This window comes from Odocoileus virginianus, chromosome 24 (genome assembly GCF_023699985.2).
Source record: "Odocoileus virginianus isolate 20LAN1187 ecotype Illinois chromosome 24, Ovbor_1.2, whole genome shotgun sequence".
Lineage (NCBI taxonomy): Eukaryota > Metazoa > Chordata > Mammalia > Artiodactyla > Cervidae > Odocoileus > Odocoileus virginianus.
This window is the reverse complement of record NC_069697.1, coordinates 41474417-41546505: the sequence shown is the minus strand read 5'-3', so window position 1 is coordinate 41546505 and position 72089 is coordinate 41474417. Positions and strand designations below refer to the sequence as shown.

At 39.5% G+C, this 72089-nt stretch overlaps 1 long non-coding RNA gene and 1 other non-coding gene across 2 annotated transcripts; one reads left to right on the top strand and one right to left on the bottom strand.

Moving 5' to 3' along the window:
- Positions 1-36967: 36967 nt before the first annotated feature.
- LOC139030858 (uncharacterized) lies at positions 36968-71813 on the bottom strand. The gene is made up of 4 exons (XR_011483292.1): positions 71719-71813; positions 47544-47595; positions 37636-37803; positions 36968-37343 (listed from the first exon to the last, which is right to left on the bottom strand). It is a non-coding gene; the product is annotated as an uncharacterized lncRNA (long non-coding RNA).
- Positions 37170-37373, top strand: LOC139030956 (small nucleolar RNA SNORA73 family). The gene has a single exon (XR_011483391.1). It is a non-coding gene; the product is annotated as a small nucleolar RNA SNORA73 family (small nucleolar RNA).
- Positions 71814-72089: the final 276 nt, after the last annotated feature.

The following is a 72089-nucleotide window of genomic DNA, read 5'->3' as shown; positions in this document are numbered from 1 at the left end:
GTTCTCCTGGAGGCAAGCGAGTAAGAGCTGCCGTTATCCGGCACTAGCTGTGTGCCAGGAGTAGAGAGCGCAGGGTTAAAGTGAGGCAAGTGAACAGCCAGCAAGGGATGGGGCGCGGTCAGCACTCAGTCTGCCTTCTGGGTCCACGTTTTCCATCCCTAGGCCGCTAGGCCAGGGGCTGATAGTCAGAGAGGCACTCACTAGTGGCATTTGGGGCCTGGCAATCTTGTGGGACTGTCCCACATTCTACAGGACTTTTGACACCCCAGCCACCACCCGCTAAGTGCATGGAGACACCCAGTATCCTGACAACCTAAGAAACCCCCACGCTTTACCTGACACCGTGGGGGCAGCACTATTTCATGAACCAGTGTTGTAGGCATTCATGTTGTGATTTGAGAAACTCATTTCTTGGGATTTGTTTCTTTCTTTACACCTTTTTTTAACCTTTTTTATAAAATTGTTTGACATTTGATTTTTCATTTCAACAGAAGGGTATAACTATTGCCAGCCTAATCTATGCAGACTAAAATATAAGATCCTTGCCTTCTAGCAACTGACAGTCTCATCAGGGAAATAAGTCCTCAGCAATTTAAGGCATTCAAGGATTAGGGCAAGAAATGACAAAAAAAAATAAAAAGACCTAGATTCATATTCTGGCTTTGTGCTATTTATTACTTGTGAACTGTCCCATCTGTAAAATGGGGGCCTTATTAAATAATGCATATGAATATCCAACACAGTGCCTGCAGCTAATACATGCTTAATAATGGTAGCCATGCCCTCAATCACAATTTCCTCCAAATCAGTGAAGATATAGGACAACAGTGGGATGGAGAAAAGATGAAAATCTTTTGCAACTCGCATTTACACAGAATCTCCTGGGGATTTTTGGATTTCTTCAGTATCATGACATTCAAAGAAACGCAAAACAGAAAAGTTAAACTTCCTGTACCCAGGAGCAAGGATATATTTATGACTAGTCAAGGTCTTTAAGAAGCCTGAAGAAATAAATATTAATACATGGCACTGCTACGGGACATATTTTTAATTTTTATTTCAATTCAAATCTGTCATCTAATTTATTTCCAGTTTCACTAAAATGCCTTTTAAGCCCAGACCTTGGCTAAATCACACAGCTCATAAATAAGTGTCCATATAGGAATATGTTTAGTTCTTCAGTTTTACAAAGTCCACAATTTCAGCATAAAAGAGGACAAAAAAAGGATCCCAAAATATCTTAAAAAGGCCAAGAAGTTTTACTACTACTACTGAGTTAAAATAGCTTGCAGCAAAATTCTTGTTTCTACTGCTTTTTACCAAAAGGACTGTAACACTTGGCAGAAAAGAATAATTAGCAAAATTAATTAATTAAGGCTTTATCAACACTCCTCTTTTCACCCCACTCACACCTTTGCTGTAAATAAGCTTTCTGTGCCTTCATTAGAGTCATTAGCTCTTCGTATGTAAATAATAATGTCCTCGAATTGAAAATGATTAAATATCAGAGAAAAATTTCAGTCCACCCTTTCTGATCTAGCCAGGATATTGAAAACACAGCATTATTGTCTTACCTAACCTAGCAAATTCAACACAACCATACATACTTCCAAATCCATTAATTTCCAGATTCACCTTCCCTCCTGAGGATGTAGGCCAGAATGCTATCTTTAGTTATCACACGGACACACACAAGCACATGCTCGCACACACACACACATACACACACTATAGTAATTAAAGAAACCACCCATTTCCTTCCTCCTAAGTTCCAGGAAGCCATGTTATTTCTGTGGACCATTTCTATTTGCCAACTGTCCTCCAGAGCTTCTAAGGGAAAATAAAATGTACTAGGAGCTACTCTCTAAATGACAGCCAAGAACACACCTCCCTTCTGAGGGAAAAGTACTGTACTTTTTCTATTGTATTTATGGACGTGTAAAAAAACTGTTTGTCTAATTATCTGTTTAAAAGTTTTCCCCCAGCAACCTGTAAACTTTACGAGAGCGGAGAAAAGCCAGGTGGTTCCTTCTCAATGCGTGTGTGTTGGTGTATGTGTAAGACATGCAGTCTGAGCATCTCATTAGAATCCTGAAAGATTTAAAGTCCCACAGTCACCTGAAAAGAAATGTTTGAAGGAGCATCTAGTCTCTACAGCTAGGTAGATCCTTTGCATCATTCCCCTCTTATTTTGTCTCCTCTAATTACCCCATTTAAGTTAATGCTGATTTTTTTTTTTATCTCTTCCCATCTTCCATCATACCACATTGTTTACAATTGGTTTTTTAAAAGGTTTGTTTACATATTTCTCTCTTCATTTTAACTTCTCAGTGTGTTCACCTCTTCCATTTACCCCAGGGAAGGGGGTGGCTTCTTCCATCATTTTCCTTCTTCAGTGTAAACAGTGCTGAATTAGCAATGTAATCTCCAACAAACAGCTTAACTATTCCCCACTCCTCAACCCCTGGTCTTATTATAACACAAGATAGACATATCTCAACCAAGCATCATATACAGATCATTTTGTCATGAGACAAGAGGTAGGAGATCCTTATTTTCTTCTGATTTGAATCCAAGGCAGATATCTTCTGTCTCCCAAAAGGGAGCCGAGGCGATACAAAGCCCCAGAGCAATTTCTTGTCCCTCTCAAATCCCTCCCAGAAGACCAAATTACTTTGTTAGAGAAGTTTCAAGCTGCCTCAAACCCCAAACAGGATGAAAGCTTTAGCAAGGTTTATGTAACCGACACTTATTTTCCTCACTACAACCAACATAAAAAAATAATCTCCCCTTCCTGCTCCTCAGATGATGCCCTTCACTTCCTGTCCAGGTCAGATTCCGGCACTGGGGTCCACCCAGGGCGCCGCTTCCTGCCGCCTCCGAGCACTCTTCACTTCCTGTGACCTTACTGCCAGCTTGCTCCCTGGGCTCGTGTGCTTTTGAGCCTGTCACACTGTTTGTTTACCTCTTGCTTCTGCTTTACTCCTTCCGAATTTATCTCCCAGACCTGTTTGTCTCCCCTGGTTCTTTGCCCATTCACCAGCCTCACCCTTCCTTCAAACCAGCTCTTTCACAGAGTGATTCAGTAACTAACTAAAGCCAGAGCTTTTTAATATCCTGTTGACTCTGGTTTGCTCTATTAGCTCAATGGTAAAAAATCACCACTACCTGCAGAATTCTGTCTTTTAAAGACCTAGAATGTCACACTTCATTAGGAATATTTTATATCTGAATTGCACTGCTTATCAATTTGACAACCCATGCCAGCATTCTTGCCTGGGAAATCCCATGGATAGAGAAACATGGTGGGCTACAGTCCATGCAGTTGCAAAAGAGTCGGAAACAACTGAACAACTAAACAATCAACTATGAGCCATACCTTTGTTTTTTGTTTGCTTGTGTTGTTTGTTTTCTTTTTAACACTGAGCAAAATTGAACCTACCAGCTTCCTCCTCTGACCTCCTAGGTTAAATTAGTTCCTCTAGTATTCTTTCTCAGAATACCCTGTGTCGGTCGAGTCCTGCCCCAAAGCCACAAGTGCAAAGTCTTGCACCCAGGCCACAGAAGTGGAGTCCAGAAACAAGGTCATCTCCAGAACTGACTGAGCCCCCTTGTAATCATTGCCACAAGCACCCCCCGATCATCACCTGCAGGCTTTCTGACCCCAAATTAGGCAAGAATGCCCACCCCCTAGTAGTCATCCTATAGTGCCCCAACCAATCACCTAATGGCAACTTTCCAGCAGAAATTTTAACTTGAAGCTATAAACATTGGCTACTAACCCACGAATCCACTCTCCCTGGTCTGTCAGGCCCAATGTGCTTGCAGTGCCCAAATTATATCTGCTCTCTGCTCTTAATAAACTCACTACTTTCTAAAATGCTCTGTGTCTGGAAATTCTTTTCCAATCTGTGTTCAGACTGCTGCAACAACCTATACTTTATGTCGTTGTATTTATGGATGTGTAAAAATCTGTTTGTCTAATTATCTGTTTAATAGTTTTCCCCAGCAACCTGTAAACTTTATGAGAGCAGGGAAAAGCCAGGTGGTTCCTCCTTAAGCTGTTCTCTCTTCTTTTCTGCTCTCCCCACTTTCTGTTGGAGAAGGCAACGGCAACCCACTCCAGTACTCTTGCCCGGAAAATCCCATGGGCAGAGGAGCCTGGTAGGCTACAGTCCATGGGGTCACGAAGAGTCGGACACGACTGAGCGACTTCATTCTCACTTTTCACTTTCATGCATTGGAGAAGGAAATGGCAACCCACTCCAGTGTTCTTGCCTGGAGAATCCCAGGGACGGCAGAGCCTGGTGGGCTGCCGTCTATGGGGCCGCACAGAGTCGGACACGACTGAAGCGACTTAGCAGCAGCAGCACTTTCTGTTGCCAGCACAAACACAGGGCTTGGCACATATTAGATGGTTGAGAGAAACATATCAACTGCCCCATGCGCTCACAAAAAGAAAATGGCAGCTATGGGAGGCGATGGATATGTTAGTTAGCTTAATTGTGGGGAATATTTCACAATGTTTACATATATTAAATCATCAAATTATATACCTTAAATATATATACTTTAAAAAATTTTTTTCTTTTTTTTGGTTGAGCTGGGTCTTGGTTGCTGTGCGCAGGCTTTCTCTAGTTGCGGCAAGTGGAGGCTCCTCTGCACTCGGTTCCTGGACTTCTCGTGGTGGTGGCCCCTCTCGTGGAGCTCAGGCTCCAGGCACACAGGCTTCAGTAGGTAGTTGCGGCCAACAGGCTCAGTTGCTCTGCAGCTCGTGGAATCTTCCAGACCAGGGATCGAACCCGCCGTGTCCTCTGAATTGGCATGTGGATTCTCATCCACTACACCACCAAAGAAACCCAAATATATATATATATATAATTGCCAATTATACCTCATAAAGCTGAAAAGAAAAAAGATGCATTTTGAATGGACAAATGAATGGACGATACCTTTCAATGCCACACCTCATTCTTACCTCCAACCATGGGGGCAAGTTGGCCCTGGCAGGACCAAGGAAGCATATGGCCAGTCCCTGGCTGATTATATGGACAACGCTTCTGAGACCCTTCCTGGAGCAGCGTTCAGGGCACAGTCATGGTGGTAAGACTGCGCTCAACTACAACAAGGCCTCTTTCTTTAATATTTTCCAGGAAAAAATAATCTCCCTTTATAAATGTTCTCTATGTCTCTGTGTCAATGTATTAAACTGACATCTCTGGGCTCTGTGGTGACAGATTTTGCCATACATACAGGAAATTCTTCTTCAAACATGAATAGAAGTTGGCAAAAGATTGCTTTTCTGCACTACTTTGCAAAAGCCACTAATGTGAGATGAGTTGCATAATAATAAATTATTCAAGTCATAAAGCTGAAGAAATCAGTTCATCATGATCAATATAATTTAAGAGAATTGGTGTGTGGGATTCAATTTTTATAATATAATTAGTTTTTAAATATTCAAGTTAAGGGAACTAAAATCATCATGAAAAGTATTGTCTCCTGTTTCTAATAGGAAAAGACTGCATTTTGGTCTTTATACTACCAAATCTAAATTATTTTTTTTCACTTAGATAAAAATTCCTTTTTCAAAAATATTAAATCATGTCTTACTGGTGATTCTAAAGTTGAAAAGTGTTTGAAGAATGATAGAAAGCTAGCTAAGGCCATTTGCTGATGAATTTGAGCTGTCTCATTACGTGAAAATTTATTTTTTCAATAATTATAAGTTGACAGTTTTGAGAACTGTCACCTCTAAACCACAAAGAACTTTTTTTAAACTGTTGAATTTTCAAATTAGAAACTTCAGATTATCATTCTACTCATATGTCCAACATAAGCTATGTCATTTCCTTACACTTATTTTTGTGTTCTCTACTGGCCAAGATAATATATGGCCTCCAATTTTCAGATTCTTCTGTGCTTGGAGAAGAAACATTAAAAGTACATGCTCAATCTACAACATAATAACTTTAAACATTGTGATCAACTGTACTTCTGTTTTTAAAAAAAAGTGGAGACTCAACAACTCCTTGTTGTTTTAATACAGGGTTTCTCAACCTGGGCACTGCTGACATTTGGACCAGATAATTCATTGTTGTGGGGGCTAACCTGAGCCTTGTAGGATGTTTAGCATATCCTTGCTCTCACCCACTCTGCCTGCTTGGTCTCAGCACCTCTAAGTTGTGACAACCAAAAATATCTCCAGACATTGCCAAAAGTTCATGGGCAGCAAAATTGCCCCCAATTGAGAACCATTGTTTTAATATTTCCTTCCAAATAAGAAGACACTATTAAGTCAGTACTTTTCTCCTTTATTCTTTATCAATAATACTAAAAACCATTCACTTAACATATACTGTGTGCCAAATAAGTACTTTATAGTTAGTAACAATCATTAACTCCTCACCACAAAACCATGACATAGGTAGTATTGGCTCCATTTTACAGAAGAGCAAACTGAGGACTGAAAAGGTTAAATCATTTGTAAAGGTACAGTTAGTTCAGTTCAGTTCAGTCGCTCAGTCGTGTCCAACTCTTTGCAACCCCATGAACTGTAGCACACCAGGTCTCCCTGTCCATCACCAACTCCTGGAGTCTACCCAAACCCATGTCCATTGAGTCAGTGATGCCATCCCGCCATCTCATCCTCTGTCGTCCCCTTCTCCTCCTGCCCTCAATCTTTCCCAGCATTGGGGTCTTTTCAAATGAGTCAGCTCTTCGCATCAGGTGGCCAAAGTATTGGAGTTTCAGCTTCAACATCAGTCCTTCCAATGAACACCCAGGACTGATCTCCTTTAGGATGGACTGGATGGACCTCCTTGCAGTCCAAGGGACTTTCAAGAGTCTTCTCCAACACCACAGTTCAAAAGCATCAATTCTTAGGTGCTCAGCTTTCTTTATAGTCCAACTCTCACATCCATACATGACCACTGGAAAAACCATAGGCTTGACTAGATGGACCTTTGTTGACAAAGTAATGTCTCAGCTTTTTAATATGCTGTCTAGGTTGGTCATAACTTTCCTTCCAAAGGTACAGTTAAGGAACAATCTAAAATCCAACTGACACTGGAGCCCATTCTCTTAATACTGTACCCAGTAGGTCTGACTCAATCAGGTCAAGAGCTGTAGTCAGAATTCCCAAGTTCAGGTTCTAGCTATACCACTTGCGATCTTGGGGAGATCATATAAACTTCCTGAACCACAATTTCCCATATGTAAAGAGATATCAATTATAATTTATATCTCACAGGATTGGGAGGATTTAATGAACTAGCATATGTGATCAGCTCAGCAGTCATAAAGTATTATTATTCTATAAATAAAAATATATTAATCTTCTGATATACTTTTACTTCAGCAAATTAGCTAGAAAAGGGAAGGCAATTTAAACAACATTCCTAAAAAACCAAAAATAGTTGTGGCCACTATTATAAAACTTCACCTCTCTGCTTGCAGGAATGACAAGTTTTAAAGAAATACATTGCTAAGTCTACTATAAAACTATATTTTATAATATTCCCACTTTTTGTCTGAGTTCCTCTTCTTATAAAACAGACCTCATAAAAAATATGTATTAAAGAAAAAAACCTGGAATAGATCTCTGACCATTTCCTTCAGTGGCTTTTTTCAAAACCATAATTTTAAATGGTACCTCCCTTGTCTACCCTAATTACGCATATTGGCAGCAGATAAGTATTCACTTTCTTTTTTGGGCATGGAGTGCAGCACTGTGTACATTTTCCTCTTTGGGACTTGCTTTTCTCTCATGACAGATTAAATACTTGTAAGACATTTTGAAATAAAAATAACTTTTCATCCATTTTTAAACATGTGGTACAAATGTCCCTAAAGCCCAAAGGCAATCTCAGGGAACCAACTTTGGCATTCCAGTGGTCCAGCTGATCTCCACCCAATGTGGGAGCAAGTTCCCAAGATTCCTTTGGAGATGCAGGAGTCACTGGCTCCCTAAATATGCTAGGTGTTTCTGCCCCAGATTCACTTCTGCAATAGAGCATCAAAATGTTAGCTTCCTGGGGTAAGGGGGAGATGAATTGTGTTTTGTTCATTGTTACCGGTATCTTGGATAGTGTGTGACATCTATTACGTACTCTCAAACTGGTTTGAATCTTAGATCCACCAGTTATAAGCTGTGATTCCAGGCAACTGACTTAACCTCTCCAATCCTCAGTTAGCTCATCTATAAACTAGGGTAATAATAGTACCTACTCATAAGGATATCACAAATAGCACTTTAAATACTACTATTAAAGTATCAGTACTGTGCCATGCACAGTAAGCACTCAGTATTTTAAGTTAGTTACCTGTTTCATTGCTTCTGCTTAGAATCTCTTCTTCCCATCCTTCTCTTTATTTCCTGGCTAGTTCCTCTTTTAGGGTCTCAGCTCAAACACGCTCTTTACTCTGCAGAATTCACATCCAAGGGTACTGCCACCAAACTCTCTCTCACAATCTATTTTAGTAAACATTCTTCAGGAAGCTGATGATCCACAAAATGAGACAACCCTTTCACACCATAACCCTTGGTTTCAGTCACCTCATTAGAACAAAAGACATTTCTATCACCCTATCACTCGGGAAATTCCAAGGGTTTTAGGAGCTCTATGCCAGGAAGCAGAATTAAAAACCAAATTTCTTTCTTTTTTACCACATGACTTACTAAGTTATTGCATCAGTTGAGGATGCTTTTAGCTGCAAGTAAGAGCATGCCTAAGTAATGTTGTTGTTTAGTCACTAAGTCATGTCTGACTCTTTGTGACCCCATGGAGTGTAGCCCGCCAGGCTAATAGTTAACTTTAAAAGAAAGGATTTAATTTTTTCACAAGCAAGCAATCTGGAGATCTTTCTTGGCTAGTGTTGGTTCAGTAACTGAACACAGGCAGAGTTCAGAGGCAGGGCTATAGTTCTCTTAGACTCTTCCTCAGTCGTGAGAAAGCTATAGTAGCTCAAACATCATATCCTCATGCAACGGGTCTCAAAGGCAGAAAATAGGCTACAGAGAAGAGCAAAGAGTCTCTACTTTCTTCCTCTTATCAGGAGGAAAATGTTTCCCAGAACCCCCTGGTATTTAATCATTCATTTGTTCACTCACTCAACAAATATTTATTTAGTGGCTCTTACATGCTATGCAATTTTCTAGGCACGTGAGATACATCAATGAACACATAAACAAGTATCTTTGTCTTCATAAAGTGTACATTCCAGAAGGATACAGAAACAACAAATAAACATAATTTTAAAAGTTAAGTAGCCTGTTAGAAACGAACAAGTGCTGTGGATAAAAGAAGAATTAGAGCAGAGTAACAGGGACTGGGAGTGTATTTAAATAAGGTGGTCAAGGACCTCATAAGGGAACATGAGTAGTCTTGAAAGAAGCAGGGAGCTATGTAAGGGGAAAGCATTTGAGAAGAGAGAATAGCCAGTGCGGAGGAGGACAGTTCTGGGATATTCATGATCCAACAGGGAGGCCAGTAGAACTAAAGCAAAGTGAACCAGGGAGAGGGTGGTCAGAGATAGACTCAGAGAGCTGCTGAAGGGGGCCTGGTCGTTCAGGGCCTTCTAAGCCAAGGCAAGGATTTCCCTGTCCTGAAGAACAAGGGGTGACCATATGATGTCTGCACATAACCAGGATCTGTTAGCAAAAAATGGATGGGGATGCAAGTCTAGGGGTTTGGGGGAGATTGCAAGCCAGTATTGAGCAGTCTGTCTCAATAATACGGTATGTGGATAAAACTTTTAATATCACAAAATGGTTTCCCCAATGGCTCAGTGGGTTAAGAATCTGCCTGCAATGCAGGAGACACAGAAGATTTGTCTTTGATCCCTGGGTCAAGAAGATCCCCTGGAGGAGGAAAATGGCAACCCACTCCAGTATTCTTACCTGAAAAGTCCCACAGACAGAGGAGCCAGTCCAAAAGGTTGCAAAGAGCTGGACACGACTGAGCAACTAAGCACATATCACAATATCACAAAGAGAGGTAATGGAAATTTGGAAATGTAATTAAGCCTTTTTTTCTTTAGTAAAACTATTTAAAATCTCACAAGAAAAATCCACCATCACTAAAGTTAATGAAGAAATGCATTTTATGCAGAACTTTAATTTCTCCCTTTTCCTGATTATCTGGGTAATTTTGTCTCTTGCCTCAAATCCCAATCCCCTGCTTTGTCAGTGCAGACTGAGACTTGCTGTTACATCACAGGATGCTTTTGTAAATTAACTCATACCCTTGAGCAGCATAGCAGAGTGACTCAGAACACACCACATCAGCATCAGACTGCCTGGCTGCCTATCCAGGCTTAACCACTTTTTGCCTTAATTTTTCTCATCTGGAAAATGGGAGGGATGACAATCAGTTTAGTTCAGTTCAGTCACTCAGTCATGTCTGACTCTTTGCGACACCATGAATCACAGCATGCCAGACCTCCCTGTCCATCACAAACTCCCGGAGTTTACTCAAACTCATGCCCATTGAGTCGGTGATTCCATCCAGCCACCTCATCCTCCTGCCCCAATCCCTCCCAGCATCAGGGTCTTTTCCAATGAGTCAACTCTTCACATGAGGTGGTCAAAGTATTGGAGTTTCAGCTTCAGTATCAGTCCTTCCAATGAACACCCAGGACTTATCCCCTTCAGGATGGACTGGTTGGATCTCCTTGCAGTCCAAGGGACTCTCAAGAGTCTTCTCCAACACCACAGTTCAAAAGCATCAACTTTTTGGCACTTGGCTTTCTTCACAGTCCAACTCTCACATCCATACATGACCACTGGAAAAACCATAGCCTTGACCAGACGGACCTTTGTTGACAAAATAAAGTCTCTGCTTTTTAATATGCTATCTAGGTTGGTCATAACTTTCCTTCCAAGGAGTAAGCGTCTTTTAATTTCATGGCTGCAGTTACCATCTGTAGTGATTTTGGAGCCCCCAAAAATAAAGTCTGACACTGTTTTCCACTGTCTCCCCATCTATTTCCCATGAAGTGATGCGACCAGATGCCATGATCTTAGTTTTCTGAATGTTAAGCTTTAAGCCAACTTTTTCACTCTCCTCTTTCACTTTCATCAAGAGACTTTTTAGTTCCTCTTCACTTTCTGCCATAAGGGTGGTGTCATCTGCATATCTGAGGTTATTCATATTTCTCCTGGCAATCTTGATTCTAGCTTGTGCTTCTTCCAGCCCAGCATTTCTCATGATGTACTCTGCATATAAGTTAGGGTGACAATATACAGCCTTGGAGTACTCCTTTTCCTATTTGGAACGAGTCTGTTGTTCCATGTCCAGTTCTAACTGTTGCTTCCTGACCTGCATACATATTTCTCAGGAGGCAGGTCAGGTGGTCTGGTATTCCCATCTCCTTCAGAATTTTCCACAGTTTATTGTGATCCATACAGTGGAAGGCTTTGGCATAGTCAATAAAGCAGAAACAAATGTTTTTCTGGAACTCTCTTGCTTTTTCAATGATCCAGCGGATATTGGCAATTTGATCTCTGGTTCCTCTGCCTTTTCTAAAACCAGCTTGAACATCTGGAAGTTCATGGTTCATGTATTGCTGAAGCCTGGCTTGGAGAATTTTGAGTATTACTTTACTAAGCCATGCCGTGTGGGGCCTCCCAAGACTGTCGGGTCATGGTGGAGAGGTCTGACAGAATGTGGTCCACTGGAAAAGGGAATGGCAAATCACTTCAGTATTCTTGCCTTGAGAACCCCATGAACAGTACGAGAAGGCAAAACGATAGGATACTGAAAGAAGAACTCCCCAGGTCAGTAGGTGCCCAATATGCTACTGGAGATCAGTGGAGAAATAACTCCAGAAAGAATGAAGGGATGGAGCCAAAGCAAAAACAATACACAGTTGTGGATGGGACTCGTGATAGAAGCAAGGTCCAGTGCTGTAAAGAGCAATATTGCATAGGAACCTGGAATGTTAGGTCCATGAATCAAGGCAAATTGGAAGTGGTCAAACAGGAGATGGCAAGAGTGAATGTCGACATTCTAGGAATCAGTGAACTAAAATGGACTGGAATGGGTGAATTTAACTCAGATGACCATTATATCTACTACTGTGGGCAAGAATCCCTTAGAAGAAATGGAGTAGCCATCATGGTCAACAAAAGAGTCCAAAATGTAGTACTTGGATGCAATCTCAAAAACGATAGAATGATCTCTGTTCCTTTCCAAGGCAAACCATTCAATATCATGGTAATCCAAGCCTGTGCCCCAACCAGTAATGCTTAAGAAGCCGAAGTTAAACAGTTCTATGAAAACCTACAAGACCTTTTAGAACTAACACCCACAAAAGATGTCCTTTTCATTATAGGGGACTGGAATGCAAAAGTAGGAAGTCAAGAAACACCTGGAGTAACAGGCAAATTTGGCCTTGGAGTACAGAATGAAGCAGGGCAAAGGCTAATAGAGTTTTGCCAAGAGAACGCACTGGTCATAGCAAACACCCTCTTCCAACAACACAAGAGAAGCCTCTACACATGGACATCACCAGATGGTCAATACCAAAATCAGACTGATTATATTCTTTGCAGCCAAAGATGGAGAAGCTCTATACAGTCAGCAAAAACAAGACCGGGAGCTGACTGTGGCTCAGATCACAAACTCCTTATTGCCAAATTCAGACTTAAACTGAAGAGAGTAGGGATAACCACTAGACCATTCAGGTATGACCTAAATCAAATCCCTTAGGAATATACAGTGGAAGTGAGAAATAGATTTAAGGGACTAGATCTGATAGTCAGAGAGCCTGATGAACTATGGACGGAGGTTCGTGGCATTGTATAGGAGGCAGGGATCAAGACTATCCCCATGGAAAAGAAATGCAAAAAGGCAAAATGGCTGAGAAGGCCTTACAAATAGCTGTGAAATGAAGAGAAGCTAAAAGCAAAGGAGAAAAGGAAAGATATTCCCATTTGAATGCAGATTTCCAAAGAATAGCCAGGAGAGATAAGAAAGCCTTCCTCAGCAATCAATGCAAGGAAATAGAGGAAAACAACAGAATGGGAAATACTAGAGATCTCTTCAAGAAAATTAGAGATACCAAGGGAACATTTCATGCAAAAATGGGCTCAATAAAGGAGAGAAATGGTATGGACCTAACAGAAGCAGAAGATATTAAGAAGAGGTGGCAAGAATACACAGAAGAACTGTACAAAAAAGACCTTCATGACCCAGATAATCACAATGGTGTGATCATTCACCTAAAGCCAGACATCCTGGAATATGAAGTCAAGTGGGCCTTAGAAAGCATCACTATGAACAAAGCTAGTGGATGTGATGGAATTCCAGTTGAGCTATTTCAAATCCTGAAAGATGATGCTGTGAAAGTGCTGCACTCAATATGCCAGCAAATTTGGAAAACTCAGCAGTGGCCACAGGACTGGAAAAGGTCAGTTTTCATTCCAATCCCTAAGAAAGGCAATCCCAAAGAATGCTCAAACTACCGCACAATTGCACTCATCTCACACACTAGTAAAGTAATGCTCAAAATTCTCCAAGCCAGGCTTCAGCAATACGTGAACCGGGATGACAATTGCAGTACATAATCAGGTTTGTGGTGGTACATAAAAAGCACTGAAAACAATAGCAGACCCACAGTGTGTACTCATTTATTAATTAGCTGGTATTTGTTAGCTGTTATCAAGTAATTTGCCAGGTCACCTAGAGATTTGCTATCTTTGCTCTGGCTGCTGCAGCAAAAACTTCTCATCTGCAAGCATAAAACTATGAATTCCGGGAGCTTGGTGGGCTCTGCCTTCCAGTGGCCCTCTATAGATGAATTTACCCGGCAGTCCACATATCTCTAGGGATATACTCACCACATTCTCTTTAAGATGATGGGAATTGATTTTTATCTTTAATTTTTGCTTACAAATAATTCATCTGTTATGAGAAAAATAACAAGCTCCAAAGGAAAAATGCAGACACTCATCTGTTCCTGTACTGCCTGGAGTCATAGGATAGGAATTATTAATACCAATAAGCTTAATGAGAAGCAAGTTGCAAGTTATAATTTCAATTTAGACTATCCATTGAGGTCTAACTCTACCCATGGCGGTGGTGTTCTAAACTTCGGTTAAACGCCATCTCATTACCTATCGTATTAGTCAGGATTCTTTCTAATGCAAGTAACTGAAACCCAATGAAAACTTAGAAAACAAAGGTGGGGAGTTGGGGGTGTGGATAGAAATTTATTGGCTCTTGCAACTTAGAAGTCCAGGACAGTCTGGTTTTAGGGGTAGCTGGATCAGGCTCAAGTCTTATCAACAGTGTTCTCTGCCTTCAGGCTCTGCTTCTCTCTGTTGTGCTCACTTCCTTCTCTCCAAGCGAGAATTCATCTCATCAAAATGAAAGATAACAAGGGAAAATGTATGTTGAGATGCTCAAAGCAATGGCTACCACAGTAGATAATATCCTGATTAATACATGATTGTTAATAAAGAAATGAATTAAATAAAGACCTACTCCCTTAAAGAATCCAAATTCTACCCATTATTCAGAGTCTGCCTGGAAAACTTCTCTGATTACCTCAGCCTCTAGTGATGGATACTTTATCAAAACTCTGAACCATTGTCTGCCTGGTTTATTTTGCAAAACAGCAAGCATTGTTTTGTATTATTAACTTTATATATATATATATATATATATATATATATATGGACATATATGTTTTATATCTCCAACTCAATTCTTTTTTACCACAATTATTTTTTCTTATTATGAAATTTACATATATTTCAAATTATACATGGGGGATTGGACACTCATAGTTGTCACAGGTTTCTCCCAGCCTCCCCTGCCCCATACCCGAGTGAGGTAAAAGGATTTTGTTTAAGGCATAACCACACATGGACAAAGAGGAAGCAAAAGCAGCAAAATATTGGGAGCTGGGAAGTCAAGGAACTGAAACAGCTTTGGGAGAAGCACAGAAGTAAGCTGCTCTGGGCTACAAAACCTCAGAAAGGCTTAGGAATGAGAGGTTCCAGATACCTCTGAAAGTGGGACCAGTGAGGGGAGGGCGGGGGAGGCCTGAAGACAGAAGGTTTGGTTGAATGTCCATATGAAAGCACTCTGTCCTGGAGAAGGAAATGGCAACCTACTCCCGTATTCTTGCCTAGAAAATTCCATAGACAGAGGAATCCATGTGGTCACAAATATGATATGCCTGAGCTACTGACCATAGGGGTAAGAATGGGAATCATCACTAACTATTAATTAGTAAGAGGAATCTTATTGGGGAGATAAAAATGTAACAGAACTTGACTGTGGTGATGGTTGCACAACTAGGTAAGTTTAATGAAGGTCATTGAAGTGATCCTCAATTCCACTCCTATTTAAGCATCTGGGTTCCCTGCCATAACATCTATTGCCACCCATATCTAGAATGAAGTGGTTTGGAGTCTGTTGTACATTTTAAAATAAACTTTTTTAAAAAGGTCATTGAACTGTACAATTTAAATATGGAAACTAAATTATACCTCAATAAAGTGGTTTCTTTTTCAGAAAAAAAAAAAAAGGAAGCACTCTGTCCCCCAGCCAGCCCTCTACCCAGAGGATCAGGGCAATTGCCCCTCCCCAACCTAGTAAAAACCAAATGGGAGGTTTCTCACATCTCTAGCACTTATTATCTGGCAGAGGTACCCTCTGACCTTGGAGGTTTCTATGCTGACTTTTTATGATGCGGTGCTTTTGTGGGATCCTCAGAGCACATCCATTAAAGCCTTCTGAATAGCCCCTAGATATGGGCAATGCCTCTCTTCTGACCTCCGATTCCTCTCTCTGACTCAGACCATCCAGGATCACACCTCCTGTACCAGAGTCACAGCTCTCTTTTTGGCCATCTTCTTTAGCATGATTAAAAAAATGGCTCCAACTTGTTTTGCTCCTGTGAGTCCCATCTCTGGACAATAAGATACTCAAGCTTTTGCCAGTAATCATAAATGAAACTGTAGCTTATTCCCTGTGAAGACTTGTCTCTCTTTGCTGTGCCAGCAGCAGATGGCTCCAGCCTTGATCTCTTGCCCTTAGTATTTTCAGCACAGAATCAGTGAGGATCCCTTTGCCCTCAAACCTCATAGGATTTCTGTTTTTTTCTTGAATGGTCCTGATTTGCAAAGGGAGGGAATCCCTCCTCCGTTTCCTCTCTGGTGGCCAGGGGAGAGACCATACAGCACATATTATCGATGCTCTTGGGAGGAGACTTCCCTCCTACTCTGATCTGCAGCTCTTTGATATCCTGGAAATAGATCATGAGCTCACGAAACCAGTTTTAAAGCATCTTCTTTGCAAGCCCAGCACATGTCGTCTAGCATCTCACTTTGAAATATGGTAGTACTTGGCATCTATTTTTTCCAACTCAAACTTTGGGGACTTAGTGGCAATCAAGGCATGAAATGTTTCAGTTTGATAAACAGCGATGATGTGTTTGAAAAGTGGTGGTGGTGGCGGTTTCGTCGCTAAGTCATGTCTGACTCTTGCAACCCTGTGGACTGTAGCCTGCCAGGCTCCTCGGTCCATGGGATTCTCGAGGCAAGAACACTGGAGAGGGTTGCCGTTGAAAAGTGCTATAGTGGAATTACCTCACGCAGAGAAGGACCACTCCTGTTCCTGCAGTAACTGGGAAAGATCTCACAGAAGAGGTGATACTTGAACTGCTTTGTCGGCAGAAGGTATACCATACGCAAAGCAGGAAGCTATGAGTAAGGCTACAATGAGGTGAGAACAAAGGGTGTGCGCTGTCGTGGTGGGAGATGAACCTCAAAGCCAGAAGCGCTGTGTGCCGCGCTACAGAACCTGGCCTTCTTTCAAGCACCAGAGGAAGCTACTGAAGGGGACCTGGTGAGGACATGTCTGACCAGTTCAAGCAGCTAGGGAGGCCAAGTGCAGCCTAAACTGAAGGGAGGAGAGACCAGGCAGCTGAGGAGATAGGAAGGGATTACAGTGGAGACTTGAGGGGATTCTAGCTCTTGCACCTGCTTCTTAATTATCTGCACTGAATTATTATTATTTTGACTTCTAGAGCATTATGCTTGTGGCGACAACTCTTGGTTTTGCTTAATTTTCCACTGAGGTCATACTTTATTTTTAGAAGTGCATTCTATGCAAAATATATGTAAAATAAGCTCAGACCAGTGGTTCCAAGGGCTTCCGTGGTGGCTCAGATGGTAAAGAATCCACCTACAATGAAGGAGACCTGAGTTCAATTCCTGGCTCAGGAAGATCCCCTGGAGGTCATGGCAGCCCACTTGCCTGGGCAATCCCATGGACAGAGGAGCCTGGTGGGCTACAGTCCATGGGGTCACAAGAGTCAGACACAATTTAGCAACTAAACCACCAATGGTTCCAGAAACAGGACTATGCAGCCCCTAAGAAAAAGAAAACCTTCGAGGTCTTGTTTCTAATTGGATTCATCTTTATGAAAAGTCACTTGAGAATTATTTTATAAGTCAAAAAAGTGGATTAGTCTGCCACAAGGCAACCACTTTCCAGACAAAAAATATTCAATATAATCACCAACATCTGAATTGCATCCACTAATTATTTGCTTGCATGTCTTGTTTTTTGATAGATTATTTGGAAATCTTATCGCTGATGCTACTCATTCCTCCCAAACACTACCACACATGGGCATGTACTATTTTCACTGAAGTGTGGGACTACTTGTCTCCTAAAAATGCTGAGACAAATAATAGCTATATCACATAAATCCAGACTAGGCCATGCAAATTGGTTCCACTTTGAATAATATTAATATGTTTCACACTACAAGGCTAAGGATACCTTTTTCTCAACATTATTGTTTCACCCTTGTATTTTCTTAATTGAATTCCCTATTGCCTATAATATCAGCCTTCACCAAACATGTTAATCATGTTTTCAGTGGGATTATGAGATTTTTCTTAATTAAACATGAAGCAAATTTTAGTACTCAAATCTCACTAGAAAAACACAGAGGCTTCTTGTTAAACAGTTTCTATTACAGGTCCTTCCTCTTACCAAACTTGGTTATAGATCAGTATCAATCAAAAGCCCATTGGTCACACGACCAAAGTGTCCCAGGGAGTATTCCCCCAAGTCCAGTGTCGTCTTACAGGAAGTGCCCATGACTCGGCTCAAGTGCTGGTTTCTAAACTCCCAACCTCACCTGGACTCCTTGAAGGCCAAACTGTGTCGTTTTCATCTCAGCCTCCTCTGAGCCCCACATCAGGCCTGGCACACAGTAGGCCTTCAATACATTTTTATTGTTTTATTGAATTATAATAAAACACAGCCAGACTTCTTAGAAATCATATCATAGATGTTTTGGAAGGTCTTTTTTTTTTTCCTCCTTTGGCGTTTACTCACAGTCAGGAATTGTTTTATTGCTTTTACAATAAAAATTAAATCAAGGAAGACTCATTTCTAGAAGCAAGTGGCACTTGAGTGATTTGGGGCTATTCCATGTCTTCCCTTAACTCTGCTTTGGTCTTCTACTGAGCCTTTAACTTTAAACAAAGAAAAAGAAAAGGAGAAGAAGAAGGTTAGGAATATTGGGTCAGTTTTTACGAGGAGAAAAGAAATACTACTATTGTCAGAAACTGCAGGAAATGTTTGTTGAGCCTGCTAATTCGGGTGTGATTACAGGACCAACTGAATGACTTGGAAGATCCTGCTTTGGAGAGGACAATCTATGAAGGGCAAGAGGCCTAACTTCTAACTTACTGACTTGTACTATGCTTAGCTGCTCATATCTGACACTGCGACCCCATGGACTGTGGCCCACCAGGTTCCTCCATCCAAAGGATTCACCAGGCAAGAATACTGGAGAGGGTAGCCATTCCCTTCTCCAGGGGATCTTCCCAGCCCAGGGACTGAACCCAGGTCTCCTGCATTGCAGGTGGATACTTTACCATATGAGCCACCAGGTGAGCCGCTACTTGTATTAAAAGACTTCTAAACTGTCTAAATAATCCTCCAATATTCCATTTATAATTTAAAAGCAGAACAAATGTGTTGAAAATATTCGTTAATGTGTATATTAGTTTGGGGAACATTTTCATAATAGAGAAGATTTTCATTTTATGTTTTTGCATAGATTTTATATAATCCAGATATTCTTAGATAATCAATGTGCATTTATGACAGTTTCATAGGACTTGGGGCATGTTAAATTATTTGAGAGGATTACAGCTGCAGCTTTATCTTGTTGACATGTTATTGATCATGATTACATTTTGTTTTATTCTAAGTCCTTGTTGTTGTTCAGTCACCCAGTCATGTCCAACTCTTTTCAACTCCATGGAGTGCAACATGCCAGGCCTCTCTGTCCCTCACTATCTCCTGAAGCTTTCCCAAGTTCATGTCCATGGCATCAGTGATGCCATCCAGCCATCACATCCTCTGACACCCTCTTCTCCCCCTACCCTCAGTCTTTCCCAGCACTGGGGACTTTTCCAATGAGTCAGCTGTTCGCATCAGATGACCAAAATACTGGAGCTTCAGCATCAGTCCTTCCAAAGAGTATTCAGGGTTGATTTCCCTTAAGATTGACTAGATTTATCTCCTTGCTATCCAAGGGACTTTCAGGAGTCATCTCCAGCACCACAGTTTGAAGGCATCAATTCTTCGGCTCTCTGCCTTCTTTTCAGTCCAGCTCTCACAACTGTAAGTACCCACTGGGAAGACCGTAGCCTTGACTATACGGACCTTTGTCGGCAGAGTAATGTCTCTGCTTTTCAACACACTGTCTAGGTTTGTCATGGCTTTCCTGCCAAAAAGCAATCATCTTCTGATTTCATGGCTGCAGTCACCATCCGCAGTGATTTTAGAGCCCTCAAAAAATCGAGGAATATATATTTATGGCAACAAAATGATAACAGGAAATGCTATAAGAAGGAGTAGACTGACTGGCAGATTGTAAGGAAGATAATCAGCAAAGACTTTCCAGAGAAAAGAGGATTCAATCTGTTTATTTGAAGAAAAGGAAATGAAGATGAGAAGATACAATGTAGGTGGTTAATTACTGTTATTTAATGTCCATTGAGCAGAAAGTGTTTTATTTCTTACCCAAGTCACTCTCCTTTACCTACTCCAGTTATTCACACCAGGTAACAGATCACTCATGGCATAAAGTGAACCTATCTGTTTTCCTTTATAATATAACAAGTCATTATTGATTACCTACCATGATCCAGGCACTATCTTGGGTGTCAGAAAATATAAAGACAATTGTAACTTGGTCTTTGTTCTCAAAAAGCTCATAATCTAGTAGGGGAGACAGATAAGTAGATACAGTGCAGTAAAGTAAATGCTATAACAGAGATAGCACTGGAAGACAAAGAAGCATATATTAAATCTACATTTGTGGCACAAAGAAAGCTCTCCAAGAAAGCATATGAAAGAATGAAGATGAACACAATCAGAAAGAGGCCCTGCTGGGCCTGTCAAGGGCAGCAAGCCTATCCCACTGCCCTGCCATACGGAGGGAAGAGCATTCATCTAAAGGATGCTAGTGCTCCAGGAGGAGGGAAGAGCATTCATCTAAAGGATGCTGGTGCTCCAGGAGGAGGGAAGAGCATTCATCTAAAGGATGCTGGTGCTCCAGGAGGAGGCTCAAAGCCCTGTGCTTCTCCCACCAAGGCTAACACTCTCCCCCAGCACCACTCCTCAGCTGGACATCCCTGGCAGTCTCACTGCTGACAGACCCAACCCAGCGTTCCTCCTCTGAAACTGAGTCAGAGGAAACAATGAGCTCTTTCTAGGACTTAGAGCATGAGGTCTGAATACATGTGAGGTTTGATCATTCACAACATTGCACCCCCACCCCTCGCATCTTTGGAAATAATGAAGTAGGGGTGCAAGTTATGGCCACTTCTCAGCATCCCATTAGTGTCCCAGCACCACCCCCTCCCACTCCCTCTCCAATTCTCCCTTCTGTGACCCAGCCCAAAGAAGCCTTCTCTCTGCTACTATTCTTTTAAATCTTAATACAAGGATCAAGACCTTTCCAGCTTAACCAAGAATTTGATATCTTTGTTATCTGACTCTGCCTCTCCTTCTGAACTCCTAGGTGGCCAGGTTAGGGATGGTATGGTGACCGTGTTGGGGGCAGGGATGCAAGAGTCCATAGGATGAAAGCAGATTTTTTTTTAATCTACTGGTATTTCACCCATCTTGCACAGATGGCTTTGACTGTCTATCAGATGAGGCAGTTGCTGCTGTCCAGAATTGCAACTGAAGAAAACTCTTAACATGCTTGAGAACTGAAAATTGAATAATTAGATCCACACCTGAGATACATCATGGGGTAAACAAGCTTTTTATGGGGTGACCTATATTAGAAAATGAAATACCAATTGCAATCAGAAAAAAAAGAATTCCAAAGCCCAAACTTTATTTCTGTGTATTATATAGACTCAGACAGTAAAGAATTTGCCTGCAATGCAGGAGACCCAGGTTCACTCCCTGGGTTGGGAAGATCCCGTGGAGAAGGGAATGGCAACCCACTCCAGTATTCTTGCCTGGAGAATTCCATGGACGGAGGAGCCTGGCAGGAGTCACAAAGAGTCAGACACGACTGAGTGACTAACATGCACACACAGATGATTTTGCTAATATGCAAACTTGGAGATTCATAAATGCACATGCTTATGGTTTGTGTATCTACAGTATCAAGAGCTCTTTGTTTCTATCATATGATAGATATATTATCAGGAATATGGGCTTCCCTGGTGACTCAGATGCTAAAGAATCTGCCTGCAATGTGGGAGACCCGGGTTTGATCCCTGGGTCAGGAAGAGCCCCTAGAGAAAGGAACAGCTTCCCACTCCAGTATTCTGGCCTGGAGAATTCCATGGACTGTATATTCCATGGGGTCACAAAGAGTTGGACATGACTGAGCGAGTTTAACTCACTCATCAGGAATATATGATCTTTTTGATTCAATTCAGTCAAGCAAATTCCCCTGATATAAACTAATTCATCCTGATTTTTGGCAGTGACTGGTCAATCTCCTACAGATCTGGTAATGATAGGAAAGGGCTCTTGTGTGTGTGCTTTATCACAGTGATCCTGTGTAGCAGCCACTTGCACAAGCATAAATCTTCCCTGATGCCCCTCCCCCCACCCTGGAGTAGATCTCTAATATATATCAGCCCAGTATTTACAGTAGCTGCTGCTACTTTTAAGTGACTGCTTCTCTTTACTGGTTCCATCTATCTCCCCAAACTCTATCTGATATGTTGGAGTCCTCCAAGGTTCAGTGCTCTGGCCTCTTTCTTATTGATTTATATGTCTGTCTAGGTGATCTCATTTAGCCTCAAACTTCTAAAACCAGCCCAAACCTCTCCTCCAAACATTTCATACTCATGTCTAGCTGCCTCCTTGAAATTCTTCCATGGAAGTATCTCAGACTTAGAATACACAAAAGAGATTTCCTAAGTCCCTACTACCACCTATAAACATACATACACACACACACACACAATACATGCCTCCCAAAGTATTCCTCCTCTCAATAAAAGGCAACTTCATTCATCCAATTTTTGTGGTTTCTCAAGCTGAAAACGTTGGAGTCATCAGTAATTCCTCTTTCTCTCATATCCAGTCTATTCCCAGGATTCAGTGACATCTGGCCCTTACCTCTGCCATCACCCTGACCAAGCCATTGTCACCCTTCATCTGGATTATTACAATAGCTGGCTAACTGGCCTCATTCCTTTCCCATCGTCCGTTCTCCTCAGGGTAAACCGAGTGAGGGTCTTCAAATAAGTCCGATCAGATCAGTTCTTTGCTTGTAATAAAATCCTAAGTACTTCAGCAAAACTTATAAGACCATGCATGATCTGCCCTTCCTTGACCTTGAAGCTCTGAACTCATCTCATCTTCTCAGTTCTCCCCACACTCACTTAGCTCCAACTGTACCACCATGCCTCAAACATGGCATAAAACTTCCCCGCGACCTTTGTACTTTCTCTCTGCCTGAACTGTTCTTCCTTGAGGTAACCTTTATTGCCTTCAAGTTTCTGTTCAAATGTCACCTTATCAGCGATGTCACTGACCATTCCATGTCAAAAGCAAAGCCCTCTGCCCAGTCTTCCTCTTTTCCTCTCCCCCAACTTTACTCTTCCACATAGTGCTTATCACCTAACGTTACATTTCTGTATCTGTCAGCTGTCTCTCCACACCGCTGGATTTGGTCCATGAAGACAGAGACTTGGGGTGTTTTATTCTCTACCCTACCCACAGCAAATAGACCAGAGATTGGCACTGGATCTGGACTTTTAAAAAACCTGTTGAATAAATAAATGAAATAATTTCAGAGACCTTAAGACATCGTGTTCCCTAATGTCTGGCCACACGGCTGCTGGCTGCAGCTGGAGGATGTTCCATTGGAACTGCCCTACTTCAGCCAAAACAGCTCATGATAACCTGAGTTCTATGATAAGCATTAGCAATATACCTGGAAACATTCTTTTGCCCTGGTACCCAACCCAGGAGGGCCTGTGCCTGGAATATTACATGCAGCTTTAGGTGTTATATCTCAAGACAGGTCCAAATAAAAGCAAGGAAAAGGAAAGGACTGCCAGAATAAGCAGTAGGATATTTCAGTCTGGAGTGACAAACGATGAGGAAATATAATCAAAATCTAGAAAATAATGTGATAAAGCCCAAAATGAACTTGTATACCAAAGCCACAATATTTTTAAAAATGGTGGAAAACCCTTTAAAATCTGGAAGGTAATACAATGTGATAGAAATTTCATGGGCAGTGAAATAGATACACTTGTGTTTAAACTGAACACTTAGCTGCATGATCTTGGACATGAACTAGTACATACATATACAAGTAAGATCATGGTACCTGTGTCTTCCTCTGTCGTAAAGAAAACGCACCTACAAGGCACAGAATATTACCTTTCTGTGATGAGAAAAATAAATTAAAGGGAGGGGTTTTTTCCCCCTTGTTTTTTATTGAAGTATAATTGACTTACAAAAGGAAATGTTAAAGAGAGGCAAGTTTAGATAAGTTTTGTTATAGAAGAATCAGGTGAATTCATAAGAGATAGAAAGTATACATCTTATATTCATTCTGCATTTTACAGTCTTCAGACTGTTTTCACTGGCTTTATCTCCTTTGACCCCCACAAGCTATCTCATAAAGTAAGAAAGGTAGATATTATTAAACACATTTTACAGATGAAGAAACTGAGGATATGTTTTTTAGGTCCTCTTAATACAAGTTTAGTGATTTTCCCACTACTCCACAGGACCTCCTTCTAGAATTTAAATCACTTCTCAGAAAAGCTTAGTCAGGATTCCCCTGGTGGTTCAGTGGTTAAGAATCTGCCTGCCAATGCAGGGGACATGGGTTTGATTCCTGTTCTGAGAACTAAGATCCCACATGCCACAGGGCAACTAAGCCCATGTGCCATTACTAGAGAGCCCATGCTCTAGACAGAATCAATGAGCTGCAACTTCTGAAGCCATGATACTCCAGGTCCGGAGCTCCACAAGAGTAGCCTCACTCTCTGCATCTAGAGGAAGCCTGCACACAGCAACGAAAGAGCCCCAGGCAACACAACAAAGACCCAGCACCGTCAAAAAAGAAAAGGAAAGTTTAGTCAGTTAGGAGTCACTCATCATGGGGAATTAATGAAAACAAAACTGTCTGAGGATTTAGTCTGTAAGTCAAGAACAATCAAACTCTTTCTCAGCACACCTCTAAGGCCTGTTATGAAAATATTCAACTGGAAGAGACCTGGCTCTAGTTTTCCAGACCACATGTCTCAGCCCACATTTGCTGCCCTTAACTGGGCCTGAACACAGTCCATCAGGAGACGTGCCCATGGAGACTGTCCTCCTGCCTCTGGTTTGGAGGGCATTTGGGGAGGTGGGGTGGGCATGCTGTTCTGCATTTCCAAAGCTGGGGACAGACCTGGAAGCTCGGGTCTTCAGTCACAACAGTCCCAGTTACCAGAAACAGCTAGACTGAATTTTTAACATCTGTTTCCACAGCTTCAAATATTCACCATTTGTCCCATGTCTTTAAACAAATGCCAAACAAGGAGATTCAATTATTCAGTCAGTCTAACAAGGAATCGGTTTATGCTGAAGTTCAGTGCTGAGTTTATGTAATTTCACATTCTGGGCCACAGTGAGAGCTTCACGCAAGCTTGTAGCTGCAGTCAGGGAAGAGTCCTACGCTGCTTTGTAGTTAAATTAGTCTCTGGGCAGAACTCATCTTGAAAGGAGAAAAAGCCAATCACAACATACCAGTTTTGGAAATGAAAAATAACAAAGAAACTGTGTCCATTCATCCATTCAATAAATATTTATTGTGCTCTTTTGAAGTGGCAGGCACCATCCAAGATATTGGGAATATAGAGTGGAAAGGAAACAGTCCTTGGTCTCGGGAGGCCAGAGTTTGGTGCGCAGATAGATACTACACGTCTAGGTCATTTACAACACAATGTAATAAATATTATGATGGAAAAATATTGCAACATACAGTGGGAGTCTATGCTGCATGAATCTTAATTGTTGCTAGGAGATATCACCTCAGTAATTAGAGTGACCTACTCATCCCAGTTAGCCTGGAACTTGCCTGGTTTTACCACTGATAGGCCCGTGTTCTGAGAAATCTCCCCAGTCCCAGGCAAATGGGAATGGTTGTTCACCTTACCTGTAATGCTGAACTGCGACCCCCCCACAAAATGTTATTTTGCTCTCTTTGCAAAAGACCGAGTTCACTCTGAGGGTCATGTGGGATCAGAATGACCTCATCAGACTGAAGACTTAGTAGCTGATGGAAAAATCCATGACTTTCCATGACTCTGCCAGATACAAATGAATCAGCCTGCCATGTTTACGGAGCTCAGACATGGTTTCCCCAGCCCTTGACTGGAGTCCTACGCCATCTGTTTCACCTGCATGAGTGTGCATCTATTCATCTATAATACTGCAGGAGATGTGGTATCAGTCAGTGATGTCACTAAATCTTGGTAATGGATAGTCACCAAAACTTCTCTGCAATGTAGGTCAGGGGGGCCATACTGTTCGTCTCCTCACTCCGGGAACCAGGTAGATGGAGCAACCACCATCTCCACCATGGTCTGTCTCCAGATCAGAGGGAAAGAGAAACAGACTTCCTGCACAGGAAGACATTTTTTCATCATCCACCAGCAAAACCTAAAACAATGCCAGCTGACTTTAGGCTTTTTTGTTGCAGCCTACCCTGGCTTATCCCAACAGATCAGCGTTCCCTGTGGTGCAGATCTGACCAGCAGAGGAACTAAGAGTGGTGAAGAATGCTTGGTGACCTCTTAAATGGTGATGTGAATTCCCTGGAACACTGTCTCCTCAGATTACTCATATAAACGGTCTTGTTTAGAAACCAAATTTAGTGTTGAGGTTAAGGTTAGGGTTAGGGTGCTGCTAAGGAGCCAAAATTCCTGACGTATCCTTTAATACAAACTTGACAGTTGCTCACAGAAGAAAAACTTCTCCCCACAGCCAGAGACTAGCTGTGGTCCCACCCAGCTGTTTTTCTGACAAAAAATGAGCAGCTGGTCATAGGACCAGAAAGTGTGGTTGGCACAGCAATGCCCCTCCCTGCTACTGAACAAAACAACTATGCTACATCATTCTCATGTTTTTAAAATGGACTTTTTAAAGCCACTGGATCATTTGGAACAGATTTTCCATGAGTTTTATAACATTTTAACTTGATTCCCCTCCATTTGAGTTTCATTGTAAGTTTCCTGTTCATGCTAAAGATAGTCATAAACAAATTCTGTGGTATCTCAAAAAGGGAAACATATGTAAAGTCCAATTATCATCACTTTTCTCCAAGAACGGAAGAGTTCTGCTTCTTATAAGGTGGTATTCATTCAAAAATTGCCCTCTGACAAGCAATAAACGAAACATCCAAGCTAGCGGCCTCTCCTTTTCAGAAATCATTAGAAAGAATTGTGTGGATGGCCATAACATCCAATTATAGGGTGAGCAACAAAAAGGGTTTTCCACTAGGGATCATCCATCAGGAGTTTCAACATGGCTGAAAGTTTTTTATAACGGAAGTCATCCATTAAGTTCTGATGAACATATGCAAAACATATTGCCCCTACCACTGGAACATCAAAAAATTCTGACTTTTTAGCTAAATGAAATGAAATGTTCATCATAGTCTGATGGTCCTTTAAAAAAATCATACAAGTTTAATTCTGTTTAGACGACTCCCATTATGATCTTGCTTGGAATTGAGTCGTCCTACAGCATGAGTTTATGGTGACTGATTTCCTCCTTTGCTCAACACAGCAATTTCTTGGCTATGCTCTTACGTATTAAAGCATATTCGCTAGAGTTCAATTTAGTTCATTTCACTCTTGATGACACTAGCAGTGAAATTTCAGCATACTCTCATAAGGATCCATGGACAGGAAACTGTCCAACAGAGAAACTCCAGTGAGACAGCAGAAGACTAGCCTGCATCTGAAGTTGAAGATGTCGGATGGGAGCCAACAAGATGTTGTGGGAGCCAGGAGACAAGCACAGAGGAAGTGGTTCCTGGAGATAAGGAGAGAGTCTCTTGGGCAGCACTCAGCCCAGGAAATAAGCACCTCTCCTAAATGGCAGCCCGCTCCAGTATTCTTGCCTGGAAAATCCCATGAACAGGGGAGCCTGGCCGGCTACAGTCCATGGGTTCGCAAAGAGTTGGACAGGACTGAGTGACTTTTCACTTTCACTTTCCTATTGTTAGAGGTCTCTTAAGTCCCTCCTTTGTTCATGGGCAGAGGACCTTCACAGACTTACAGGCACTGGGAATTCTAGAGGAGGCATTTTATGGAGATTCCCAAAATGCACTCCAAATATAAAGGACTAGAGCAACATTACCTGCAATACACAAATCAGTCCTAAAAAGGAACAGAAAAGGAATCAATATTTCCAACATGAGAGCCTCAGATCCCTAAGTTTTCATGAAAGGATTGAAAGGATTCAGAAACTATGCTCAAGATTTCCAAAAAGTCTCATTCACTTACTTGTTGATTCCTTCAAAAAGTGTGTTTCAAGGTCCTACTATGTCCGAGGAGCTCTGTTAGGCCCTGGGAATTAATCAGCAAATGAGACAGCCCTGGTCCCTGACAGGATGAAGCTTCTGTTCTACTGGAGTTGTTCAGCATTATACAATGACTCTCAAAATCAATTATTTCATTAAACTTGCGGTAAATGTTGTAAAAGATGAATACAGTAGGGTAGCATAGAACAGGAACTATTACCTGGTCTGAAGTCCAGGGAGGGCTGCACTCAGGACATGCTGTAGAAATTGAGAGCGACCAAAGGAGGGGCCGTAGCGACCTACGCAAAGAGGTGAGGGAAGAACACTGTTGAAAGAACGCGAAAGGCAAAGGCCTCAGGTGAAAAGGAGAATAGCACTCTCAAGGGACAGAGGGACAGCCGGGTGACTGGAGCGCAGATGACGGATGAGCAAGTGAGGAGAAGGCAAGGCTGTGAAGGCCATCAAGGGCTTGGGGCCTGAGCTGGGAGAACTGAAATGGGTGACTGTTAAATTATACAGGTAATAGAAATTGTGAGGACTTCCCTGGTAGTCCTGTGATTAAGAATCTGCCTTGCAGTGCAGTGGAAATAGGCTCAATCTCTGGTTGGAGAACTAAGATTCCACATATCTTGGGGTAACTAAGCCCTTGCTGCAACTAAAGAGAAACCCACGCCCTGCAACAAAGACCTGAAGCAAACGAATAAATAAACAATTAAAAAAAAAAAAGAAATTGTATTACTTGTGATCAAATAAGAAATCAAACAAATCACATAATACCAAAGATGAAAAACTCCATGAGAGACTCCTTTCTCCATCTACCCTCCACCTTAGTCTCACGTTAGAAGTAGCTACTATGAATAGTTTTGGGTGTGGCCTTCCAAATATATTGCTATAAAAATACTTTAAAGGGAGAGTTGCTTTGAATTATACTTACATAAATTACTTTATGCTATGTATATTATTGTGAACATTTTCTTTTTATTTAGTAACGTGACTTGCAAACCCTTCCATACTTTAATATTTAGCTCTCCCTCATTCACTTACTTAACTATTCTATTAATGGACTTTTTTCAAGGTTGCAAGTAGTATTGCAGAAGCCTTCCAGAAAGAAATATGGCTTCTAAGCCTGATTGAAAGCTCCTTCTGACTCTAAACACTAGAACTTCTCAGCCAACTGTGATCAAAACAGAAGGCATAGAGAGAAAGGGCCACCACAATGGGGAACGTGGAAGTTCAACAGATCTGGGACCGGAACTCGTTGAACCCCAAGTTCAACAGAACCTGGGACTGGGACTTGGTGATAGGGTGGGTGGAGCAGGCAAGGATAGGGAGCAGACATAACATACTTTCTTTTAAAAGCAAATAATAATAGTAATAATGTTTTCAATACATAGCTAAGCTCAAAAGGTGAAGAAACTCAAAGGTGCCAGAAACACAGAGAGATTGCAAAGCCAGAATGGAAATGTCAGTCTTGGTTAGAGGTAGATGCCCAGGCATCAGAGGCCTGAGGTTTTCATGCAAGCAGGAGTAAAAGATAAGACCTCATTCCTATAAGAACCGAGCTCCTGCAAGAGCTATAATTATCAAATGGTTGTCAATGAAAAAGTATCTGAAACACACAGTCTACAACTCCTGAGTAGTCATGGGTAAGCTCACCATAGCCCAAGACCTGCCTTGGAAAAAAACATATCACCTTGTTAAGTTGAAATTTCAAGTCTGCACCAAGGTGTGTAGGAACCCCAAGGAAAAAAATTAGCATAAAAACTCCCACATAGAAAACTGTAAAACATTACTGGAAGAATATAAAGAAGATATAAATTAATGTAGGAGTGTACCATGTTCAAGGATGAGAAAATTTAATGTTGTAAAGATGTCAATTTTCCTCCAACTGATCTAGAGACTCTGTGAAATTCCAATTCACAATCTCAGCAGCTTTTTCTTTAATATGGAAACTAACATGCCGATTCTCAGATTATATGGAAAGGAAAAGGTCAGAAATATCCAAAACAGTCTTGAAGATGAAGGTGGGAAGATTTACTCTACCAGATAACAGGACTTAGGATTAAGACAGTATGGAACTGACAAAGGATAGCAAATTTTTCAGTGGAACAAACAGTCCAGAAGAGATTCAAGGATATATGATCAAGACAACATTATAGAGCGGTGGAGAAAGAACAGCCTTCTCAAGAAATAGTTCTGGGTCAATTGGGTCAATCTTCATAGAAAAAAAACAAATAAAACTTAACTTCCACTAGAACCCCATCTTCTCCCGAATGAATTATAAATCTATATCTGAAAGGTAAAACAATAAAACCTATACAATTTAACATATAGAGGAATATCTTTATGAACTTAAAGCAGGAAAGAAGGAAGAAAGAGGACGAAAAGAACAAAAGAAAGAATGAAAAGGGGGAGGGAGAGAGACATATATATGTCTCTCCAGCGAAAGCAAATGCAAAACCAAAACACCTCTGTTGAGACTTATCCACAATTCAGAAGACACATGACTCCAAAAATACAAAAGAAAATAAACAAAAAATACCCTCTAAAGATTAGCTCTCAGTAAAACTGCAAATCATACACAGAAACAAATGCCCAACTGGAGTTGCATTAAATGCACAGAGTATCTTAAAGATAATTGGCAGCTTTAGTATAACAGATAACCTATTAAGTATTTACTATGTGCCTGGCACTGGGCTGAATGCTCTAAACAGATCATTTAATTTAGTCAGATCATTTTACTTGATTCTCATACTTGATACATGAGCTAACTAATATTATTACTCTCCTTTTACAAACAGGGAAGTTAAGCCTTAGAAGAGTCAGGCAACTTTCCTGATTTGACCAGGAAGGAATTGCTGGAGATGGCATTCAAACTCACACCACCAGACCTCAGGCTCATAACCACACCTTAAACTTTCTGTGTAGAAACATGGAGTATATTTTCATGGATTCAGGCGTTATTTTTCTATCCTTCAGTAACAGTTTATAACTTTTTAAAAATATGAATTTACATATTTTTATTAAGTCTGTTTCTAGGTATTTTATAATTTTTTCTGCTTCATTGAATCAGATCCTTTTTGCCATTACATTTTCTAACCGGTTTCTGCTAGAGATTGGGAGATCTATTGTCTTGTGTTTTTTTTTAATCTTGACTCTGACTACTAAGCTGCCTTGTTAGTTTTCCAATTGATTCTCTTGGCTATTCCAGGTAGTCAGGGTGAGGTATGTAAATAATGACAGCTTGCTCTCTTTCCCCTGACCACCTCATTTGCCAATATTTGTGCATTTTAGAGCATAGAGGAAAGTTCATAAGGTGGTACTGGAGGCGAGGGGAGTCTTTAAAACATACCAGAAAGAAACAACTCAGCTTGACACATTCCAGAAATTGGGAGTACTTTGACATGACTATAAGGTAGGGTACAGATGAGGAAAGCAAGAGATAGTAACTTGAAAGGTAAGACAGGGATCTTGAAGAATGACAAACCATTAAAAGACATTAAGCATGTGGCATGATAAGAATTGGGCTTCCCTGGTATCAGCTGGTAAAGAATCCGCCTGCAACGCAGGAGACCCTGGTTTGATTCCTGGGTTGGCAAGATCCCCTGGAGGAGTGATAGGCTACCCACTCCAGTACTCTTGGGCGTCCCCAGTGGCTCGGCTGGTAAAGAATCACTGGCAATGAAGGAGACCTGGGTTCAATCCCTGGGCTGAGAAGATCCCATGGAGGAGGGCATGACAACCCACTCTAGTATTCTTGCCTGGAGGATCCCCATGGACAGACATGCCTGGTGTGCTTCAGTCCTTGGGGTCACAAAGACTGATTTGCAAACACGACTGAGCGACTAAGGATAGCACAGCACAGCATGACCAGAATTACGTTTTAGAAAATTTAGAATTACATTTTAGGGAAAAAAAAACCCAATGTCAGCAGTGTGGAGACTCAATTGAGGAAAGTAATACTAAAGAAATGGAAAAGGTTGGGAAACTAAAACATATAAGCAGGAGATAACTCATTCATAGAGTAATGGGAGAGGACATGTACCTGTGAGAATGGAATCCCTACTCATTCAGCCTCCTTCAAGGTGTGATTTTGAACCAGTTAGTCAATCTCCCCAAGCCTCAGTGCTTCTAATCTGTAAAATTAGGATAATAACACCAATGAGGCATGGCTATGAAGTTTCAGATATGTATGTGAAGTACACTAAAAAATGGTAGCCCTTTGTTATTGAGCTATACAGTAGCAGTGAGAATAAAGTTGAATTCATAGATTCTAGAAAGGGATCTCCAGCTAAGTGCCATACCAAAGCTATCACTTCCTCTTCTGAGTTATCAGACCTACAAGTCTTTGAGGAAGATAAAGCTGCGGATCAGCACCCTTTCAGCCACATGCCAAGTCCCCCCTCTCCTGGGCTCTTTGCTTTCTCTTCTCCCGGCCACACTCCACATTTAAGACTACTGTGAGTGCTGGATTTGCACCATGAAACAGCTGGAGTGCATGGCTCAACAATTAGTATGCCAGCTAAACAATGAAAACAACAAAACAACCCAGTTAAAATGTTTATATATCTTCTCCTTATGAAGATATATCAGTGGTCAACAAGCATACAGAAAGATACTATCATTAAGAAAACGTAGATCAAAACCACAATGAAGTACCACTTCATACCCATTAGGGTAGCTATAATAAAAATTTTTTTAAAAAACACAGAAATAACAAATGTTGGCAAGGCTGTGAACCATCTGGAACCTTCTACATTGCTGGTGGGAATGTAAAATGGTTCAGCTCCTTTGGAAAACAATTTGGTGTTTCCAGAAAAAATTAAACATAGAATTATCAAATGACCCAGTAATTCTACTCCTATGTATACTCTCAAAAGAACTGAAAATATGTGTTCAAACAAGTCCAGGACACACTTCTTTGGCCTGGTATGGCCTGACTATTTACGTTCCCCAAAATCACATGTTGGAATCCCAACAACCCAATGTAACGATGTTAGAAGGTGGGACCTTTAGGAGATACATGTGGAGCCCTCATGACTGAGATTAGTGTTCTTATCAAAGAGATTCGAAAGAGCTCCCTAGTCCCTTCTACCATGTGAGGATACAACAAGAAGTCTATGACACAAAAAAAGGGTGCTCACCCAGCCATGCTGGCACCCTGATCCCAGAGCTCCAGCAGTAAGGGCAATAAATTTCCGTTGTTATAAGCTATCCAGTCTGTGCTATCTTGTTAAGCAGCTCAAATGGACACCTGTTCACAGAAGCACTCTTACAATAACTAAAATGTAGAAGCAGCCCAAACATCTATTAATGTGTGATATATGTGTTAATGGAATATTACTCAGCCATGAAAAGAAGTACTGATACATGCTGCAACATGGATGAAACTCGAAATAACATTATGCTAAGTTAAAAAAAAAAAAAAGGTGCCTCTTCCCTGGTGGTTCAGATGGCAAAGAATCTGCCTGCAATGCAGCAGACCTGGTTTGATGCCTGGGTTGGAAGATCCCTGGGAGAAGGGAATGGCAACCCACTCCAGTATTCTTGCCTGGAGAATCATATGGACAGAGAAGCCTTAGGGCTACAGTCCATGGAGTCACAAAGAGTCAGACATGACTGATGGACAAACACTTTCACTTTCAAGTGAAAAAAAGCCACAGAAAAGATTATATATTTTATAATCCCATTTCTAATAAATATCCAGAATAAGTAAATTCATAGAGACAGATCAAAGATTGGTAGTTATCAGAGGCAGTGAGAAGGGACAGAGAAACAATCACATTTAATATGTATGAGGTTGCCTCTTGGAGTGATGACAACAGAACAGAACAGAGGTGATGGTGGCACAGCACTGCACAAATACTAAACGCCACTGAAAATGTTCACTTTACAATGGTCCATTTTATCTGACTTTCACCTCAAGGTACATAAATAAAATATATGTGTATTTTAACTATTATGAAAGCCTCTTCACAGAAAGTAGATGTAACAAGTTCACAGCCTCAAGTCACCCCTGAATAAAAGGTAGTTTGCATTAAACCACTAAGGTACCCATTCCAACCAGAGTCTTTAATGCCCAGGCATTCTTTATTGTTTAATAACATCAACAGCCCCAACTGGAGCACTGTAGTCTCCTACTGATGTTATTACCTCTAACTAGTTGTAAACTTCACTGGGAGCCCTTATTTTTCCTCTCCATTATCTTGTCTTCCCACAGTCCCTCTGAACACTCCCTGCCTTGGGCAAAAGTCTCCAGGGGACTTCTGCAAGCTATTTTTCTCCTGCTGCGTTTCTGAATTTTCTTTGACTGATGCCTCTTTGAAAGACCTCACATACTGTTATATGAACCTAAGTCTTTTTTGTCTAGACTATAAGCTCTATGAAGATGGGAACTCCTTTGGTTTACCACTATACTTAGCACAGAATGTAAAAAGAAACTTAAGTATTTGGATGCCCATCTCAGCAGACCTGGTTTTGCTATTTTGCTTGTTTTTGAGTAGAACAGCATGTGAACCAAAAGCCAGATATTTAAATGATTTTTCAGTTTTTGAAAAATCATTTTAAATTTGGCTTTATTTTGTGTGCATAGAAAAGGAGACCAACTAGAAACTAGCTAATGCTTTTCTTATGTCGTCACTCCCTCCCCAGTCAAAACACCACCTTGGCTCCCATATCAACTGATAAAACACAGAATCCTTCTCAACCTCTTCCATCTGCAGCTCTTCCATCCTGCTGGTTCATTACTGCCTGATGGTAAAAATTCTAGTATAGTAATTCAATATAGTTTGAAAAGTGAAATAACATTTTCATTTGTTTCTTTCTACTCAGAATTCAAATTGCTTAATTAGTTGCGTTTAAAAAAAAAAGACAAAGCATTAAACACCCTCTCACTTCACTTTTTTTCTTTTATTCAAGGTGACTCAATTCTGTCCAGTTACTGACTTCCCTGGAAATGATGCCAGTACTGGAAGCTGACACTGTAATATTTTATTGCTCTACACAAAGAGTTAATCTGGCCTTAAGGCTCAAAGAAAGACTCTAAAGGTAATAATTACAGGCAAGTGGTGTCCCAAAAGAAAAAGATGTTTTGACACTTTAAGAATCACCATGCATGGGTGCCTCCTGCATTGAACACAATACGTAGGAAGAATATCAGTTTACTAGTCAGAGAGTTTGGGGTTTGAATCTCAGCTTTGCCATTTACTATGTGAATTCGAGCAAGTTATTAAACATCTCTGAACTCAACTTATTAATCTTTAAAAATGGAAATAATGGTTAAGTCATAGGGGTTTTGCATGCATGAAATATGTTATTGATTTAAGGACTTATTACACATATGAGGCTCTCAATTAATAGCCATTATAATTCATCACACTAAGCAGAACTCATCAGTGTGAAATTTCACTGATCTCTTGTTTACACACACATGTATCTCCTTGCCTCATTTTCAGGCTGACTTAATAATAAAACTGTCAAAAGAGAAAAGGAAAGTAAACACTATAATCTACCAAAGCCATGAGAACAGTTTTCAAAACCTCTTAATATATATGGATTCTGTTAGACCAAACAGGTCATTTTAACCATATTTACCAAATGTAAACCATTTTTCTGCTGCTTTCCTTATCACAAACCTTAATTTTATATCACAAATATACACCCATGTTTCCACAACATACATGGATCCCCATCTGGTTTTAGGATATGAAAACCAGATTTAATTTTTTAAAAAAAAGAAAACTACTTCCAAGAATATGCTTTTCAACCACTGTCTGACTTTTAGGAGGCCCAGAAGTGACTTTTATAATAAACTGAATTTAAATTAATTCAATAACTATTTAGAGGATGCCTATTACATTCCTGCCCTGGAGGAGGGCATGGCAATCCACTCCAGTATTCTTGCCTGGAGAATCCCCTGGACATCGGAGCCTGGGGTGCTACAGTCCACGGAGTCACAAAGAGGCAGACATGACTGAAATGACTGAGCGCACACACACACCCTATATTCCTGACCCAGAAGTGATTAGGAGGAAAATGCAATACAGTCTGTGCCCTCAGGAAGCTTACAGTCTAGTAAAAACTTGTAAGATCCACAAAGCAGCAGTTTGTTCCAACTTGTTCTTCCAACAAATCCACTTTATCCCAGGATAGCCTGTTCAGTGGATCTCACAGAAACAGTTCAGACAAAATCAGTTGGAAACAGTAGAGGGAATTTTCTAAATTCTTTGGACAGATAAGCTGACTTTAAAAGATAACAAAACAGAATAAAAGCTTTCTGAATCATCTCTTGTGGTTCGCTCTGTGTTTGTATTCACTAGGTAGTTACTCAATTATCCTTTCCTATGCAGATGGCACCACTGTATATAAAACCATGACAGAGAAGCGCTGGCAAGGATATTTGCAGAACAAGGTATTTCCAATTTTGTACCAAACATGATGACATTTAAGCAACTCAAGGGAAATAAATTTATACACTGTGCTAGATATTCCATGCTAAAAATTTTTATGTGGTATACTAGGTAAATTCCACATAAAATAGTTTTCCCTAGGAAGCAAAATGTTCAGGAAGACACCCTTGTTGGTTTGTTATTTCCTTTTCAACTCAAAGGTTAATCCAAAACTTGACCTTATGCACAGTACCAGCACACAACAGCCAGACACTTGCAAATGAGTATTGCTCTCTGGTAGCTAAGCCCTCTTGGGGGAGAGAAGGAATGTTACATCATTTCCGCTCCACTGTTGGGGAGTTACTTATAGTCCAGCAGTCTAATGAAAACCCTAGTGACCTGGTAAATTAATGTGATATGCTCTTCAGAGTCTTACTGACACCCAAGGAATAACTCAGGATCAAATCTAAGGTATGTGTATTTTGTCTCTCTCTCCCATTCAATATGAAGTCCAGAAAGAATTACATGGTCTATATTTATTCAGATTCTTGTATTACACAGCTGATAATTGAGCTGATAACACTGCAAAATAATAAACTTGTACTAGAAACACCTTCAGAAAAATGATAAACCAAATTGTGGAGATAATTACAGTCCAACAACCCACCCCCCCCCAAAAAAAATCACAGTATTCCGCCCCTTAAAAATTTAATGACATTCAGACCAACGTGGATACCCCGGGAGGTCACTCTCCCCGGGCTCTGTCCAGGCAGCGTACGGGAGCATGGGGCTCTGCCCGGTGATGTACAGTCCCTTTCCACAACGTTGGAGATGAAGCCGGGCCTTGAGTCTGCGCCTGCATATTCCTACGTCTTCTCAGAGTCCTGTGGACAACGACTGGGGAGAAAAACCATGCAGGAAACAGCTGTCTAGAGCAATCTATCTGGATCTGGTTTGCTCCGAAGTGAATTTTTTTAATTGTTTTAACCTGTTTTGCTGTGCAGTTGGGTTAAGGTTTTCCCTCTTTTGATTATTATTAAAAAAAAAAAAGAAAGAAAGAAAGAAAAAGTTTTTTAAAAAAAGAAAGAAAAATTTAATGACAGAAAGTGAAACCAGTAGAGTGGAAAATGTAGTCTGAACGAAGTTTAAATGTCAGTTACATATGTTATTGAAATGATAGCATAGTTACCACTGGTATCAGTGTGTCCTAGTTGACAAGGCTCCTCTCTTTTTGCACTTGGATCCACAAGGACTCCACGGCCTTCAAGAAGACTCTCCTCAGTCTTCTCAGACCAGGTTAGGTGTCCTTCCATGTGCTCCTCATCTTACCACTTGTCAAGTAAGCCTGGCAAGAATTCTGTAAGAAAGATGCAGTTCTGATCGCCACTTTATAGACAAGAAAACTGAGTCCAGAGAAACTGAGTTTCTCATCAAAACCACAACGCAGAACCAGTAACCAAACTCCTATCAAACGATTCCAAACCCCACTTTCTGACTGCGGGTCACAGAGCAAAAGACCTCTCTTCCACTTGCTCTATGATTGCAACTGCTGAACATTAAGAAAGTAGGAAGATGAGCAATTGTCTCTACTGACTTCGGGCAAGAAACAGAGCGCATTTGAGTAATTATGCCAAGAGTGCATTGAGCATTAATGTCTGCCAAACCCTTGGCTGAGTGCTGAATGCATTCTCTCGTTTCATCCTCACACGTTGTGAGATACAAATGTGATCAGCACTGTGCTTTTACATGTTACAGCTCGAGAAACTGAGGCTCAAGGATGGTAAACAACCTGCCTAGGTCCACAGTACTAGAAGGGGCTTCCCAGGGAGCTCAAATGTTAAGGTGTCTGCCTGCAGTGTGGGAGACCTGGGTTCAGTCCCTGGATTGGGACGATCCCCTGGAGAAGATAATGGCAACCCACTCCAGTATTCTTGCCTGGAGAATCCCCATGGACAGAGGAGCCTGGTGGGCTATAGTCCATGGAGTTGCAAAGAGTCAGACACAACTGAGCAACCAGCACGCACACACACACACACACACACACACACACCACTAGAAAGTAAGAGAGCCAGGCTCTCTACCCAGGTTTCTAAGTCTGAGTCACTTCCTGAAACATCACACATGTTGCCCACTTCAAGCGCCAACTGACTCACCTTTTCCTTAGATATTTAAGGGGGAAAAATGTAGGCTACGACGTGAGGGCTGTCCTAAATTATCATAATAACTGCTGAGTTTTTCCCGCCCCCTTTTTTTAACATACATAGACACACACTGGGAGCCCCTAGTGGCTCAGTGGTAAAGAATCCACCTTAAACAGGAGACGTGGGTTTGATCCCTGGGTTGGGAAGATCCCCTGGAGAAGGAAATAGCAACTCACTCCAGTATTCTTGCCTGGAAAATCCCATGGACAGGGGAGCCTGGCAGGCTATAGTCCATGGGGTCACAAAGAAGTCAGACACAACTTAGCAACTAAACAGCAACAACGACATACACTAAGAACTTTTTGAGTTTCAGCAAACTCTGAGTGATAGTGAAAGACAGGGAAGCCTGGCGTGCTGCAGTTCATGGGGTTCCAAAAAGTCAGATACAGCTTAGCCACTGAACAATAAAAACAAGAACTTTTTTGGGACTTGGGTTTGGATTCTGGCTTCGTCACTTACTAGATGGAGTGACTGTTCACATGATTGAACCTGCAAAATTCAGTTTTCCCATTTGACAAAAGAAGCTAATATGACCCAACCAACAGGGGAGTTATACCCAAAGAAAAATCACATCATACGAATCATCTAATATACAACCTAGCGGTCAGAGGTCAACCAATAAATATCAAACCTGTCCCTTTCCTTTTCCCTGGCTTCTAGCTTTAAATATAGGCATAAATCAAACACACACTAAATAACACAAAAAGCTTCACTCATTCATTAATTCACTCATTCATCTTGACATATTGTTGACCTTTCTTGAATCTCTCCAGTTAGTGGGATTTTAAGATGACAACTTCCTAAAACTCTTGAGGGTTTTTTTTTCCAGTTCTATATCTGGATAGCAACAGTCTCTTGAACATTTTTTTTTCTGAGTTTGTAGAAGTGCACAAATTTATCTATATTTTAAATATAATATCCATGACAGCTGCTGCTGCTAATTCACTTCAGTCGTGTCCGACTCTGTGCGACCCCATAAACAGCAGCCCACCAGGCTCCTCTGTCCATGACAGATATACTCTTTAATTCTACAATCATCAAGTAAGTGTCTCCTAGACCAAGAACCATCCTTACACCACCCCTATCCCCAGGGAGCACATAGTTTATTGGGTAAACAAACACAAGAATAGCTAAGACACTGTGTTGTAATGATGCTATAATAGAGGTATATACCAAGTTCCATGGGAGCAATTAACCCTGCTCAAAGTGTTGGGACTGGTTCACAGAGGAGGTGACATTTGCATTCAGCCTCAAAGAATGAGTCATCTTTACCAAGATATAATGAGCATTACAACATCAGAGTCAAATTTCAAGGAGGGTATCTGGTTAAAACTCTGACTACAAGAATGTCACATCAGAGAAAATTCTATCCTTTAGCTTGGTCCAGATAATGAAAGACAAAAAGCCATGATGACTTTCAGAGTTAACCTGCTGAAGTCACTCGGTGATGGTTTTTCAAAGCAATTGTGTGGTGGTTAACTATCCCAAAGCCACCATCGTATAGCACTTAGATTTCTAGACACTGGGAATTTCTCCTTTGAGGGCTCATAAATAATGAATATGTGCTATAGTAAAGATTACTAAAGATTGTAGACCTTCTTTTTTAATATGTAGGATTGGTAGCTTTTAAAATATTGATGCATTTGTGCAAGTTACTTGAATTTTACAGTAAACTCAGGAAAGAAAATGTCAACACAGGACATCAGGCCCTGGGAGGAGACAACCTGGCTGATGGTCCCTCTCCTCCACTGACCAAACTTTGTTTCTGGGTCCAGCTTGTGCCTGACTGCCTTGCCTGTCAGAGCAAATCCTCACCAGAGACACCCATGTTATAGAGACAGCCTGGCATGCCGTTTCCTCAGGTAACGCTGGACTACTTGGGTTTATAGGATCCTTGGTCTTATTTCCACTTGCTTTGGTTACGTAATGAAAATAGGTTCAACCTTATAACAAACCTTGGAGGAAGCTAATGTCCATTTTATTTGGTTTAAGATGAAGGAAGGAAGGGAGGGAGGTCTGTCCTATTAAAACAGTAACTTTCCCCAAGTCAATGGTTAGTAGAAACATTCCATCTCTATAACCACTATGCCTAACTCATTCTTATGATTTCAAGTATTTTATTCTTTTTCTTTAAGCTAAAATTATCACATTTTACAAAAGCTTTTCCTTGTACCTCCCATCATTTAGTTTTTAAGTACCGTGTGACATAGATATTCTTGTGGTCTCCCTTTTTCAGAAGAGAAAATTAAACAGTCCCTCTCACCCACTATCATTCCTTCCCTTCACTACTAAATTTTATAAAACTTTCCAGATAAGTCCTCATTTTCTCCAGGAAGACATACTTACTAACATCCTTGGCCTGGGTAGCAGCTCCAATTCTCTGTTCCAGTACAGCAGAATACCAGTTGCCCAGGAGCTTGGGGTGGTCAGAGCCCCACAGACCAATTACCTCAAGGCTTGAGCTGTCCCATTCATTCTCCCCCCATGTCGTATGAGTAATATAATTTTCCATGTGCCAAGATATGAAAAAGGCTGAGAAGTCCCACCATAGGAGAATGGCTAAGAGCATCGATTTTGAGGCGACTTAGATAAGTGACCTTGGGCAGTTATCTAACTCATCTGGGTGTCAGTTTCTCCGTCTGGAAAATGGAGATAATAGCACTTCCTACCGTGTACACTATCTCATTTGCTTCTCAAAACAGTCTAAAGGTAAGTACTGTTATTCTTCCATCATACAGAAAGGAGACTGAGGAACGGGAAGGTGAAAGCCACACAGATAACATCACCCACTCTCATCCCTCCCCTCCCTGCTATCTCCACCACCTCAACACCAAGGGACTTGCAGACCTGCCTCGATGTGATCAGAGCAAAAGAAAGATTTGGGGAGATAAATGTTGTGGTTATACTGCCGGGAAGAGGGGATATCAATTTCCCATCACCATTTCCTACGAAAGATGGTTTCAGCACTTGACCATGGTCCCAAGAACTGACTGACTACAGAAGGTGGACAGAATTGGGAGCTACATGTCGTCATAACCGACGCTGCATGGAGGACAGAGAGGCATCTGAATCAAGGCATTGCAATAAGACGGGTAAACTGCACTGGGTCACCATTGCTTAGGGAAACTGCACTGCAGTGAGTCCCTCTCTGATGGGGCACAATGAAGCCCCCCATGGTCTCACCTATGAAATATGGAAATTGTGATGCTTTCCCCATGGGGCTGTCATGAACACTAAATGAGGTAATGTGAGATTCTCTCTGCACTGCAGACCCACGATTAATGTTAGCTCCCTTGCCACACTTCTGTTACCCAGTGTTCAAAGCCTAGATAAATACTTTGAGTGTGGGAAGAGAGGGGTAGCTTTTCATAATGTCAGATTCAACTTAAAAAGAAAAGTCTGTGTTTGCAGAGTTCTATCGCCGTGGATTACCAAGCAGAGTCTGAAATTTATTAACCTTTTTAGTCATTTGTGAGCACCAGCAAGAGGACTTTTTTGAATAATCAAAAAACTTTCTGGCAGCCAAATAAAAGGAGACCAGGTGTTCAGGATTAAAAATGCATTACCCCCACCACTGACTTTCTGGGGATGGTGTCAAGTATTTTCTCTTTCACAATATGTACCAATTCTAAAGCAGAGAAAGAGAAGAGGGGAGAGAACAGAGGTGATAAGAGGAATTCAGGAAAAGTGGGGGTGGATAGAAAAGTGGAGGGTGAATAGTGGCACAGAGAAGATGGAGGAGAATCCTATTTTTAACCAATTATAGTCCTCTTAGCTCCCCTTAAAAATAGACCCTCTTCCTGCCCACAATGAATTTGGTGGACAGTATCTGGGGCTCCATAACACCATTAGTGTATCTATTTGGAGGCACTGATACCCGTGTATCTTTTGGGCAAAGTTGGGCAGGCCCTTTAGATACACACCACCAAGTTTCCTCTTAAAATATTTCTAAGAAAAATGTCCACATCCACACAATCATTTTTTTCAAATCATCCTCAGGATAAATCCAAGGCTATTTTCTTGAAGAAAAACTAATTTCTGGTTGCTATTAACACTACTAGCATACATTTTAAGTGTGTGCTCTCTGTGCCAGGCACCACACTAAGCTCTTAACATTGATGAAGTCTTTCAGCAGATGGGGAAAATGCCGCTTGAGAAGCTAGACAACTGAACCAGGGCCACAAAGCTCCTAGGTGATAGAATTAGCATTCAAACACAAGTCTTACCTTCAAACCCTGACCTTGTCATGCATGTGTGCGTGGTCTCTCACCAACTCTTTATGACCCCATGGACTGTAGCTGGCCAGGTTCCTCTATCCATGAGATTCTCCAGGCCAGAATACTGGAGTGGGTAGCCATTCCCTTCTCCAGGGGATCATCCCGACCCAGGGACTGAACCTGGGTCTCCTGCATTGCAGGCAGATTCTTTACCATCTGAGCCACCAGGGAAATCTCTGCCCTATTACCTGCTTTTGAAACCTTAGTGGCTGCCACTCCATCATCCAGGCTGAGCTCTGATGCCAAGAGAAAGAACCAGTCCATAGGAAAGGCAAAACCGAAGATAGAGCACTGGTTGTATCAAAAGGAATTGTATTGCAACAAGCCCTTCAAATTTTGTACACAACAAGCTCATGGTGCACTGTGAGACCATTCTGGAGCTCACGGAATACTTCAGAAAGGCTTCTGTAATTTCAGAGTTTAATAATATGAAATTAGACCCAGAATCCTCAAACAAACCCATTTCAAAACTACAATACCCCTGGAAATGAGCACTTCCATTAGATTTGAGGCCATTACATATCCATCTCTCTGTGAGGGAAATAGATGCTTTTATGTTGGAACAAATACAAAACATCAGTATATTTTCATCCAGTACAATTTCCTAAACTCCTTCTATCCAATTTCCCAATTTTGTCAGATATTTGAAACTGAACTAAAGCTCTCCTCTTGGCCCAGTTTTTAATTCACTTTAACTCTGCAACAAGATTATTCTCAGGTTTTTATCAGAGTCCTATTTCTTAGATAAAGCTTGAGTTTCCTTATTTCAACAAAATGTCAAAAAATATGAAGAAATGTTCCAGAAACAAACTTTTGTTATTTTCTCTATAATATAATCATTGACTCTTTATGCTATTTTTGCTCAAGATATGAGTATACACATTATAAAGGTGATCATCAAACAATTACAAATCCACTACAACCAACAGTTTCTGGTACTTAAGCAATGAGAAATGTCTCTAGAGATCACAAACGAAAGTTATTTATGTAAGAGATTAAGCATCCTAGCATCCTAAATACAAAGAAAATAATTCCTCAATCTTATGTGTATGAAGAAGGTTTCATATATCACAATCAGGAAAAGTCTCATATTTTCAAAATATAATAAAGTGTTTTCACACTATATTTTCCCCAATCCTTCAGCCATCCTCAGTTATGAAAAATCCTCCAACATTTATTGTGCAGTTACTATTTTTTGTGTGTGTGAAGTTACTATTTATAAGATATTCTCTAAGATGTCATTGGGGTACTGAGATAAATAATAAATACATGGGTCACTACCTTCAAGAATCTTTCAGTCTTGTAAAGGTGGTAAGAAATGTGTTTGAAAATATAAAGAAATCTGTAGATGACACAAATAGAAAAATATACCATGTTTTTGCAATGGAAGAATTATAGACTCAGTGCAATCCCTATCAAATTACCAATTGTATTTTTCACAGAACTAGAACAAAAAAAAATTTAATTTATATGGAAATACTAAATAGCCCAAATAGCCAAAACAATCTTTAGCAAGAAGAACAGAGCTGGAGGAAACATGCTCCCTGACTTCAGACTACACTACAAAGCTACAGTTATCAAAGCATTATGGTAATACACAGAAACAGACATATAAACCAATGGAACAGAAGAGAAAACCCAGAAATAAACCCATGCATTTGTGGTTATTAATCTATGACAAAGGAGGCAAGAATATACAATGGAGAAAAGACAGTCTCTTTAATAAGTGATGCTGGGAAAACTGGACAGCTACATGTAAAAGAATGAATTCGAACATTCTCTAACACCACATGAAAAAATAAACTCAAAATGAATTAAAGAGCTAAATGTAAGACCAGATACTGTAAAACCCCTAGAGAAAAACATAGGCAGAACACTATGACAGAAATCACAGAAATATTTTTTGGATCCATCTCTTGCAAGTAATGGAAGTAACAGTAAACAAACAAAAGGACCTGATTCAATTTAAAAGCTTTTGCACAGCAAAGGAAACTATCAACAAAATAAAAGACAATCTATTGCCTGGAGAAAATATTTTCAAACAACGCTACCAAGAAGGGATTGATCTCCAAAATAGACAAACAGTTCATACAGCTTAATATAAAACAAACAAATAACTCAATCAAAAAATGGCCATAAAATACAGGAATATGAAAAGATGCTTAACATCACTAGTTATTAGTGCACTGATGCAAAGTGGGCATCACTGCCATTTTCTATGAGCAAATCAAAAGTCAAAAAATTAGGGACAAACAATGTCCCAGATTCTAATAAAATATCAAGACTTCAACATCATAATGTATATAAGAAAAATGAAGACTAAGAAAAAGTCAGTGAACACCTTGGTGATTAAGAGATTCTTAATGCTCTAATACTTTGGCCACCTGATGCAAACAGCTGACTCATTTGAAAAGACCCTGATGCTGGGAAAGATTGAGGGCAGGAGAGAAGGGGATGACAAAGGATGAGATGGTTGGATGGCATCACCGACTCAATGGACCTGGGTTTGGGTAGACTCTGACAGTTGGTGATGGACAGGGAGGCCTGGCGTGCTGCAGTTCATGGGGTCGCAGAGTTGGACATGACTGAGTGACTGACCTGAACTGAACTGAATGCTTTCAGGGTTCTTAAGATTTCTGGAAAGTCCTAATGGTGAAAGACAGTGAAAGAAAGGAGCTAAGAGATGTTAAGGAAGTGAAACCCACTTTTAGCTGAAGGTCAACAGTCAAAGAGAGGGGAAAGTACTTCAATGGAGCAACAAGCCTGAAAGGAAAATGGTTGTTTCTTGTTTTTGAGGTGGAATATACCCCTGCATACTGGTGGAAGGAAAGAAAGGGGCCAGTGGAGAAGAGCTGAAGGTACAGAAGCAAGATCTGGAGCTGATAGGAGAAGACGTGCTCTTTGCCTTTCCTCTGATGTCTGCTCACTGAGCTCTGCTTGAAGCAAGGTCTCTAAGGGCTGATCGATGGCCAGGCTGAGCTGATATAATCACTGCTACAAGGTATTAATAATGAATGAATATTATTTCTTCTATGCATTATTTTAATAGTCCCTTTTAAGAGGACTGTTGGAAAAAGACCAACATATCTTTCCAAAGGGTATTTTTAAAAGGCAGTTACTACAAAAAAGTATCGCTGCACAGTAAAAACCAATATATATCTCATTCTCCTAACAGGATGTGTCCTACAAAGAAGAAAAAGATGAAAAATACTATTAAAAATAGAATGGTTTTATACTGGGTCCAAAATTCTATTGTGAAATGATCTAGACCTACATTATAGATAAAAAGTTCAAATGAATAATAGAAGTTCCCACTTAGTAAGAACTTACTATATGTCAGGCCTTATGTTAAGCATTTCATACACATTTAATCCTTATAATACCTTATGAAATGGGTGTTTTTATCTTTATTTTATGCTGAATGAAATGAGTCTCAGAGAATTTATATCCCTAAGATATAATTGCACTATTCTATACCAGTTTTTATAAATCAATTATGGCATCACCGACTCGATGGACATGAATTTAGGCAAGATCTGGGAGTTGGTGATGAACGGGGAAGCCTGGCATGCTGCAGTCCATGGGGTCACAAAGAGTCAGACACGACTGAGCAACTGAACCGAACAGATTCATCTATACCGAGTGTTAACCATGTTCTGAGAAGTGCTAGGTACTTCCTAGTCTCATAGTAGCCATGTAGTTGTGTTTTTATTATCCTTAATACAAAAGCAAATCTCAGGGCCAGAAAAGTAGCCACAGGATACTAGAGCTCATCCTTTCAACCTATATGCTCTGATGCCTACACAGATTTTAAAAAATAAAATTGAGGAAAGACTCTTTAATTTAAATATGGATTCACCATGTATATTATCTAGGGTGAAACAGATCACCAGCCCAGGTTGGGTGCATGAGACAAGGGCTCGGGCCTGGTGCACTGGGAAGACCCAGAGGGATCGGGTGGAGAGGGAGGTGGGAGGGGGGACTGGGATGGGGAATACATGTAAATCCATGGCTAATTCATTTCAATGTATGACAAAAACTACTGTAATGATGTAAAGTAATTAGCCTCCAACTAATAAAAATAAATGAAAAAATAAATAAATAAATAATTTTAAAAAAAATTAAATATGGTTTCACGGGATCATTTAACATATCCAACAAGTATGAGCCAAATTTCCAATTCCTTGACAGGAAAAAAGTATAGTATAAACATCCAAGAATGAGCATGTGGTCTCTAGCATGTAAGCTTAGTAGTGTAGGTAAAAATCTTTTAAGTCAAAATCAAATGTCAGTCATGAGACACTGAAGTGTGATATGCTCAGTACTTTCCCCTTTATAAACAGTCAGTAGTTGATGTTCCAAAGGAAAAGATGTGTTTGCCCTATGGTGCATTTCACTATTAGTGTACAAGTGCACATCGGCTTAGGCTTTTAAAGGGCCCTAGCTCATCACTTCCCCCTGAATTCAAAAATAATAACCAGGATAAAAAGAAATAGTGCAAAGCATCTCTCAGCAAACCAATGTCATTATTCCATTTAGTAGAAAGAAGACATAATACACTAAAAAATTTCTGAAGCCATACTGCTTTAGTTTATATCTAGACTTTTCTATTTACTTACCTATGTGATCTTTGGTGTTATTTTTCACCCTCTCTGTGCCTCATATTCTCAACTGCAAAATGGGGATACAATGATAATTAAGTGAGTTAATATATACAAAGCCTGGCACATAGTAATGAGCACCATATAAATGTTAGTTGTTACACACACTTGGATGTTTACAACATTACTTGTGATTACCATATTCTCAGTTTACTCTTGCCTGGATGGATAAATAAAAATTATAACTTTTTAAAAGGCATGTTTTCAGTGTTCTTCTGGTGCATTCTTGCAGTGCTCCAGGAAAAAGGAAAAAAAAAAACACAACTCTTTAGGAAGACTTTTCTTCATCTCTCTTGCCATCAGACCTGGCTCTACCATTTGCTGGGCCCAGTGAAAAATGAAAATGCGGGGCTTCCTGCTCAAAATTAAGAATTCCAAATGGCAACAGCATGAAAGTGCAGAGCCCTTCTAAGCGCAGGACTTTGTGGGTACACATCACATGCCCACAAAGCTGACCCTGCTGGGCACCTTTTCTTCAATAAGAAGGTAAGATTCAGAAAGCACTCTAACTTCACTCAGTTGTTTATTTCTTGTCCAGGGAAAAGTTTAAGGTATTAGTATTTCTCCTTCTACGGAAATAGTCTGAGAATCAAAATATTCTTCAGAAAATCAATTTCCTATTCCAGGACAGATATTCAGTATCTCATTAAACGTAACTGCTCTCCTGGAATGTGGGAAAATCAATCTTTGAGTTAACAAGGATTCTCTCTGTTCAGGTGGCTCAGTCAGTAAAGTGTCTGAGACTCGGGTTCAATCCCTAGGTCAGGAATATCCCCTGGAGATATATCCCCTTGAGAAGTATCCACTCCAGGATTCTTGCCTGGAAAATCCCATGGACAGAGGAGCCTGGCAGGCAAGGGTAGGACATGACTGAAAAGACTTCTTGGGGTCCCAAGAGTAGGACACGGCTGCAAGACCACTTTCTTTCTTTCTTTCTCTCTCTTCAGTGATAAGCTCAGAAACCTTTCCTGGACTGGGAACTGCCCCAGTCACTTCAAAGCAGGGGCGGAGCATCAGTGGAACCTGAGGCACAGGAGTAAGTTCTCACCTCCAACCAATAGCATGAGTCCTGTACTAACAACTACAACTTTTTATTCCCTCTGAGAGAACTAACTGAATTTTTTAGCATGCCTTTTCCCTTGCAGTTTTTTGCAAATTGCAAGTTTCCTAAATCATTCAAGAATATTCAAGGCTGAAATCTATTCACATTAGTTCTGTATCACTATTAGTGATAATATCAATTGAACAAAAAGAAAAATGCCAAACCCCTTTTCTTAATGAAGAACCTTGATTTTATTAAGTTCAAAGAGCAGAAAAGTATAAGACTGTGCATTTCAAAACCATCTAGTGCTTAGCCTAGATTTATCCCACACATCCTCCCTCTGGGCAGCAGCAAGGAGAAGCTCAACTGATAAAGGACCCAATGGTTACTCAGTCTCTTTGGAAACTTCTTTGAACTGACAGCTGGGGAGGAGCCACCATTTGTTGAATTCAGTTGCTCCATTATTTTAACCTAGGCCCCCTTCAGAACTCTCAGCACTCTTGAATCTTCAGGAGTTGTTTAGAAGCAAGAGAGGGGTGATTTTTGCCACTACTGGCAGATATTAATCACACTAAAATAGCAATACCTGCTTAAATCAGCTCAATTTCTCATGCTGCTGTTTATCAGCATTTGAATTTGAGTTGTAGTTGACAAGGCCAAAGCCAGGAAGCCAAACAGCCCTATAATCAGATCATGGAATGAGGCCAGGTTTCAGTTAGTGAAGCAAAAAGAACCCTGAGTCCAAAGGTAGATCCCAAAGTAAGAGCATATGCAGGACAGACGAACCAAGGAGTAGAGCCAAAGCAAGTCTACGTGCCAGCACGCATATGCAAGCAGTAGCAGGACAGGTGAGCAACAGAAAGCAACACAGCATGATTGCCGGGTAAGCAGTCCATATGTGAATGGTGCCCCATTTTAAACAGCAGAACTTACATAACTCAAACAACCCTGAGTAAAGAAGGTATCAGAGAGAAACCAGTATTCAGGACAAAAAGCACTGTCTGGAGGGATGGTTGTATACGTAGGACCCTTTGGTTGTTGCAAACAAAGTACAAACTTGAGTACTGAGGGCTGGATCACAAAGATTAAAACATATTGACATAATGAGAGAGCTAAAGCTACCTCAAAAGGCAACTGACCCAGAGCTTCTAATTAGAGCCCTGCTTAGGAAAAAGAAAGACTGGTCCCTGGAGATTCGGCTGGAAGGACCTGTAGCGAAAGGAAGTAATGACAATGGTAAGGAGGAGTTGGCTCCTATCTGCTCGAGACAGCCAATTGTTAAAATTTAAGGAATTTTGTAAGGCAGCTGTTAAACACAGTTATTAGTAAAAATTAAATTATATAAACTTCAGTTCAGTCGCTCAGTTGTGTCAGACTCTTTGCAACCCATGGACTGCAGCACACCAGGCTTCCCTGTCCATCACCAACTCCCAGAGCCTATACTCAAACTCATATCCATCGCGTCAATGACACCATCCACCATCTCATCCTCTGTCATCCCCTTCTCCTCCCACCCTCAATCTTTCCCAGCATCAGGGTCTTTTCCAATGAGTTGGTTCTCCACATCAGGTGGTCAAAGTACTGGAGTTTCAGCTTCAGCATCAGTCCTTCCAATGACTATTCAGGACTGATCTCCTTTAGGATGGACTGGTTGGATCTCCTTGCAGCCCAAAGGACTCTCAAGAGTCTTCTCCAACACCACAATTCAAAAGCATCAATTCTTCGGTGCTCAGCTTTCTTTATAGTCCAACTCTCACATCCATAAGTGACTACTGGAAAAACCATAGCTTTGACTAGATGGACCTTTGCTGGCAAAGTAATGTCTCTGCTTTTTAATATGCTTTCTAGGTTGGTCATAGCTTTTCTTCCAAGGAACAAGCGTCTTTGAATTTCATGGCTGCAGTCACCATCTACAGTGATTTGGGGGCCCTAAAAATAAAGTTTCTCACTATTTCCACTGTTTCTCCATCTATTTTCCATGAAGTGATGGGACAAGATAACATGATCTTAGTTTTGTGAATGTTGAGTTTTAAGCCAAATTTGTCACTCTCCTCTTTCACTTGCATCAAGAGGCTCTTTAGTTCTTCTTTGCTTTCTGCCATAAGGCTGGTATCATCTGCATATCTGAGGTTATTGTATTTCTCCCAGCAATCTTGATTCCAGCTTGTGCTTCATCCAGCCCAGCGTTTCTCATGATGTACTCTGCATATAAGTTAAATAAGCAGGGTGACAATATACAGCCTGGACGTACTCCTTTCCCAATTTGGAGCCAGTCTGTTGTTCATGTCCAGTTCTAACTGTTGCTTCCTGACCTGCATACAGATTTCTCAGGAGGCAGGTCAGGTGGTCTGGTATTCCCATCTCTTTAAGAATTGTCCACAGTTTGCTGTGATCCACATAGTCAGAGGCTTTGGCATCATCAATAAAGCAGATTTTTTCCTGTAACTCTTGCTTTTTTGATGACCCAGTGGATGTTGGCAATTTGATCTCTGGTTCCTCTGCTTTTTCTAAACCCAGCTTGAACATCTGGAAGTTCACTGTTCATGGACTGTTGAAGCCTGGCTTGGAGAATTTTGCGTATTACTTTACTAGCGTGTAAGATGAGTGCAGTTGTGCAGTATTTGAACATTCTTTGGCATTGCCTTTCTTTGGGGTTGGAATGAAAACTGACCTTTCCCAGTCCTGTGGCCACTGCTGACTTTTCCAAATTTGCTGGTATATTGAGTGTAGCACTTTCACAGCACCATCTTTTAGGATTTGAAATAGCTCAACTGGAATTCCATCACCACTGCTAGCTTTCTTTGTAGTGATACTTTCTAAGGCTCACTTGACTTCACATTCCAGGATGTCTGGCTCTATGTGAGTGATCACACCATCGTGGTTATCTGGGTTGTGAAGGTCTTTTTTGTATAGTGTTTCTGTGTATATAAACTTAAAGACATATTAAAATCACAGGTAATAAACACTCAAAATTCATCATTTCCTATTTATTTTACTATCTTTTACTATAACCTGTGCTCGTCAAGTCATTTGTGTCTATTGTAATGTGTGGGGAGAATAGTTTTTATTGGCATAATACTGTGCATCTCTTTCTACATCCATATTCAGTAGTAACATCACGATGGTTTCTTAAAACTGGCTGTGACAGATAATATGGCCAATAATATTGTAATAATTTTGTATGGAGACAGATATTTATTAGGCTTATTGTAGTGATTATTTCATAATGTATGCCAATGTCAAATCACTATGTGGCACACCTGAAACTAATATAACATTGTACACAACTATTTCAATTATATATATATATATAATTTTTTAAAGACTGGCTGTGACAGAAGCATGTATATCATGGGAATCAAAACACAAAACAAATCAGAGCTTTGGATAGGAAAAGGGAAGAAAGAGGCTGTTAAACATATACTAGCACACCTCTGGTGAGTGTCCCCATTACAGAGTTTGAGGCTTGAAGAGTATAATATTCATGGTTGTGAAAAGAATAAAGGATTTTGTGACTGCAGCTTGCAAATTTCTAAACCTAGCATATAGCAGTCTTCATGATCTGACCCCAACCTTCCTGCACAGGTTTAGCCCAGATCCTCTATTTTCTGGCCTCAACCATCATATAACACATTAGGTTTTCTCATGCCTCCATTTATTCAGCAGTTACTGAGCTCCTACTGAATACTGGGCACTGTGCTCTGGATTGAGGGTTCAGGAATGTAAAGAATCCTTCCTGCCCTCAGGGAGCTCACAGTTTAGGAAAGAAAGGGAAGCAACAAATATGCAGACACGTGTAAGAGGGCATGGCAAGCACCATGACGAGGACAGGCATGAGCACATGCTTGGTGGGAACACAGGATATGCACCCACGAGCAACGGCAGCAAGGAAAGCTTCCTGGAAGACATGACAGTCGAGCTGCATCTTCATGAGGCAATATGCTTTAGTGATTAAGCGCGTGGCTTCCTGAGTTGAATTTCTTGGGTTCAAATCCAGCTCCACTAGATTACCAGCTGGATAACCTTGAAGAAATTGCCTAACCTCTCTAAATCTCAGTTTTGTCATCTACAAAACCAGACTCCTCCGTCACAGGGTTTTTGTGAGGATTAAATGTAATCATAAATGTAAGGCATTTAGTGTAAAGTTGATGATACAGAAATGCTTCTACAACATTTGTCTTTACATTAAGTATTAGCCAAGTGAAGAAGGGAGTGAGGCATGCTTCTGGTAGAGAAAATGGTGCATGCAAAAACCTAGAGGCATAAAAAATTATGACGTTTCCTCAAATGCTTTTTTTAAAATACAGCTGTTACCCAAAGCAACAGCAAAGTGGGAATTTACCATCTTTTTTAAAAATGGTTGTTTCTGTAACTTTCTATAGCTACCACTCCAGTTGTATGACCCAGGAATCATCTTACACTCCTTCCTTCCACCCACTCCATGTTCATTCAGCCACCAAGTCCTGTAGGCAAGTGCTCCTCAGCCACTGAAGACCGTAAAGTATTTTGAATAGAGTCATGACAAAATATATTATTGGGTTTTTGAAAGATGGGTCTGGAAACAGTATGATGGATGCATTGGGAAGGAGAAGAGACAAATGAGCCTAATGAGACAAATGAGTTTGGAATCTACTGTAGCAACCCCAGCAAAAAGATGGAGGAGAGTTGGAGAGAAGACTGGTTCCACAGACATGAAAGAGGTTGAAGTGTGAGAACTTTGTTGAGCAATAGGAGTGGGGAAGATAATTTCCAGATTTTTGTCTTGGTTCACTGGGGCCAACCATTGATAAGAAGAATAAGAGTAAGGAGTGGGTTTTGGAGGGAAATAACACACGCACTCCTTCCTTGCTGCTCAGTAGCAAATTCAAAGCTTCACACTTTTCTCAAGTCTCATAGGAGAACCCAACAGAGAATCTCACTTGTTTATCCTTCAGGGAAAAAGCAGTCACCAAGCAAGAATCTCTCCATTTCCTTATTCCCACTGACTAACTCTTCTGTATCTTCCTTCACGCCCCAGTGGAAGAGGCTGCCCCCTCAGGTCTCACCCAACCCTGCGCCCTCGGACAGCAGCCCCAGTGAGAGTCTCTCCTCAGAACCTCTTCCCTCCCTCATTAACTCTTTCCCACAGCACATAGCTTTCAAATGTTCTCAAATCCTCTTCTACCTTTTTGCTTATTCCTTGCTTTTCTTTCTGTCTTCTTCTTCGTCTTTTTAAAATTATTTATTTCTTTGCTGGGCCAGATCTTAGTTGCCCCACTCAGGATCTTCAGTCTTCACTGATGCATGTGAAGTCTTAATGATGGCATGTAGGATCTAGCTTCCTGGCCGGGGATCGAACCCCAGATCCCCCCAGAACAGAGTCTTAGCCACTGGACCACCAGGAAAGTTCCTATTCCTGGCTTTACTTTAACCTCTTTTCTCTAAGATAAATCACCACTGCTAACTTCAAGTTACATTTACAATACATTATCATTGTTAAAACTCAAAAATACACAGAATATGAAGGAGAAATCATTTGTAATTTCACTATCCAGAAATAGTTCTTGCTAATGGACTGGTATATTTCTTTCTTTCTAGTAATTTTTCCATGCATATATCCAAGTTTGCATAAATGTCTACTTTATAAATATGTTCACTTCAAATTGTACATGTTTTGCCATGTTATTAAATTTTTCTTCCATAAACATTATGTTAAATGATATATAAAGCATCTATTATCTGGCCCAAATGTATTTAATTACCTCTCACTTGAATTTTTTTTAATTTTTCTAGTAATTTGTTAACATAAATAGCACCAAGTATTATAAACATCTTTATTCACATTTCAGATTGTTTCCTTAGAATAAATCTGTAAAAGTGGGACTCTTATGTCAGAGTATAAACATCTTTCAAGATTTTGATACATAGTTCCAAATTACTTTCCAGAAAGCTTGTACTAAAATACATTCCTATTCACTCTGCTTTTGTTAGATTTATTATCATTTTCTTTTAAAAAGAATTTTTTTCACTTAATGATCAAAAATGAGATCTGATTTTGTTCTGCACTTCTTCAATTAAAACTGTTGATCACTGAACCGTTCACTTAAAAATGATTAAGATGATAAATATTATGTGTATTTTACCACAATTTAAAAAATTGAAAAAAAGTAAGGTTAGGCTTTTTAATATTTATTAATTTCTACTTTCCCTTTGGTGAAATATGTATTCTTGTCCTTTGTCCATTTAACTATTGGACTCAATAGTTTTCTTATTGATTCTTATGAGTCCTTAATACAGTAAAGGCATTAAATCTCTCCCTGTCAAATTTATTGAAACTATTTTACCCTATTAGTTTTTCTTCATGTAAGTTTGTTTATGAGCTTGAATGTTTATGGAGGAGAGGGTAGTATAAATTTATTATATTCAAATCTTTTAGTGATTTCCTTTGGGTTTTCTTCCATTTCTATTATGCTCAAAAAGTTCTTTACTAGCCAGACATCAAGTAATCATTCATCTGCATGATTTTATTACAGATATTGTTCTCCAGTCCTAGGTGTAAAACAAAATGAAAACATTCATTCTCTATCTCAAGGAACTCCCCTAGCCAATGAAGGAGACAGACATATACACAGGTAAATACAAACATGTGAAAGATTGGCAAAGGAGTGTCCACCCTACTTAACGAGGTTCACGACTAGGTCAGGGGGCCAAATCTGCCTAAAGCAATTCATCTTGTGATTTTACCATCAATTAATTTTGGACCATGTAACACATGCACAAAATTGTGCTATTTCTAGAAATATATGAAATAGGAATATGATTGCCCATTCCAACTAATCAGCGCCTTCTTCCTGGCTCAGGAGGTTTTTAAAGCAATGACTCATAAAATATTTCCCAGGCAACCGTCCATCCAGTTTCTTCCCACAAGTCTGAATTTGTCAGCCTGTCTCAATTTTGCCTAAGAAATTAAATCTTCATTTTAGTTTTATTAGCACTTTTACTGGTTTGCTGTTTTTAAAAGAAAACTTGCAAATTATAATGAAAATAAACAAGAAATGAAAAGTCTACAATGGTGATGATTTTTAGTAAATGACCATTAGTAAAGGTTTCCAGAAATTAATCAGAACAGATAGGTGTGGCAACCACTTGTGAAGGAAGCCTTCATAGAAATGCTTAGAGTTCTAGGAAATATTGAGTCTCATACATTGCTAACAGGAGTACAACCCTGCCATAGGATAATTTTTTTCAATATGAGTTAAGAAGCTTACAGGGGTTTTAATTTTTGAAATAATAATTCCATTTCTTTAAAACTATTTTAAAGAAATCAGAGATGTATATATTATTATAGTGATATGTATTATGGCAAATATTCTAAACAGCCTCAGAAATAAAGGAAAAGATTAGGTGAATTATTAATAGAGCTGTACTACAGAAAACTACATAACCATTCAAAAAATGGTTTCCTTTGGGTTTTCTTCCATTGAAGAAACAAAATTTTTTATGTTTTTAAAAATTCTTATGTACAATGACATAAGAATATGCTTTGGATAGTGCAAGATGAAAAAAATCAGGTTACAAAAACTATGTATGCTGATTCCAATTTAGATATAAAAGAGACTGAAAGAAAATACACCAAAATAGTTTTCTCTGGCTAGTGTGATTACAGATGGTCTTCACATTCTGGATATTCAAAATTTTCTACAATAAACTAAGTTCTACAGGGGGAATGAGCTATTTTCTATAAATGTTTGCCCTGTGCAGTAAAAAGTCAACCCTTGTGATTGGCTCTGAGAAGGCCTATTTCCACCCACACCATTTCCAGAAAAGGGGAAATGTTTAGAGGTCTGGAGCATACTGAATGCTTCTATGGAAAGGATAAAAAAAAGACATGCTCCACACTTTACCTGAGAGATGTTCCATATTCATCTCTGTTCCCACCCAGGTCTTACAACATTCTCTATAAAGACCCATCACTTCTTACAGAAAACAACAAAAATAGAACAATGCATTGAGTGTCCACAATATGCCAGGTAATTTTACATGCATTATCTTATTTGATCCTCATAGATACCTAAAATATTGACTTTGAATATGTCCAGGCGTTATAGATATATTAAGTATTAGAGCCAAGATATGAAATCTAGGCCACTGACTCCAAGTCAAGAGCTTATCACAACTGCCTCTTTTACCTGCACCTGCATATCTGAAGTATTTATACATATAGTCCAAAAAGTGTCCATGCGGTTTCAACTATTTGTCAGCTTAGAGAAATGAGACATTTGTATTTTTCACTAATCTGTTCAGTATGTGATTATTTATATGTTGTATATAAATATTGGCTATTTGTGTTTTATTTGAGCTCTGGTCCCCATTATCATCAATACCAAAAAACAAGTTCCAAACTTTTTCATGAAGAACAGATATATGGTTCTTCTCAAACAACAAGCCTTCCCTAACATTTTTAAAGGATTTGTAAAAAGAAAAACTGAGTTACAGATTGTGTCTTTAAATTTGTCTTTCCAGATTCACTTCTTTAAATCACTTTCCAAGTAACTAGAGATATGTGTTTATCTTTCTGGCAATCCTTTTGTACTTACCATCCCTCCCCAGCCCCCCATGCTTCCTGCCACACCAAAGAAATCAATCTCTCTCATCTCAATTAATCCTAGACTAAAACCAATTTGAAATTTTCGTTCAACATTCACCAAGATAGTTTTCTAAGACTGGCCCAGTTCTGCTTTGATCATTTACCATTTCTCTTATTAGTAATGTATATGTTCTAAATTATTTCACACTTGTGCATATATCATCTTGTGTTTGTTCTCCTTCATCTTTTTTCTACCTATTTACATTATACATTTCTCAGGAATCATGACTACTTATTTTTTCTCTTAAATCACCCCACACGCTTTCTTACATTTCTTTATTTGATATGTACATAATAGGTGTCCAATAAATGCTTCTTAATCAAATGTTCCCAGCTTACTCCTATTCACCTACAAACCCATATTCCCAAGAAAATCAACAGAATGGAAAATAAACAGGCAAAGAATAAAACATCACACTTTGAATTAGCATATAAGCCTATGCTCTCTTTCACTTTACTAGGTACTCTTAGGCTGGGGAGAAGAAGTTTGGTATGTCTCCTAGCTTTTTTAGGAATTTCAGAATTGATGGCCAATTTCAGGGTCTGTCATTGTGACTGAGTTATCAGTGGAAATATTATGAAAGTTCAACTAATTACATTAGTTTTTTTCTGAAAAAAATTAGTAATGTGCAAAAATATCACCATGTATTAATCTAGCCCTAAAGCTGCTGAAGTTTTCATAGTAAAAAAAAAAACTTATCTGAAAAAAAAAAAACTTATCTGAGGTAAAAGCTTTTATATATAAGAATTTCTAATAACTAAATGTAAGACCTTATTCAAATCATTTAACCACTTGAGTAGCAACTGCTTCTTCTACACAATAGGGATAATAATACACTCCACACCTTACGTGGATGGTTGTAAGGATCCTATGAGATAATGCACATTATAAACTCAGCTGAAATATACAAACATGAACTTACTTTTTTAATGCAGAGTTCCCCATATGCTCTTTCAGTTATGATTTTAATATTTCTAATTATTTGTGAGGTTGATGGATATGCTCCCCATTAATGAGTGACAACACTTTCTTGTCTTCATTAGGACCATTTCCATCTCCTTGCTTCCTGCTGGCTTTATTGAATGATAATCATCACAAACCACATGCTCTTTAAAAATAGACCTGTTTCAGCCACTGGTTATCACAGTCTGATCCTTTTATTCTTCGAATGCAGACTGTCCCCTCAGGTATAGTAAAAGAGCTGTATTCAATTAAAATCCTTGCACAGTCTTAAGTGGACAGAAAAATAAGTCCATTTTAACTATGCAAAATAAACTGTGTTCCTTAAACAAGTTTTCATTCATTTTTATCATACACCATCACTTTCTCTATCAACACTTTGCTTTTAAAAAAAAACTTTTCTTTTTTAATTGGTTCTGGCAAAATTCCAAATATACACTCTTCCAAAGGCTTAATTATTTGACATTGCTGCTGCTGCTGCTGCTGCTAAGTCACTTCATACAATTCCCAAAATATCCCTAAGTAGTTAGAGGAAATGGAAGAGGGGAAAAGGTGTGGAAAACATTAGAGGTAATATGGTGCCTTGAACACATGCTTCCAGCTGTCTCCCTCCTATTATCTTACAGAAACAATCCAGGAAATAAAAATACATCTATGTGAGCAAACCTACATCATCAGTGGGAACGGAACTGGGGCAAAGGTACAAACATTTACTAGCAACATTGAAGACAATCTCCTAGACATGGGGCAGACTAATATGCGCGGAAGAAGGAACCCTTGTGAACCCTCTTACACTGTTGGTGGGAATGCAAATTAGTACAGCCACTATGGAAAACAGTGTGGAGATTTCTTAAAAAGCTGGAAATAGAACTGCCATATGACCCAGCAATCCCACTTCTGGGCATACACACTGAGGAAACCAGATCTGAAAGAGCCACATGCACCCCAATGTTCATCGCAGCACTGTTTATAATAGCCAGGACATGGAAGCAACCCAGATGCCCATCAGCAGACGAATGGATGAGGAAGCTGTGGTACATATACACCATGGAATATTACTCAGCCATTAAAAAGAATTCATTTGAATCACTTCTAATGAGATGGATGAAACTGGAGCCCATTATACAGAGCGAAGTAAGCCAGAAAGATAAAGACCATTACAGTATACTAACACATATATATGGACTTTAGAAAGATGGTAACGATAACCCTATATGCAAAACAGAAAAAGAGACTCAGATGTATGGAACAGACTTGTGGACTCTGGGAGAAGGCGAGGGTGGGATGTTTCAGGAGAACAGCATTGAAACATGTGTATTATCTAGGGTGAAACAGATCACCAGCCCAGGTTGGGTGCATGAGACAAGTGCTCGGGCCTGGTGCACTGGGAAGACCCAGAGGGATCGGGTGGAGAGGGAGGTGGGAGGGGGGATCGGGATGGGGAATACATGTAAATCCATGGCTAATTCATTTCAATGTATGACAAAAACCACTGCAATGATGTAAAGTAATTAGCCTCCAAAAAAAAAAAAAAAAAGAAGGAACCCTTGTGTCCAGAGGGGCTTAAGAACAGGTGATCCCAGCAGGCACTTAATACTAATTCCTCACAAGGAGGGACTAAGACTGAAGGCAAGACTAGAAAAGTCAGGGGCATTCAAGAAAGCCACTACAGAGACTCCTAGGAAAGGACTGGTCCGAGAGAGTATACAGCTGGGCTTGCTCTGGACACAGACATGTGCATTTTTTTAACCCAAATATACACTCTGCTTTGGATATCTTCCCATAATGTATAGATCTACTGCACTATTTCTAATTTTTCAGTCACACTACTGTATAGCTGTATCACATCTGTGTATACTGCTGAAAGAATAGTTAACTAAATTCCAAAAAGTAAATTGCTAATCTAAAAGTGTGTGAATTTCATTTTGATTAATACTGCCAAACCGCCTTCCTTAAAACATCAAAGCCACCTATTTTGCACCACCAAAGTATGTGTCAATATCTACAAATCCTTACCAATTACCATATTTTAATTCTTTAGTTTTCATGTTATCTCCATTTCACAATCTTAAAAAAAAATTCTTTTTAGCCACTCTAAAGGGCAAAAGGTGACATTTCACGTTCTTTTATTTTTCTTTTCTTGATTGACTCATGAGGTTGAGCATATTTTCACACATTTGTAAACCACTGTATTTCTTCCTCTGTGAAATTTCTACTTCTTTCCTTTTGCTTATTATTCTCTTGGGGTTTTGTTTCTTTGGTTTCTTTTTTTCTTTTTTGGTTTATAAGCAAGAGAGTAGTTAAGAGAACAGAAGCTGGAGCCAACCCAACCAGATTCAAATCCCATCTCTGACCCTTAGCAGATGCGTGACTCTGGAGAAGTTAATTAAGCTCTCTGTACTTCTTCCCTCATCTATAAAACAATGATGCTAGAACCTATCCCATAGGGCTACTGTGGGATTCTGAATGGCTTAAAATTAAAAAGCACTTAGAAGAATGCCAGACACAGAGAGAAATGCCTGATAAATGTTAGCAATCTATAGGACTTTTGACCAGGACTGTCAGGAATCATTTATCTGCAGTGATTATTTTCTTCCACTCTACCGCTACTCTTATTCATTTTGTTTTGTTTTAATCTGTCTTAAAGTGTGCTGTTTTCATTTTTATAGAGTTAAATCTGTCAATCTTTTCTTTACAGAAAAAGATTCTTTTTTAATTGAAGTATATTTGATTTACAATGTGGTGTTAATTTCTGCTGTGCAGCAAAGTGATTCATTTATACATACATGTACCTACTTTTGCATATTCTTTTCCATTATGATTTATCACAGGATATTGAATATGGCTCTACTGTACTATACAGTACAATACTATATAGTCCTAATAGATTATACAGTAGGACCTTGTTGTTTATTCAGTCTATATATAATACTTTACATTTGTTAGCCACAACCTCCCAATCCATCTTGCCAAGCCCCCTTGGAAACCTATCTCTGTGAATCTGTTAGAAAATGATTCTAGTATCATGCTCAAAAAAGTAATTTTCACTCCAGGATTTTATAAAGGCTTCTCCCACATGTCCTTCCAGTGATTTTATAATTTTATTTTTTTTTACATTGGGCTCTTTAATCAATTTGAAACTTGTTTTTATAAGCTGGGTAAGATAAGACGAACTTTACTCTTTTCTTTATGGATAGCCAATTGTCCTGCTCCCCTTCTACTTACTAATTTGAAATACTCAGTACATCGAAGTTTCAACTGGGATTGCATTATTTTCATATCACCTTGGAGAGGATTGGTGATTTTATAATATGAGTTGTCCTATCTTAGGACATAGTAGTTTCCCTGTTTATTCCAACCTTTCCTTGTGTCCTTGGTTAAAGTTTTGTGGGTTTCCTTTATAAATCTTACCCATTTCTTGCTCATATATTCTTAAACACTTCTTTAATTTACCAGTTGAGTTTACTAATGTAATGAATTACATTAATATATTTTCCAGTGTTGAATCATCTTAATTGACTACAGGGTTCCATTTGATGATTTCTTATGAAATATGCCAAACATACAAAAAAGTATTACATATATTTAATTTATATTATGCTGTGCTGGGCTTAGTTGCTCAGTCGTATCTGATTCTTTGCGACCCCATGGACTGTAGCCCACCAGTCTCTTCTGTCCATGGGGATTCTCCAGGCAAGAACACTAGAATGGATTGCCATGTCCTCCTCCGGTGGGTCTTCCCAATCCAGGGATCAAACCCAGGTCTCCCACATTGCAGGCAGATTCTTTACCATCTGAGCCACCAGGGAAGCCCATAAACACTGAAGTGCGTAGCCTATCCCTTCTCTAGGGGAATCTTCCAGATCCAGGGATCGAACCAGGCTCTCCTGCATCGCAGATGGATTCTTTACCAGCTGAGCTACCAGGGAAGCCCATGTTATACTTACATCTTATATTTAATTAACAGTTAATATAGTATAAATTAAACACCTCTGTATTATTCACCATTAATCTTTATCAAGTCTAACATTTTGCTACACTTAAGTAACTGGAGGGAGGATAGAAATTCATCAGTACAGGCCCTTAGGCACTTCCCTTGCTCCCTACTGAGATATAGCCATTATCCTGAGTTATAGGTTTATCATTAGCATGGACATGTTTATAACATTGATTATGAAGACCTCACCAACAATATGAAGCACTATGCAGTATTTTTCAACCTGCATATAAAATGTATGATACTATATTATCATTCTGCAACTTGGTTTTGCTTTGTTTTTTGACTCAAAAAAATTTATAATTATTGATGTCCGTAGTTTTAGTTTACTTATTTTGATAGTATAGTATTCCAGTTTATGAATATATTACACTTTCATTTGTTCATTCTTATGCTGATAGACATTTAGGGTATTGCCAATGTTTTCCTATTATACACGGGGCTATGATGAAAACTCTGTGCACATTCATAGATTTTCCTTCGAGCTGTACTACCCACTACATTAGCCACTCCTCTAAACAGCTTGTTCATATCTTTGCCCATTTTTCTAGTAGATTTGTTGGTCTTTTATTTGTACTCATAGGAGTACTTTGTATAGCTAGAATATAAATCTTATATGAGTTGTACATGATATAAACATTTTCTCCCATTCTGAACTTTTCTATCAACTTTGATTATGGTGCCTTTTGTTAAGCAAAGTTCTTTTAATTTTATCAATCTTTGCCTTTATGCTAGAGGCTTTTGATTGTGTTATTCAACAAATTCTTCCCTATCCCAAGGTCAAAAACATATTTTGTACATTTTCTCCTAAAATGTCCTGAAATATTAATGGCTTTCATATTTAGGTCTTAAATCCCCCCCTAGAATTAACACTTTAGTCTATGGTATGATAATTTTCCCTTCTATGTGGATAGCCATCTGTTCCATGACAATAATTTGAGTAGTTCTGTTCCCAATTATCTGTAATGTCACATGCTATACCTCTATATGCATATGGCTCTTTTCTATGCTTTCTATTGTTACATATATGTATAGTGGGTCCTCTATATTTGTAAGTTTCATAGACAGGGAATAAACCAACCATAAATTTAAAATATTTGGGAAAAAATTCCAGAATGTTCCAAAAAGCAAAACCTGAATTTGTCATGTATCAGCAGTTATTTAAATGGTATTTACATTATATTCAGTATTATAAGTAATCTACAGATGATTTAAAGTACACAGGAGGATGTGTATACATTATGCACAAATGCTATGCCATTTTATATAAATCACTTGCACATCTGTGAATTTTGGTATTGGGGACATTCTAGAACCAATCTCCCATGGATACTGAGGGATGACTCTATTTGTATATCTTTGCACAAATATGATATGATTTTAGTTGCCTTAGGTTTATAGTAGCTCAGACGATAAAGAATCTGCCTGCAATGCAGGAGACCTGGGTTCAATCCCTGGGTTGGGAAGATCCCTTGGAGAAGGGAATGGCTACCCACTCCAGTATTCTTGCCTGTTGAGTCCCATGGACAAAACAGACTGGCTAGCTACAGTCCATGGGATCACAGAGTTAGACACGATTGAGTGACTAACATTTTCACTTTTCCAGGTTTATAGCAAGCTTTGATATGTGGTGGTATAAGTTCCCCAAATTATTCTTCAATATTTGGCTTATTCTTCAATATTTGGCTTCAATATTCTTCAATATTCAATAAGGGCTAAATAACTTTCTAATGAATTTTAGTATCAGTTTGACAAGTTCCACAGACAGCACTGAATTTGTAGATTGATTTGGAGAAAATGACATAATTATAATATTCAATCTTCCTTCTCACAAAAATGGTATATAGTCATATTTATTCAGATCTTCTTTAATGTGATTCAGTGATGTTCTATTTCCTCTATAAAGCATTAAGTTTATTTTGTTAGATTTATTCAAACATACCTTATTATTTTGTTACCATTATGTATTATATATATTTTTCTACTAATTTTCTAAATAATAATTACCAATATAGGAATGCAATTCTGTCTTACAAACCTGCTAAATTTTTCAATGGTCTTTAAATTCTCTATAGACAATCACATCCTTTGCAAATAAATTTTTATCTTCCTTTTCAATATCTTAATTCTTTTCTTTTTCTTAATGCATTTGTTACGACTACCAATATAACACTAAATAGAAGTGCCAAAGGCCTCTTGGTCTTGCTGTTAACTTGAATAAGAATGAATACCTCCAAATTTTCACCACTAAAATGATGTAAACTATTGTCAGGATTTTAAATTTTTCCTTCTATTTGTAATTTTCCAACAGTCTGGATATGTGAGTGGGTGAGTGTATAAATGAGCTCTGAATTTCATCAAATGCTCATTATACACCTACTGAGATGGTGATCAGAAAGACAGGAATAACAAGAAACTTATTACTGTATACCCTTCTGTACTTGAATTTTTATCAGGACTTCCATTTCCAGTATTAGGGAAGGCTAAATAACTGGAACAATCCTTCAACCGAAAATACTAGATAAAATATTAGTAAAATCTCCCCCCCCCAAAAAAAAATTAGTAAAATCTTAAAAGCATCAAAGGAATGTTAAGAAGAAATTATGAAGACGGGAACCCAGAGTGAATAGGACACTGAGGGCACTTGCCAAGCCCAGTCTATTTCAGCCTTGGTTTCCATGGCCTCAGGAAATGTGGAGGAACAGAAGACAAAGCCCTGAGCCTGCACGGGGAATCAAATAGAATACTCATTTCCCAGAGGACTGGTAAAAGGATGAACCTCTGGTGTAAGAATAAATCAAAAATAAGTCCCACAATTCCTGCCCTAGAGAAAGCAAGAATAAAGGAAAGGAAGTCCCCTGATGAGTTGTAATGACAAGCCAGCCCTCATGAGGATTTACAAATTCACACAATCTGGATGATCCAAGAAAAAGCAAAGAACTGAGAATGGTCCCAGGCACACAACCAAAGCAAACATAAATCTACACTGGACCAGCTCACCATCATCCAGGGCCTCAAAGAATGCTCACAAATAATTTTCTAAAGAAAATGAGCAGCTCACAGTCATGCAGGAGACAAAGAACTAAAGCAAAAACCAGCAGAAATAACAAAAAACAGAAAAAGAGTGGCAAAACCTCCGATACAAGAATTATCAGACACAGATTACATAATGACTATGATTACGCTATTAAACTCAAGCATGAACATAAATCCAAATAATATTTCAGAAATTATACAAAATAACCAAGCAAAACTTTTTAAAAGAATCAAATAGAACCTCAAAAGCTGGCAACTACAATCACTGTCATTAAAAACTAAATGGATGGTTTTAACAGCATGTTCAGCTGAGTTCAGTTCAGTCACTCAGTCGTGCCTGATTCCTTGCAACCCCATGAATCGCAGCACGCCAGGCCTCCCTGTCCATCACCAACTCCCAGAGTTTACTCAAACTCACGTCCATCAAGTCGGTGATGCCATCCAGCCATCTCATCCTCTGTTGTCCCCTTCTCCTCCTGCCCCCAATCTCTCCCAGCATCAGGGTCTTTTCCAATGAGTCAATTCTTCGCATGAGGTGGCCAAAGTACTGGAGTTTCAGCTTCAACATCAGTCCTTCCAATGAACACCCAGGACTGATCTTTAGGATGGACTGGTTGGATCTCCTTTCAGTCCAAGGGACTCTCAAGAGTCTTCTCCAACACCACAGTTCAAAAGCATCAATTTTTCGGCGCTCAACTTTCTTCACAGTCCAACTCTCACATCCGTACATGACTACTGGAAAAACCATAGCCTTGACTAGACGGACCTTTGTTGGCAAAGTAAAGTCTCTGCTTTTTAATATGCTATCTAGGTTGGTCATAACTTTCCTTCCAAGGAGTAAGCGTCTTTTAATTTCATGGCTGCAGTCACCATCTGCAGTGATTTTGGAGCCCCCCAAAAATAAAGTCTGACAGTGTTTCCACTGTTTCCCCATCTATTTCCCATGAAGTGATGGGACCAGATGCCATGATCTTACTTTTCTGAATGTTAAGCTTTAAGCCAACTTTTTCACTCTCCTCTTTCACTTTCATCAAGAAGCTTTTTAGTTCCTCTTCTCTTTCTGCCATAAGGGTGGTATCATCTGCATATCTGAGGTTATTGATATTTCTCCTGGCAATCTTGATTCCAGCTTGTGCTTCTTCCAGCCCACCATTTCTCATGATGTACTCTGCATATAAGTTAAATAAGCAGGGTGACAATACACAGCCTTGACATACTCCTTCCCCTATTTGGAACCAGTCTGTTGTTCCATGTCCGCTTCTAACTGTTGCTTCCTGACCGGCATACAGGTTTCTCAAGAGGCAGGTCAAGTGATCTGGTATTCCCATCTCTTGAAGAATTTTCCACAGTTTATTGTGATCCACACAAAGGCTTTGGCATAGTCAATAAAGCAGAAATAGATGTTTTTCTGGAACTCTCTTGCTTTTTCGATGATCCAGTGGATGTTGGCAATTTGATCTCTGGTTCCCCTGTCTTTTCTAAAACCAGCTTGAACATCTGGAATTTCACGGTTCACATATTGCTGAAGCCTGGCTTGGAGAATTTTGAGTATTACGGCACAGCTAAGAAAGAACTGGTAAAAACTGAAGTAGAGTCACAGATGTAGAAAACAAACTTATGGCTACCAGGGGATAAGGGTGGGGAGAGGGGAGGGATAAACTGGGTGTTTGGGACTGACATATATACACTATTATATATGAAATAGATAATAATAACCTGCTGTATAGCACAGGGAACTCTACTCAATACTCTGTAATGGCCTTTATGGAAAATAATCTAAAAAAAAAAAGTGGATATTCATATATGTATAACTGATTCACTTTGCCGTACACTTGAAATTAACAGTGTTGTGAATTAACTATGCTTCAATAAAAGTTTTTTTTTTAAAAAAGGCATTTTTGAAATGAAGGATAGATCAGAATAACTTGTCTAGAAAGAAGCACAAAGAGGCAGAGATGTAACATATGAAAGAAAGGTTAAAAGACACTGAAGATGAGAAAGCAACATGCCTCTAAATCAGAGGTCCAGAAGGAGAAAAGAGTGAGAACGAGACAATATCTGAAGACGTAACAAGATGAGAATTTTCCCAAGTGAAGGATCCTAACCACAAATTCAAGAAGCGAATTACAAAGAGGGATGAATTTTGAACTTTGTGAATGTATTACATATTTGAAAAACTTTGTAATTTAAACACCTTTTTGAAAAACAAACAACTTTGGGAAGAGAGGGGCAAGAGACTACAAAGAGTCTACAAAGTAGATTGCATGTTGTTATGAACTACTTTGATTAAATTTCCCTTTGTGAATTAACTTGTACATCAGAAAGTATACTGAAAATAAATTTTTAAAAAGTCCATCTAATTATTTAGCATTTTAATATATGAAAAATACTTATCCAAATTTCCCTTAAATCTAGAAGTTAAACGTTATTGAAGTACATATTATGGAATGAAGTATTGGTTAAGGAATCTAGCCTACTGAGTAGTTTTTTAACTGAAATTTTGGTTCAATCACAGAAACATAAATTGAATCAGAAACCTGAACTAAAATGAACCCAGAATCAAAAACTCAAAATGAACTACACTAATCTGCAGAAAATACACAAAGGGAACCCAAGCCAAATATGGTAATAATTTTTACAGAACGAAAATTCTCTCAGAAAATCATTTTCTTGCGCCTGTTTTTTCTCTTTCTGATGTATTTTTAATACTTTTAGATAAAATATTATCTAACAAGATAATGTGTCCTTAAGAATTACCGGTTGGATATTTAATACACTGGTCATTCCTCTCTTCTCTTCAGACACCCTTAGCCAACCCTGTCTGAGTGACAAGCTGAAAATCAAGCATTAAAGCAAACCAAGCCTTAAAAGGAACTCCAGAGAAGCCAGGAAAACACAGTGAGAAAAACCAAGAAAGAAGCTACAAGTCCCTGGCTCTGTTCTGAGGTGGAAAAGGTTCTGAAAGAGGAAAAGAATAAGAAAGCTAATCTCTATTTTGCTTTTTCATTTAAAACTTTCTCTCCCTTTCCTCCTGATCTTTTCCCTCTTTCTTCTCTCTTTTTTACAGAGCATCTTTTTTTCTTACACTTCTTTTGTTTTTTATTTCCATATCTTTGTATTCTGTGTTTTCTGTTATTATCCCTCTCATTAGAGGATGTTTATAATCTTATGAAACAGATTTGACAATATTTACTTATTTGCTTTATGCAACATGATGATATATTTTGTTCAAATACATGGGGAGAAATGATATTTACACACTTTCCAGGACTTTTTGTTAAATATTATTTCCAATTTTGCACTACTCCATAATTTGTAAAACACTTTTTAGTGCACATTAGTAACCAATTCAAAATTGGTGGAGGATTTTAAGATAACGCTAATAGTTTTCACTATGTTAGATTTTTCCCCAATTATTTCCCCTCCAGTATTTATGCTCTTTTGTAGTCCCTGATCTGTTGTATAAGGGCTGGTTTGTGTGACTTGTTGAACATGGTGGAAATGGTGTGTGACTTCTAGGGCTAGGTGATTTTAAAAAACATAGCAATTTCCACATTGCTTACTTGGATCACTTGCTCTGCGGGAAGTCAACTACATGTTGCACAGACACTCAAGCAGTCCTATGGAGTAGTACACAGCTTGAGGAACTGAGGTTTCCTGTCAACAGCCAGCACATATTTGCCGACTATGTGAGTGAACCATCTTGGAAGCAGAGCCTCCCGTCCCTGTTATGCCTTCAGATGATTGCAGCCCTGGTCAACATCTTGACTGAGAACTAAGGAAAACACCCTTCCAGCAAAACATTCAACTAAGCTGCTCCTAATGCCTCGCAGAAACTGTGAGAGATAAATGCCCATCATTATTTTAAACCACTGAATTTTGTGGTGATTCGTTATGCAGAAATAGATAACTAAAATGATTACAGTATTCTTTCAGACACAAAACCAAAATAATTTGTGTGTAGATAAACTCTTGAAAACAGTTCTTTATCTCCTCCACCAGTAATAAATACTCACCAATTCCAGAAAGGAAATTTTTAAAAGTTCCTGGAACTTTCTTTTATGCATTTAGCTTAATTCAGGAGTACTTTGATATTCTTTTTTTTTTTTTCATTTATTTTTATTAGTTGGAGGCTAATTACTTCACAACATTTCAGTGGGTTTTGTCATACATTGACATGAATCAGCCATGGAGAAATAGAAAAAATAGTATACATAGAAGAAAATTTAAACTTCTTTGTCTAATGAGCCTAGTTACATTAAAAAAAAAATCCCCTGTGACAATGTATCACAAGTAAGATCATCCAAAAAATGTTCAACTCTTTCAAAACAATGAGTCTGCATTTTGAAATACAATCAGCCCTCTGTATCTATGGACTTTCAGAACTTGAACATCTGCAGATTTTGGTAATCACAGGAGTAGGGGATCCTGGAAACAATCCCCCACAATCAAGGGCCAAGGGGCCACTGTATATTCTTTTAATTATCCGTAATATGTAACCAAAGAACATTTTTGGTGTTTGCTCTCATTTCAAAGAAATTTATACATTCCCTGTTCAAAATTATATTTTCTCTTTTTACAAATTATATTTTCAAATAAATTTTACATCAAAAGTAATATTAAATATTACTAAATCTCATAGTCATTATTATCCAACTTCCACTACTGAACTTTTTTAATTTAAAAAAAGTGAACCCAAGCTTCTAGTAACACAAGAACATAATCTAACACTGCTATTAGCTTAAAAGCAAAAACTGAACATCAAAATATCCCTCTATTTGAAAACTGAACTCTATCTACAGTTATATCACTTAATTGTACCTCTAGATACTTTGAGTGCAGAGCAACCATAATTCTGATTTTTTTTCTTGCAAAGTATCCTGGTGGGTATAATGTGATGATCATTTACATGATCTAAGATTAGGATGATAATCAAAAAGAATTAGATCAAAATACCAGTCATTGAATCCTTCAGTATGTCTTTATAATAATAATCACACTGTATTTGTGGTGGCATATGAGGATTCTGATAATCTCTACAGATTAGATGCTGAGTGAAATTCATTAAATGATTCAACAGATACTTTATCAAGCTCTGATTACATGCCAGGCATTATCCTGGAGCTTGAGAAACAGAAATGAATAGTGTCAGTTCCCTGCTTTCATGGTCTTCACATTACAATGGTTGGCAGACAGACTAAAAACAGATTAAAAATTAAATGAACAGGATAGCTCTCGGTGGTGATAAGTATCCTGAAGAAAATCCAAAGAGTGATGTGCAGGGTAAAACTTTGTAAACGATGGTCAGAGAAGGCATTTCTCAGGAGATGATGCAATCTTAAAGTTTGAGTCCAGTCATTCCATTTGGAAGAAATAATGACACTGGATCATTTCTTTAGGTGATATACTACTATTATTTTTATATCCCAAAAGTGCTAAGACACACTGAGGGAGTGAGTGAAAGTCACACAGTCATGTCTGACTCTGACTCTTGGCAACCCCACGGGCTATACAATCCATGGAATTCTCCAAAGCAGAATACTGTTATGGGTAGCCCTTCCCTTCTCCAGGGGATCTCCCCAACCCAGGGGTCGAGCCCAGGTCTCCCACATTGCAGGTGGATTCTTTGCCACCTGAGTCACAAGGGAAGCCCAAGAATACTGAAGTGGTAGCCTATCCCTTCTCCAGGGGATCTTCCCCACACAGGAATTGAACCGGGGTCTCCTGCATTGCAGGCGGATTCTTTACCAACTGAGCTATCAGGGAAGCCCTAAGACACACTGAGCCAAGATCAAATGTATTTTTGACCATTGGTTTATACTGTGGTCCTCTAGATCTGATCCTAGAACAGATATGATGGTCTTGTACAAAGGTACCAATTTGTTGGTACATCTTCACCTGCATCTTAGCAACGTGGGTAATAAAAAAATTCCCTGGGACTATCAGATACCCAATTTATCTGGTTCTGAATTTACCTCTCATTCTCCAGTATTTTGAATTGATTTTGAAAAACTGGTGGTGTTGGACATTTATGAAATGTAAGGCTGGGACCTTAAATTTCTTTGATATTCTACTAAAAGCATTATTTTCCTTCTGCCAGCCTCTTAAATTAGCATTATTTTGAAGTCTAGCCAGTTCAAAGACTGCAAAATCAGCTACGATTTTTAATGTTTACTGCATCACATTTCCACATACCTCTCCACGAAGTAGCTTAAGACACACAGTTGCTTCCCGTCAGTGACGACGGTATCACAAAGTAGTGATTCTGCCCATAAGGTAGCTGGTTTAACCAAGGTGCCATGAGGAGCTCTCTAATCCCTTCAGAGATTCCAAAAAAACTGTCTAAATCTGTGAGCATCTAAAAAATTCCTAACACTTATTCTGAGAGGTTGTTCTTCGCCTCCACTCTTGGGTCCACGCAAGTTAACTCTTGGTCTACTCAGCTGCTCTAGACACAAGCCCAGCCCTTACCTTATACATGTTTCTATTTTTTAAAAAGACTTGCATCAAATATTTAATCAGTTTAGTCATTTCAGCGAAGCTGCGTCCGGGAGGGAGGCAGGGAAGAGTCACGTGAGCAGAGGCGAGCGACTCTCCGCCCTCGGCGGCTGCGGCCCCGCCCCTGTCTCTTCTGACGCCGAGCTGGGAAGTTTTGCCAAATTGCTCCCTTTGTCTCAGAAACATTCCGCCCACACCCTAGCCCCTGCGGGGCTCTCTCCTACTCTCCCAGCTCTTATCAGGGTATTTTTCAAAGTAAATCCATTTCCCTTTCTTGGAGGATTCCTGGTGCCAACTATTAATAAAATAACCTTCCATTTGTTACACGTGATGCACCACTTTCC